We start from the raw sequence: 62714 nt of genomic DNA on the forward strand, positions 1-62714 counted from the left end.
CTAATCCTGAGTTAACCTCCCTAAATTCAGTTCCTGAGGTTATTTCGGTCTTAACCCCTGCTAGTCAGGCTTATGCGTCCCTCACTGTAAATCCCTGCAGTCCCCAGGTCAGTGTGTCTTCCCTAGCACCAGAGAATGAATCCTGTTTGCCCTCTTTTCCTAAACCAAAAATTCTAAGCTCTGTTTCCGAGGTTTTTTCTGTATTAACCCCTGCTAGTCTGCTCTGTGAGGTCCCTACTGCTAACCCTAGTATTCCGCAGTCTAATGATAGGTCCCTAGGGCAAGAGGCAGAACCCCCTATGACCCCACTCTCGGAGACTAGCTTCTATTTCTCTGATTCTCAGGTACAGAGTAATTTAACCCTTGGGGTTTTTCCTATGTTAACCCCTGCAGGTCAGCCCTGTGAACCTTCCTTGGTAGATCCCTTTAGTTCGTCAGTCAGGGACACCTCCTTAGCCTCAGAGGATCAACCCGTTTTGTCCTCTGACTCGGCTAAAATTCTCGGGGCTATGCCCCCTGAACTTTCGGCAATAATACTGGCTCCAGTAAAAAGTATTCTGGAGCCGTTTGTTTCTCTAAACCTGTTCGCAGAATCCCTACTCCTAGGTATTTCACTTACCCCGTCTGTCACTCAGAGAGCTGAGACCCCTGCTTCTGAGCATAGACCCCTTTTCGTGGAATCTGTTGTCGTTTCTGATGTCCCAGACACTCTTTCCCAAATACCCACTTCAGAGGCCAGCACAGTCGTGGTTGCCCCACTTGCACTGTCTGAGTTCTCCTTTTCTCAAATCCTAGGGTTTAAAGCGAACAGTACATGTTATGCTCCTTTCCAAGTGACCCCTTCTGAGATCAGCGTATCTGCTGTTGCTCCCTTAGTACAATTAAAGTTAGGGCCCTTCTTTTTGAAGGATCAGGCTTTCAAGTTTGAGACTCCCTTTATCCCTGACTTTGTAAATCTGCAGTCCCTTCTCACTGTAGTTAAAAGTTCTCCAGCAGCCGCTGAGTTAAGCTTTGCCGCTGCCAAATCTTCTGTTATAGAAGCAACCTTGCCTAGCTTACTTCTGTCTGTCCTATCTGTGATGCCTATCACCTTTACTAAAATTTCTGCTTTGCAAGGTATTTCTCCTATTAAATCTGTGATACCTGCAATTCCTTTAATCAGTTCCAAAACCCTTGTCACTAAGTTTCCCATGGAGTCTGATGCCCTCACTAGGGATTCTCAGGGACCCAATTCTGAAACAAGCAAGATGTCCCTTGTGTCTGTTGGAGAGTTTACCCCAGTTTCTCTCACGGATCATGCCACAGCCTCCGGGATGATTAAAAATGACTTTAAGTCTGGGATGCCCATTCCTGCAATAATACTGTTTCACACTGATTCGCCCACAGTATTCGGGGTATCCACTACTGACTGTATGTCTACTACCACGAACTCAGGGGTATCGCATTTGGAACTTTCCCTTTTTTCAGAAGATCCCGTCTTTAAAATGGACTTATATTTCTCTGTGTCTTCCACAATACTTGGGGTACTTGCTATTGACTGTCCTGTCCCAAAACTAGGGTTACCTCTCAAAAAGGTGCCTGGAGCTACCGATGTTAAAAACCCTATGTTTAAAACAGTAACAATTTGCATTGCTTCTCCCACAGTATCATGTGAGACCTGGGTACCTGGGACCTCCACTCCGAAGCCAAGCTCTAGTTCTCTGTCTTCTTTCTCTGTGTTTGAGGCACCCAGCTTTAACCCCAAGACTTTTTTCCCTAAGGTTGATGCACCGCTTAACCGCCTGCCTTTTTTTTTGGATAAAATCTGTTTTCCCACCTTTCAAACAGACTCCTTACTCGCAGGTCTCTGTGCGGTGCCCAAAGTGCCCTTTCTGTATGGCAATTGGCCTCTCCCTAAGACGAAGACACCCTTACTGGACCTCGTCGCTTTACCTGAAGCGTCCGTCCCTGTTCTCTATGGGTCCACTATGGGTATAGACATGCTTATTATGTCCTTCGCCAAGGCCACAATTTCGGATTTGATTCTCTCTAAAGATCACAAACCAAAGGAAGCGGATCCTCCTTCAACTGCCAGTACCATTACCAAGAGTTGCATACACACTGCTACAGACTCTCGCAAATTGCTGGGGATAGCAACCCTGCTTGGTATCAAAAGTACCGCTGCAATAGTGTGTAGTGAACCCTCCCGCCCCATTCCCTTGCTAACCACCACCCGGAATTCCTTGGAAGCTAAAGACTCTCGCAACTTCCTCCGTGCTGATTTCACCAAAGACATTGCCTTCTCTGAAGGTCCCTCTGCCATTTTTGTCCGACAATCTGTGTCCTGTGTCCCGTACTCTTGAACTATTACTATGCACCGGACACCTGGCTACTGTCCTTCTGATGTTCCCATTCCGGAGCCCTCAGGTCCCATTGTCCATGTACCAAGAACTGCAGTACCACCGCTGTCTTTCATGGCACTCGCCAATGTACACCTGGATTGTGGACCTAATTCTCGCCGGAGACACTTCAGGAACAACTCAATGTCTCCCAGACCTATGAATGGTTCTGTTCACCCAGGCTTCTCATCCAGTGGTGGGGGTACTGTAAGGAATCCCAACAAACTATGGGCTTTCAACACCACCTCTCGCCTAAGGAGGTTTAGGAACAATTCCATGTTCCCCAAATCTGTGATGGATCTTGTTCGTCCGGAGGCCTCACCTGAAGGGAGGGGTACTGTAAGGAATCCACTACTGGCTTTGACTGCAGCCTTGCAGACCTGTGCAGTTGAAAGCTTCCTCTGGCAATCTATGGCACAGGAGCTGCCTCTCATTGCAGCTTCTGCCCTGTGCTCTTTCATTGGAGGAATTCTCACACACCCTCCTCCTGTGATTGGATCTCCGCCCTTTATATTCTAGGCGTTGGCTCTGAACCAGTGCCAAGCATAACTATTCCTACCTCTATGTTACTGTCTCTGCCACAAACCACCCCAGGCCTCTCTCCTAGCGTTCTTACCTTCCAAGTTCCTGAGTATCCAGAGGCCTGGTCCTGGACGTCTGTGCTGAAGCGTTGTTGCCAGCACTGGCCTGCTGCTATCTCCTTGCAGTGGCCTGCCCTGGACGTCTGTGCTGAAGCTTTGATGCCAGCACTGGCCTGCTGCTATCTCCTTGCAGTGGCCTATCCTGGACGTCTGTGCTGAAGCGTTGATGCCAGCACTGGTATCTGCTGCATTCCCTCCTAGCAGTGGCTACCCTTCCTTTCCTGCGGCCTGCTGCTATCTCCTTGCAGTGGCCTGCCCTGGACGTCTGTGCTGAAGCGTTGATGCCAGCACTGGCCTGCTGCGATCCTCTTGCAGTGGCCTGCCTTGGACTTCTGCGCTGAAGCGTTGGTTCTTCCCGACGCTGCCCTGCGGTGAACTTCAGCCAGCCTGCTGTCTCCTCCTGCTGAGATCGGCATCATGGGCCGAGGCCGCTCCTCGCGCAGAAGCCACCCCCGCGCTCACGCTCCTAAGCTGAAGCGGGGCACTCCTGACTTCCTGTTGCCGAACTCCTGCTTCATTAACGACGATGCTGCCTTCTCCAATCCTGACCCTGCGATCTACTACTACGAACTGCGCACTCTGGATCAGTCTGCGTGGACTAAGGTCGGTGATTATATAACCCCACCTCAGCCCCGCAGTCCGGTCCCGGTTTGTGGCGAGCATCGGCGTAACACTAAGAAAATGCTGTACCACGGAGATACCCTGCTCGTGATTAATGATATTGTATAAGGATGTAACATCCATAGTTACCCATCTGTAACTCTCTCGCCACCGGATATTCCTGATATCAAATAATAATTGATTAGAATCTTTAAGAAAAGAAGGCAATGTTTGTACCAATGGTTGTAAATATACGTCGATAAAACGAGAGAGCCCATCTCCCAAAGATCCCATGCTGGCCACAATCGGCACCCCGGAGAGTCAGAGTGATTTATGGATCTTTGGGAGATGATGAAAGATGGGCACCACTGGATTCGGGGAACACAAAAAGTCATATTCCTTCTTGCTCAACACATAGAGTTCTCTACCCATATCAAGTAATGTATGCAACTGTTTTGAAAAATTGGTGGTAGGATCTGAATTGAGTTTCCGATAGGCCGTTGTATCTGAAAGTTGTCTTAGGGCTTGTTTCTTGTAATTGTCAGCTGACTGTATAACAATCGCACCCCCTTTATCGGCGGTTTTGATTATAATAGATTTATCTTGTTTAAGGGTCTGTAGTTCCCTCAATTCCAAAGGGGTAAGATTGTTATATCTTGATGAATCATGTTTAGAAGTTTCGGCCAAATTTTTTAGATCTCTTTCCACCAACTTCTCAAAAGTTGTTATACAGTATGTGGACTATTAAACCCTGAAGGACAGACAGAGTGGATATTTTCCTGAATGTTGTGTGCTCAAAACTTAAAAAATTGGACAGTGACATCTCCTGTGTCTCATCCTCCACATTTTGTTCTAAATAAAGGTCATCCAAATCTGAAATGGTGCAAACCTCTTTAAATGTAAATTGTGAATCCTGACAGTTAGATTTTAACGTGTCATCCCTAGAAGCAGTAGTTGGAGATTCTGATGAATCTCCCAATGATGGTGTAATAATATTCTGTTTTTTTACAAAAAACTTTTTTAGGCTCAGTTTTCGAGTGAAACGCTGCAAATCTATAAAGGTGTCAAAGAGTTGGAAATCATTCAACGGGGCAACATTTAGACCTCTATTGAGTAATGATAATTGTCCTTCCGTTAATTTTTTATCTGAAATATTAATCACATTATCATCACTATTATCTAAGCATATTTTTTGCGTTTTGCTGCCCCTCTTGTACCCCCTCTTCCTCTTTGACCTCCTCCTCCTGTGTAGTTTTTTGACTCCTGTGTGTTAATTTGGGACAAATGTCCTGATGTACCTGGGATGATTGAATCTCGGGACTGTATACCTGTGGCCCCCCTTCCCCTCCACGTATCAGAAGTGATATCAAATGATACAGAGGGAAATCTGTTTTCATTTTCAGAATTGTCTGATTTGAAGCTTGAAGTATCCGTATATTTAGTTTTAAGAATAGATTTTTTTGGGGGTGCTAGATGTTTCCTCCCTTTGGCCATGTTGTCGTGAGATACTTCTAGATCTCCCTCTTGTGTTAGTTGTAAACCCTGGTTTTTCTCATGTGTAAACTTGGTTACGCTCATAATCTAAGCGATCCCTATCAAATTTAGACTGTTTCTTCTCCATCAAAACATCCTCCATAGCTTCTATATTTGATAGTAAAACTTGATCATTATTGGCAAAATGCTCCATTTTTTCAAAAGCTTGGAGTTTAGTTTGTAATATTTTAATATCAGTACCCAGTACTACTCGTTCCTTCATTTTATGGTCTATAATCAGATCTATAAGTTTAAAAGAACAATCATTAAGTGTGGTTTTCCACATACTTTCAAATTCCTTACTACTAAAGCCAAAAGTTGGGGCTTTTTTAATTCTCAATCCCCTTGGTAGTCTCTTCACTTTAACATAGTTTTCTAAAGTAGTGATGTGTCACCAGAGTCTAATATTTTGTGTTAGAAGTTTCTCCAGTTTGAGAAAATGTGCAATGAGACCACCTGATTCTTCACATATAAATTCTGTGGAACTGTCAAAAGCATGTTATTCTCGCCTAGTTCTTCTAGTGTTATCACTACAATTTTGTACAAAAATATTACTATGTGTATCCTCAATGTAAATTTGTTCAGTGTCCTCCATATTGATGAGAGAAAAAAAAATTAGATGAAAGTTAAAAAAGGGGTGTAAATGTGACTGAAAGTTCAATAATCAATAATAATAACAATAATATACATATAAAGCCTCCCCAGTCCTTTGCACATAAATCACATAAAGTCTTGAATAAATCATAATCCACGCTAGTGTGAGCCACCAAATATAAATGAGTCCAGAAAGAGAAAAATGGGGGAGAAGACCCCACACTGATGCTCCAACACTGCGAGGACAAAGAATGAGTGGAATAAATAAATGATAATAAAAGTTAATAGTTAGAGCCGGAATGAATATATATAAGTTCCGTGGCTCCTCCAGTGAAGCCCACGACGTGTACAGTCTGCGCTGCAACCCCCTCACCTGTGCCTCGTCGTGAGGATCCTCACATCTCCAGCTGACCATCTCCCCAACACACACAGAGACCGAGGGAGCCTAGCTCCCACCTCGGTACTGTGACCGAGGGAGTAACACTCCCAGCCCGGTATGGCGACCGAGGGAGCAACCTCTCCCACCTCGGAGTGGTAACCGAGGGAGTTGGAACCTCCCACCTCGGTCTGCGGGGATGGCAACCTGGGCAGCCCCAGTTGGAAGAAGGGGTAGGGACCTGGAGGATGAGCCTCCTATTGCCCCCCTCAGGTGCCGTAAACTCACCCGCGCGATGAAACCACAATCGTGCCGGGGGTGGAGATAGAGGGATGACCGACCACCGACAACCGCTGAAAACCGGTCCCGTCGGTCAGCACTATAGTCTCGCTGTGAGGGAGGTAGAGAGGAAGTGAATGCAGACCACACACCGGCTGCACGAGCACCACAGGTCAGCTCTGGAGGAAATCTTCCTGCTGGAACAGCTGAAAAAGAGTCCGGACAGGCTTGCTGCTATACCATAATGAATAGAGGAAAAATGGAAATAGAGGTAGAGCACTGCAGGAACAAAGCGATTGGAGGCAAAAAATGTAATAAAAAATAAACTGTTTTATTGGGCCATTATGCCATGAACTTGACAGACACAATTAAATAGAAACTCTGACGCGTTTCCCGCCGTGGAGGCGCTTTATCAAAGAGTACTAGTGTTCATTACCTGACTGATAATATAGTGATCTTAATGTGAGTACACGCCTACTAAACAAATGGTCTCAATTAAATAATCAAGAGATCACAGACAACATGAATTGAGCAACATATGTATCAAACCTGAAGCCCAGGGTTGCTATTTCACAGCTGATCACTATTCAGTCAGGAATAGAACTGTGTTAAAAACACATAACATAACAAACATGCAGCATATCTAAAAATAGACAAATACACTTTATGTATCCACTTTAAGAGTGGTGAACCAATCTTAATCAAACACATAGAAAAATAAAAAGATAATAAATAATACATGACATGACAACTAATGAAAAATAAATGAATAATAATAATAGATGATAAAATGTGAAAAGATTATGATTAAATCAAAAAGTGAAAAACTAGAACAATAATGATAAAGATGTAATCTAAATAAAATAAAGTGTATAAATAAAAAACATTAAAGAAATGGTAATAAAAATCATAAAACAAAAAATTACAATTACTTATGTGTTTCTTTATACCAATTGTTATTATATCATTATTTTTCTCAGAAATTTTCTTTGTTTAAACTTTATATATCTCTGAATATCAATTGAGATATATATCAAGATGACACTGTTGCTTAATACTTTCAATGAGGGTTTGTTATTTAATTTTTAGTTTTATGATTTTTATTACCATTTCTTTAATGTTTTTTATTTATACACTTTATTTGATTTAGATTACATCTTTATCATTATTGTTCTAGTTTTTCACTTTTTGATTTAATCATAATCTTTTCACATTTTATCATCTATTATTATAATTCCATTACCTCTTTGTGTAGACCCGACCAGTAAAATTGTGCCTTTATTCTATCAGTGGTTTTCTTTACCCCCAGGTGTTCCCCCAAGAGATGGCTATGGGCCGGGTCCAACACCTGACTTCTAAAGGATTTTGGCACCAGAAGTTGCTCTAACCTATTGGGGTCTTCTCTTTCTACCCTATACAATAAGTCATTATTGTAGACAAAGTAGGGTGGTGATGGCGTAACATTGGGGTTAACTGGTACTCCATTTATGCTCACTACTGTGGCCTTGGCGTTTACTAGTGTCAAATCGTCTAGTTGGGCAGAGGCAACCTGTAAGTCCTGAAAATCTAGTTCTGGGGGGTCCTCAACCGCAGGTCCTTCGCCTGCCATTTCCTCTAACAGAGAGCCAGGGTCTACAGGATTGGGGACCTCAGACACTAAGGGTACATCCTTGACACAATCAGACTTTCTTTCCCACAGTTCCCAAAACCACGGAAATCCTGACCCACTAATACCTCGTACATCAGATTCGGCACTACCCTGACCTGATGATGTCCTGGGTCGATGGGGTTTTCTAAGTACTAGTGCAGCAGGGTAAGTGCGATTATCCCCATGGATACAGGTTACCTGTAAGGTGATTCCTGGCAGAAACCTAGACTTAACCAGATGTGCAGCGACCAACGTAACTGTACTGCCAGTATCAAGCACTGCACCTACAGGTACCCCATCTACTTTGACTTCACACATCCTATTCTTCTCTAAATGTCCCTTCTCTATAACAGTGTAACGCTTGTGCTCACCACGAACAAGGTGGGACCCCGGTACAGAGGTGGGAAAGTATAGAACTGCACACCCACAGCAGCGGAGGCATGCCTTGAAAATGGGTTGTCGGCATAGCTGGGTCTGGGTTGGAGAAAGTGGGTTAGCCCAGATACTTGCCAAGATCATGGGGCAGAGCCAGCAGCGTAGTCATTGTCCATTGTGCCGTGGTCAGAGGTTGGAGCCAGTGGGATAGTAAAGTGTCCAATAGCCATGGTCAGAGATGGAGATGTGCGGGTAGTGAGAGACAAGCCGGGGTCATTATCCAGAGAGTGTCCAATAGTCAAGCCGGGTCGGTACATGTGAGATCAACTGGAAGCAAGAATAGCAAAGCACAAGGCAAGGCACAGCAAAGCAGGAATCCAGGAACACAAGGCTGCAAGTGTTTATGCTCAGCAATGAGTGACTGAGCATGCAGGGTTTTAATAGCAAGGCTGGAGCAATGAGTGAGAGAGGTGGAGCTGAAGTGTGGCCCCTGCGGGAGCAGGGATTAGACAGAGGATGCAGGAGACAGGTGAGCATTGTTAGCATTATTAGGAATGTTGTCACGCAGATGGGGAGTGGTGCAAGGACGTCACGTGAGCGCGCCACACGTGCGTGACGCGAGTGGGAGGCAGAGACAACCTTTATGATGTTCTGAGAGAGCCTCCGTGTGTGCACCCGCACTGTAAGGGGCGCGGACGCATGTGGAGCAATAGATAAGGAGGGACATGTCGCAGGGGATGTGTTCCCTTATTCCTTACAGTACCCCTCCTTTGAGGAGCGGCCTCAGGACGACTCCAAAAAGGCTTGTGCGGATACCTGGCATGGAACCGCCTCAACAATCTGGGAGCATGTACCTGGTGATGGGGTATTCAGGACCTTTCTTCTGGTCCAAACCCTTTCCAATGAACAAGATATTAGACAGATCCTCTGGATCTTCTTGAATCGATTATAGAGCGAATCTCATACTCTTGTTGACCTTGTACGATTACTGGTGAAGACTTAGGAGAACATCAGGGAATTGAGAGCTTTGAAACACCGGTTTCAAGAGTGAAACAGGAAATACAGCCGGAATTTTCATCGAGGGAGGGAGCTGTAAGTGGTATGCCACTGGATTAACTTGTTCCAGGATAGTAAATTGACCCAAGAATCTTGGGGCCAACTTGAGGGTTAGTGTCTTCAACCTGATATTTTTAGAAGAGAGCCACACCATGTCTCCTGGTTTAAAGTTGGACAGCCTCATGGAGAGTTTTCTGGATCCTTTTCCAAGAATCTTGCAAAGAATTTACCCTTAGATCTTCTGCTGGAACTCTGGAAGAAAAAAAAGAGATAGGAAGATGTGTTGGGTGAAACCGGTAATTAACGGCGACTCTTGGGTGGACTCGTTTCTTTTTTTTTTTTCCAACTTCAAATTAATTGTAAAGAGTTTTCAGTACATATAGTATCACAGTGCATATAAAATAAATATCTCATATATAACATTTCGGTGCTACACCCAAGTTCTCTCCTGAGTACCTGTGCAGTATGAACATTTATGTATCTCCAGTTTTACATTATGCGGTACATTAGGGTAATTGCGCTTATGGGTAAAATAAAATAAGGATAGGGGAGGAGAGGGGGAGGGGGATAGATAGCGGGGGGGGTGATGACCCTGGGGACACGGGTCTCTCCTGTTTTTGTAATGGGATTTGTGTTCAGTTCGCGACATACTGCACCGACACACTTTATTTGAGCAAATACCCAGTATGTACCTGGCAGATACCTGGAATGCGCCGCTCCTCACCTCTGACAAGCCCCGTTGCGTTTGTCTTCCCAGCCTGGGTTCATGCCTGGCTGACGGGCGGCTGATCTGTTAAATGATAATGATTAGGATTTAATAGGCTGCAATGCTTTGCGTGTCTACCAGATGGCATAAATTCATGAATTGTAATGCAGTATATATATATATATATATATATATACTGTGCAGTATTGCAGCCAGCGGGAATAAAATGCTTCAATCCCTGCCTGGAAAATACCTCAATGCACTCGGGCAGAAAACAGTCACAAACCTCAATACACCCGGGTATACCCGTATTCGTGGGACTAGCCGAGCTCGAATAAAGTGTGTCGCCAGTGTACATCATCCCTCAGCTCCTGTCCGGTTGGCTTTTGAGCCTCTTATGTCCTATTGCTTCCCTGTATGTGGCCAGGCAGCCCACTGCGGTGTTCTCGTCCTTTGAGTGAAAATGCATTTAGAACTGTTATTGCCAAATTGTGGCTACCTCGACCCCAGGGATATCTGTCTGTGCCAACCAAGGCGTCCAGACTTTTAGGTATTTGCACCAGTGTCATTAACCAAGCTCGTTAATTTTTCCATCTGGCATATGTACCACATTCGATTTCGAATCTTGGGGATGTTTGGGATCTCGGGTTGTTTCCACATAGCTGCGATCTCACACCTCGTTGCTGTTGCGAAATGTGCAACTAATTTATTTCCAGTTTTAGATAAACCCGGCCATGGTCTATTCAGAAGGAACAGCCACAGGTCCGGGGGAATTGTGAGGTCAAAAATCCTCTGGATCCAATTTCTAATTTCTTCCCAAATGGGTGAGATTCGAGGGCATGACAACAGCAGGGTGGACTCGTTTCTTAATGAATTATGAGCGAATTCTGCCCTTGGAAGGAGCTTTATCCAGTCGTCTTGTGCGTCAGAGAAAAAGCATCTGAGATACTGTTCTAGGGACTGGTTCGTCCTCTCGGTTTATCCATTGGTTTGGGGATGATTCCCTGAAGAAAAGTGAAGTGTAATATCCATCTTGGAGCAAAGGCACGCCAAAATTTAGAAATGAACTGCGATCCGTGGTCGGACACTATAGACATCGGTACTCCGTGAATTCGGAAGGTATCCTTAACAAAAATATCTGCAAAAATGGCAGAGTTGGGAAGACTTTTGAGAGGTAAAAATGTGCCTGTTTAGAAAATCTATCAACGATCACAAGGATAGTGTTCATTCGTAAGGAGATAGGCAATTCAACAATAAAGTCCATTGATAGATGGCTCCAGTGACGATCCAGTATGCGCAAAGGATGTAGAAGACCGAAAGGTTTGCTGTGGTTGGTTTTATTTTGGGTGTAAATGGAGCAAGATTTGATGAACTCTTCAATGTCTTTAAGCATATTAGGCCAACAAAAAAGTACGTCTGATGAGGTCCGAAGTTCTTCTGGTACCAGGGTTACCGGCAGACCTAGAAGAATGACCCCACTCTCGAATTTTTCTTCAGAACTGTGGTGCAGCATATAAACAACCCTCCGGCGCCTCTAGACCCCCAGGAATACGAGTTTGCATAGCTAGAATCTTGTCCAGAACGTCGAATGAGTTGGCAAAAATAATGTACTTAGAAGGAAGAATAGTTTCAGAAATGTCCTCCTCAGTCTTGTCTTCCATGACAAATTGGCGAGCTAGGGCATCAGCTTTCACGTTCTTTGATTCGGGAGTGTAGGAGATTATATAATTAAATCTAGAAAAGAAGAGAGACCAATGAGCCAGACGGGAGCCGAGGCGGCGAGCCCCTTCAATGTAAAGCGGAGAGCCCCGTCAATGTAAAGGTGATTTTTATGATGCATGAGGATAGAGATGGGATTCTCGGTACCATCCAGAATATGTCTCCACTCCTGAAGTGCAAGCTTAATGGCTAGGAGCTCCCGGTTGCTGACATCATAGTTTTGCTCTGCAGAAGAAACTTGTTTGGAGAAAAACCGACATGGATGTAATTTGTCTTGAGGTATTTGTCTCTGAGGGAGGATAGCGCCAGCCCCAACATTAGAAGCATCTACTTCCAGAAAAAAGGGAATTTTAGGGTCAGGATGGCGTAAGATGGGGCAGAAACGAAAGCATTCTTGAGTGAGTCAAAGGCTTGAAGTGCCTCAGGAGGCCAGGATGATGTATTCGCACCCTTTTTAGTCAGAGCAGTAATAGGAGCAACAGTAGAAGAAAAATTACGAATGAATTTATGGTAATAGTTGGCAAACCCTAAGAAATGCTGAATTGCCTTGAGAGAGGTAGGTTGGAGCCACTCTAATACCGCCTTGAGTTTGTCAGGGTCCATGGAAAAACCCAGAGTCTGAGATAATATAACCCAGGAATGATGTAGACGTTTGATGAAAGAGACACTTCTCCATCTTAGCGTAGAGATGATTCTCATGAAGGCGAGACAGGACCAGCTTGGTATGATGGATATGCTCAGAGATGGATTTAGAAAGATGAGAATATCATCCAGATAGACAATGACAAAAATGTTGAGAACGTCTCGAAAATTTTTGTTCGCGAATCCTTGGAAAACAGCTGAAGAACCTCAGAGCGTACTTTGTCAAAAACGTCTAGAAACTCAGCATAAATCTCAGGAAGGACAGGTTTGTCAGTTTTGGGAACCTCTAAGCCACAAATGTGTTGTATCAGAGGGACATCAGAATTGGTACAAGGGAGACCCCATTGTATAGGGTTTTTGTCAGTCCAATCTAGGTGTGGATTATGTCGTTGGAGCCAGGGGAGACCCAAGATTACCTCCACGGAGGGCGAGTGGATCACGTCCAAAGATCTCATCCTTGTGGCCATCTTTAGTGCAAAGGGAAACTACACAGGTTTGCGAGGAGATGAAAAGGCGAAGCGCTAGCATAGCTTGAAACGTGTAGAGGAGGAGGCTGTGCTGCAGCCTGCTGTTTTCCAAGTGTGAGTCTACATCAATAAAGCTACTTTTATTCAAATCTCGGAACTGATGTCATATTGGCTGTTTGCTGTTGCACCGAATCTTCTCTCTCCATATCTACTTGCGAGGAGATGAAGGCTGGCTGGAGAGGACGTCCATCTATGGCCTCCAACCCGACGGCACATATTTTTGCAAGAGGGGAATGTTGTCCCTTACTGCGAAGTCCTGATCCACAAAATTTCCTCCAGACCCGGAGTCAATGAAGTATGAAGCGGAGGTTTGGAAGCCAGGGCCCTAAAGAGAAATAGGGAGTATGATCCGAGTTAGCAGGATTTCCTGGATAGAAGGAGAAAAAGAGATAGTACCCAAGGTGATCCACTTATATCTCGTTTGAGCATTAGCATTTACCCGGCTTAAGTGGACAACGGGCTAGCTGATGACCGCAATAGTGACAAAGGCCGCTGTCCCACCAGCGTTGTTTCTCAGTGGGAGATAATTGGAGGCCTCCCAGCTGCATAGGTTCAGGATCGTCAGTTAGAGAAGAATCTAAAGGAACAATGGATAGAAGGTCTGGCCGGAAGAGGCCGGGAATTAGAGCGTTCAACCTTTTTCTCCTGGAGACGCTGGTCAACACGGACACATACCGCAATGAGATCCTCCAATTTGGTAGGTCTGTCTTGGGCGGCCAATTGAACCTTGAGGGGTTCGGCTAGACCCTGCTAGAAGGCCGCAGGCAAAGCCTCAATATTTCAGTTTGTCTGCTGCGATAGTCCTGGACTCAGGGGCGTATTAAGCGACTGGCCAGAGACCTTGAGAAATATGGAAAAGAGAGGATGCCACAGTGATCTTGTGACCCGGGGTATCAAAAACCTGCTTAAATTCTTTTATAAAGCGGGAGTAGTCCTGAGTGATCTCTGGTCTTTGTTCCAAATGGGGATGCCCAGGCCAAGGCGTCACCGGTAAGCAGGGCGATATTATAGGCCACTTTAGACCTTGCACAGGGAAAATGAGAAGTGGTTAATGCAAATTGAATTTCAATGTTGAAAAAGGAGAACTGGCGCACAGCCAAAGGATTGGGTCACCAAGCAATAACTGAAGAATGATCCTTAATTTAATCCATAAAACAAGCGGAGGTTAGCACCCTCCTACGCGTTTCGTGTACGGAAGTACACTTTATCAAGAGTACTTCCGCACACGAAACAATTCCTTGATAAAGTGTACTTCCGTACACGAAACGCGTAGGAGGGTGCTAACCTCCCCTTGTTTTATGGATTAAATTAAGAATCATTCTTTAGTTATTGCTTGTGACCCAATCCTTTGGCTGAGCGCCAGTTCTCCTTTTTCAACATTCAAATTCAATTTGAGTTAACCACTTCTCATTTTTAATTTTTCTTAGCAGTTTTTTTAGTAAGATGTTTTTTAGTTTAGCTAACAAGTTTATCTTTTTTATAGAGTTCTATACTCTTTATAATCACATTGCCAATGTTGCTAGAACAATTTATTTACATTCTGAGCAAAGAGCCGATTTGCTGATTAATTATCTATTTGAACCTATACTATTGGCAGTAACCCTTTGAGAAAATCGCCCGTGTGCGCCGAAACACATCAGGGAGCGTCATCACGCATCATGCACTGACATTACGTCATTACGCATGCGCATAATCAGGCCAGATCGCGGAATAGAATTGCGGCTTACTACTGCAGGAGACTGTATTGAAACTCAAAACGGACCATCTGTGAACATGCAAAGGTGCCTCAAGGTTTCTCAGCGGACCGCTGTTCCCCCAAACCACGGAGTGAGATCTGGACTTTGGATTTCGGACGAGGAGTTACCTGGTTGGCGGTGATAATTTTTCACAACTGCCTATTTTTTACGCTATGGGGAGTGCGCTATCTCTTCTCTTTCTCTTCAAGGTCATAATCGGATGTGGTTAATCCTTTTGAGAGCTGCCGGAGACCCCCTCACCAGAATTAATTGTCTATAACTTGATGGACTTTCTATAAGGACTGGTTCTTATAATTTCATTTATTTATCACTTTTTGTATACAGAATACTAGCACTGTGTAATTAATAATATTTTATCAATTAATTTTCACTATTTTTACTACATTCAATTCACCGTCACCATTCTAAATGAATTTGTTTAAAACCATTTATCACATTGTCGCTACTTTATATGTTTTCTTTTTATATATAGTATGCATTGGCTAAGAGTTGTTCATGTAATGTGAGCTTGAGATAAAAGGTGGCACTGTGTGCTCATTTGCATGTCATTTCCCAGAATCCCTTGCTGCAGTGGAAGTGCTGTGTGCTGGGCGATAATGGTGAAAGACAGGGTTACAGACCTGTCTAAGACATGCAAATGAATATACAGTAATATTTACAGTTGCTTTATGCTTTACTGTGGAGGGTTTTTGTCACTTTTTTTTACCCACCATAACCTTAATAAGTGTGGTGATTACCGACTCTTAATCTCCTTTGAGCAAATGCCAGCATCCAACCTCACAATGATGATACCCATCAAGGTTGAAACATGTTTGTGAGTGGGTTTACTGGCTTTGCATCTCCTAAGCCCTTGCTTAAAAGCTGTGTCTAAAGCAGCATGCATTGGCTAAGGGTTGTTCATGTAACGTGAGCTTGAGATAAAAGGTTGGCACTGTTTGCTCATTTGCATGTCATTTCCCAGAATCCCTTGCTGCAGTGGAAGTGATGTGTACTGGGCGAAAATGGTGAAATACAGGGTTGCAGACCTGTCTAAGACATGCAAATGAATATACAGTAATATTTACAGTTGCTTTATGCTTTACTGTGGAGGGTTTTTGTCACTTTTTTCACCCACCATAATATATATATAGTGTGTGTGTGTGTCAAAAGGAGTGCTACTGAGTATGGCCAAATGTATACAACAACAAAAAAAGATACCCAATGCAACATCCAATGGGATAAAATACATACAGATATGATCTCCGGTTCTGGCATGTCGTCCCTGTGACTCCGGCGTGGGAACCCCCCCCCCCCCCCCCACGCTGCACACACAAGAGGCACACGCGTGATTTGCCTGGCTTTTTGAAAGCAATTGTGGGTGTCAGCGCGCCATGGGGAGTCACTAATTCCCCAGCGGGGAGCCAGCTGACAGCCCATGGAGTGTCCCTGGAGGCTCAACCCGAAACGGAGACTTCATCTGTAGTTAAATACTTTAATGTTAGTATTCTCATGAATAAGGGTCATTTAGTTAAACCCTTTGGCCAGAACGTTATAAGCCTGCAGTCACGTCATGGCATGAACAGTATGCAGGTCCTAACACCACCTGTGAAATTTTTAATTGACCTCTGCAGTGGAGGAAATGGCATTAATAGACTTGTCCTGCAACCATATCCTATTCCTCATGAGGTGCCTTAGACTTGTCAACCCAATAAAACTGTGGAAAGCATGCGGAATCACTGCATGCAGTTTAAAATAATAAATAATGTATTTCAATTCAGTATGTGTCTGTCACTATGGCAGATGCTGCAGTGAATATGTTTGTCCCTGTTCTGTTATACCATAGCCACCTTTGTGCATATGCTTCATGTAGCACCAAAATCAGTGCATATACAGTGGCGACAACCTTTATTCTAACTCGGCTAGCTCCGCGAATTTCAGATTATCCCGGTTATGTGCGGTTTTGTGTCGTTTTCGCCCAGAGTGAATTGCGTTATTTTCGCGCCTGTGATTTAAGCATTGTCTTCTCGCTGTCTGCAATACTGCAGTGCCGTGTAAAAACTCATGGGGGCATTTGCGAGCTGTTGTCTTTGAAGTCTAATACCTTCGCGGTTCAACCTACAGTACGTCAGTACACAGTCTGTGCGTGCGCGCGCAGTAATAGTAAAATTGCATATTTAAAGTACATGCATTTGCAGTGCTGTGCTGCTGTACGGTACTGTACTGTATGTCGCATTTGAAAATTGTTGAAATGCACAGTGCTGTAGCAGTGTAAAGGGAACCCTCGCTACTGACATTGTTTGAGTAGCCCTTTTGGCAATATTGTATCTCCTTTCACATGTATGAAACATTTAGAAACATTTAGAAACCATACAATGTATCATTGCATATACAGTACTTTAAGAAAAAGATGTGTGTAGTGCTCTCAAGACAATGCGTGTAGCCAAAAATATGTATATAAAAATGGAAGACAACCCTTGAATAAATATATAAAGTGTCTCTAGGATGCAGCCCGGTAGATAACAATCCCACAAACCAGGTAGTAAGGAAAGTATCAATAGCATCAGCAGGTGACCGGTAGATGAAACATCCTAAGAACTTATTTTGACACAATGATATGGACAATATGGAACGAACTCACTTGGGAATCTTCCTCCACTATAGGCAGCAAGTCCAGTATATCCAATGTCCCAGGGTTGAATGTGCATCCGTTGAGGGTACTCTTAATGTAGAGCGAAGGAAGAAAAAACGAAGCACCAAGTCCAGCTGTAAACAAAGCAATAACACCAACAGGGATACGTACCAAAAATAAGCTATTTAATGGAGTCAGAACAAAGTAACAAACACACCTACGCATTTCGGACCTCTACAGTCCTTTATCAAGGTGAATGCCTATCATTGCATATACAGTACTTACCTGCCCTGTTAGAGGGTATAGAGCTACAGTAGCCTAGAATTTATTTTGGATACATACTCCTTTTTGGTCTACCCTTCCTCCACCTTATTTTTAATTCGCCGCTAACATAGGATTTATGTATTGAGGACCGTATATTTTAATTGAGGATTTCTCCCAATAAATTTGTTTTTAACTTGATTTCATTGCACACATTACATCTCTCCCACACCATTCCTTTGAACGTGTGTCTAGTTTGAATCACATTCCTGCTTGACAGCAGTAATTTGCTGCGCATGCGCTTGTAACTTCACCCACCACTGCTTGTAACTTCGCCCACCACTGCTTGCATACTATACCTGAGTGAGTGACCAGACCAAAAAGAAATTTAAAGAAAGAAAGAAATTTAAAATAAATTTTTTTTGGGTTCCAGGTTTCTGCTCATTCTGACTTAGCCGTTTCAAAGCAGCGCAGCTTTCTCCGCCATTACGGTCAATGATAGGACCCTCCTCGCCGGCGTGACCCTTTCTCGCCGCCATTACTGGTCGGACCCTGTTGGAGTCAAGTGAGGGGGTTTCTAACATCTATGGGCAAAATGAATTTTATTTCTAGGTGCCCTAGAACAGATGTTCCCACACCAATTGGCCGTGAACTTGACCGAGGCCCTAGTTCCCATGCCAATTACGCGATCATTGCTCTTTTTTGACAATGTTGCCGATCTTGCGGCTTTGCGGTCTGGCAGTAAAATAACACACAGCAACATCTCCTTTATTTATGTACAGTACAGCAGGTCAAAACATGTACAGTACAGAACAATACAGCCCAGCACAACAGTATGGTCTTACTGGACCTGTGATTACCCAAAAACTTTTTATGGTAATTTTTTTTATTTTTCCTTTCTCCACAAACCTGCAAAAACCATCTCACTGTATAACGATATTCAATCTGTGGAATGTGAATAAATATTAATCAATAATATATACTGTAATGTACTTTATAATATACTGTATACTGTATATATACTGTATATATATATATATATAACAAGAGACAGGGGGTGCCCAATGCTGCATCCAATTGACAAAACATATAAAGTAAAATACTTCAATAATAATAATTGGTTATTTAGTTAACCCTTTGGCCAAAGGCGTCATAAGCCTGCATACCAACGTCAAGGTATAACCAAAATAATGCAGGTCCTACACTACACTGTGAAACCTTTCCTTTTACCTCTGTGAGAGGAGAAAAAACCATAATGGGTCTAGTTCCTGCAGCAAGTGAAATGACCTTCCAAGTTAAGGTTATGGTTTTTTCTCCTCTCACAGAGGTAAAAGGAAAGGTTTCACAGTGTAGTGTAGGACCTGCATTATTTTGGTTATACCTTGACGTTGGTATGCAGGCTTATGACGCCTTTGGCCAAAGGGTTAACTAAATAACCAATTATTATTATTGAAATATTTTACTTTATATGTTTTGTCAATTGGATGCAGCATTGGGCACCCCCTGTCTCTTGTTATATACAATTGCCACGCTCAGTAGCTCTCTGGTTGACATAAATATATATTCACTTTGTGGTGGGTGGGGGAGTTTGAGCTTGCTGGGTATCTGTGTTAACCTATGTCTCTTTGGAGGCTGTGGCACCTCCCCCCAGAGCTCACTCCTCCTCCTTCACCCTTTTAACTTGGAAGGTCATTTCACTTGCTGCAGGAACAAGACCCATTATGGTTTTTTCTCCTCTCACAGAGGTAAAAGGAAAGGTTTCACAGTGTAGTGTAGGACCTGCATTATTTTGGTTATACCTTGACGTTGGTATGCAGGCTTATGACGCCTTTGGCCAAAGGGTTAACTAAATAACCAATTATTATTATTGAAGTATTTTACTTTATATGTTTTGTCAATTGGATGCAGCATTGGGCACCCCCTGTCTCTTGTTATATACAATTGCCACGCTCAGTAGCTCTCTGGTTGACATAAATATATATTCACTTTGTGGTGGGTGGGGGAGTTTGAGCTTGCTGGGTATCTGTGTTAACCTATGTCTCTTTGGAGGCTGTGGCACCTCCCCCCAGAGCTCACTCCTCCTCCTTCACCCTTTTAACTTGGAAGGTCATTTCACTTGCTGCAGGAACAAGACCCATTATGGTTTTTTCTCCTCTCACAGAGGTAAAAGGAAAGGTTTCACAGTGTAGTGTAGGACCTGCATTATTTTGGTTATACCTTGACGTTGGTATGCAGGCTTATGACGCCTTTGGCCAAAGGGTTAACTAAATAACCAATTATTATTATTGAAGTATTTTACTTTATATGTTTTGTCAATTGGATGCAGCATTGGGCACCTCCTGTCTCTTGTTATATACAATTGCCAACTCAGTAGCTCTCTGGTTGACATAAATATATATTCACTTTGTGGTGGGTGGGGGAGTTTGAGCTTGCTGGGTATCTGTGTATATATATATAGAAATATTATTTTTACGTCTGTACAGTATCTTGTTCCTCATTCTGTGAACAGTACAGTACTTCATTGAGAGAGGAGAGGTTTTGTGTAGAGTGTACGTGGCGCTTTGCTCATTTTCTACAGTTACTGTAGTCATTGTGTTTTTAATCCGTCCCAGGCCAAGCGTCAATCGTTTGACTGCGCCTGCGTGTACTCTAATCCTTTTAGAGATGGGAGCTTGCTGCTTAATGCGCTTGAGTCACCCACCCAACCCACTCTCTCCACAGAGTCGTTAATGTTCTGAATATTGCCATTGTGTTCTTAATCTGTCCATAGCCGAGCTACAAAGCCTCAGTGCGCCTGCGTGTAATCACACCACTTCCCCCCCCCCCCCACCCCAACCCTTAGAGGCATTAAAAGTAGAGTAAAAAAAACATTAACTGATTCATGTTGTTTTTTCATTCATTCTTATACTGTCGGGGGGGGGGGGAGGGGGTGTGGTTGTTGTCAATGATTACGATAACCAGGAATGTGAATAAATATTTATTGTATTTTATCAGGGGAAAAAAATACAAAGATAAAAATAATCATGAATAATACATACTGCAGCCTTTATTAAATTCTTCTGACAGATTGAAATCGGAGAAACATTTACAAAACATTTGTAAAACATAGAGATACATGAAAAATGGACATTTATATGAATATTAATTAATAATACATACTGTAATGTACTGTATAATATATATATATATATATATATATATATATATATATATAAATATAATTTTTTCCGTTTGTACAGTATCTTGTTCCTCATTCTGTGAACAGTACAGTACTTCATTGAGAGAGGAGAGGTTTTGTGTAGAGAATACGTGGTGCTTTGCATATACATTTTGCAGGCACAGGTCCCTGCCTGTCCGGTGGAGCTAACAATCTACTGTTTGTTTTTGGTGCCTGAGGCACAGGGAGTTAAAGTGACTTGCTTTTTATGTACTGTATTTGGGGGTTGTATTTGGGGGTTGTATTTGGCAGTTTATTGATCAAATTATTATGATTATGCTGAACAGCCTTTTGAAATTACAGTACTGTACTCTACGGAATCAGTTATTTCTTTGAACTGCAGCACAACTAATCCTTCAGCCCTTGCTGCTTAATGCGCATGAGTCACCTACCCAACCCCCTCTCTCCACAGAGTCGTTAATGTTCTGAATATTGCCATTGTGTTCATAATCTGTCCATAGCCGAGCTACAAAGCCTCAGTGCGCCTGCATGTAATCACACCCCCCACCCCCCAACCCTTAGAGGCTTTGTTTACGGTAACGCTTTGGAAAATCCCTTCTCGATTTTGAAATGTAAATCCGATTTGCACAGCATTGTGAGAATTGAGAGTAAAAAAACCATTAACTGATTCATGTTGTTTTGTCATTCATTCTTATTCATTGTTGTACTGTAGGGGTGGGAGGGGGGGTTGTGGTTGTTGTCAATGATTATGATTATGATTAGCAGGAAAGTGAATACATATTTATTTTATTTTATCATGAACCAAAAAATAAAAATATAAAAATAATCATGAATAATACATAATGCAGTCTTTATTAAGTTCTTTTGGCAGATTGAAATTGGATAAACATTTAGAAAACATTTGTAAAACATGGGGAAACATGAATAATGCACATTTTTAAGAATATTATTTAATAATATATACTGTAATGTATATTATATATATATATATATATATATATATATATATATATATATATATATATATATACTGTATACAGTATAGTAATATAATTTTTTCCATCTTTATCTTGTTCCTCATTCTGTCTACAGTACAGTAGTTCATTGAGAGAGGAGAGGTTTTGTGTACATCATTACAGCTGTTTATATACTGTACATTTTACTGTACAAACAGATTTGACTGGACACCAAACCCCACCTCACCCCAGGCCACCCTTTTTTCCTGAAACGACAAGAAAACAAAAAATTAGTGCAGTTACTGTATATGCGTACTGTATTATGGCATTGTGTGATGTGTAGTACTACTGTAGATGGCTGGTGCTGCTTTCTCTGGAAAGACAAAAATTGAGCAGTTACTAGGCAGTTACTATAATACTGTCAAACTAGTCTACTGTATACTGGAACTACTGTATACTCTGACTACTTTTAAATTCTATGTACTAGAACCTGATGGCTGGTGCTGCTCTCTCTGTAAAGAAAAAATTGTAACTACTGTATACTCTGACTATCTGGAAAGAAAAAATCTGTGCCATACTTACCTGTATCATACTGTACTTACAATACTACAGCACAGTACTACTTTCCTGATGCTTGCCCATTACGCGCGATGACAATGGGCAACACAGTGGCAATATGGTCTATATATTTATTGCAGCGTTCCACGGTGAGTACATCGTTCCAAAAACTCATTATGCCTTTCAACAACTCATCCTTTTTGGAGGGTTTCGCTACTTTCCGGATATGGTCCTTCAGCTGATGCCAGACCATTTCGATCGGATTGAAGTCTGGCGATCTGTCATTGGAAAAAAAGGACAATTAGTTTAAGAGATACAGTACAGTACACAGTGAAAACAGTGGGGGAAAAATGAGACACAGTTACCGCACTTACTCCGCTGGCGTCTTCACCCAGTTGATACCGCGCTCAAGGATATGCGCTGTTGACGCGGTGTGCTTCGGATCGTTGTCCTGGTAGAAGCGGTGACAATTGGGGAACTCGCGTGTGATGTATTGCACTATCTCAGGGACAATGTTGTCTTGGAAGAAAGCTTTATTCATGATTCCTATAGCAAGAAAAGAAAAGTGCGCAAAAAACTGCACAAATAGTACAGTACAGTGCATACAGTAAGGCAACACTAGTAAAGTACAGTGCATAAGGCTACATTATATTTGATATATTTTACCTTCAAAGATGACAATGCATCCTGGTCCACACCTAGAGAGGGCACCCCACACATGCAGCTTCACGGGTTGTTTTGGCCGCGGCTTCAAAGATATGAAGCCTTTTTTGTGGAATGCAAAGCTTGCAAATCTCTCCAGCGACACAGTAGACTCATCAGTGAAGATCCAATCCTGGAAAGTCTCCCCACTGTCGATCCATGCCTGGGCCTGGACCACTCTTTTGATTTTGTTTGCGTCCCGTATCATGGGGTACGCTCTGTAATGACAAGGAATAAATTTTTTTAGCGGCACTGTACAGTACATTACAGTTTCCTAAACAACACTTTTACCTCCTGTATTGTCCAGTACTAACCTCACACGTCCATATTTCCATCCAATGCTGCGTCTCATCTTCTTTATGCTGCTCTCTGATACAGTCAGATTGTGCTTTTCCTGCAGAGTGTTTTTAACCCTTAATGCACTCCTCTCATCATTCTCCTCACTTATTTTGTCCACCAGAAGAGTTGTCTCCCTACAATGTAAAGAAAATATATTGTTTTATTAATATACAGCAATATAAAATGTATATAAATATAATGTTGTAATATAAATATACCAAAAATATATACTGTTGTACGATAAATATAAATATACAAAAAATGTATACTGTTGTACTATAAATATAAATAAATATAAATATACAAAATATATATACTGTTGTACTATAAATATAAATATACAAAATATATATACTGTTGTAATATAAATATAAATATACATCCTATATATACTGTTGTACGATAAATATAAATATACAAAAAATGTATACTTTTGTACTATAAATATTAATATACTAACTATGTTGTAATATAAATCAACAGAAATAACAACAGTATTAGATACAGAACTGTACTGTAGATGTACTGTACTGTATGAACAGTACAGTACAGTACGTACAGTTTTCTATATTTTTTTTGTTGTAAAGTTTTATAAATATACTTACGCGTTTGTTACCCTTGGTGCCCTTTTGCGTTCTCTGTTTTTACTGTGTCCATGATAGCTGGCACAACGATGCCAGAAGTATCTAACCAGCGTTGGATAGCAACAATTCGTTGTCCGCTCGTGTACATCTCCTTAATTCGCATGCTGAGATCCTTTGAAATCTTTTTAACAGGCATTGCAGCGAGTAGAAAGAAATACAAACACAAGAATGTATATTCGATGTTTAGTCGATGTGTATTCTATGTGCAGTCAATACACAAAATGGATGGTGTATTTATACGGTAATGACTCACATTAGAGTATGCCCACTTTCAACACCTGTACCTGGTCGACATGCATAAAAGGTTACACGCTTTGCATAGCCCACCACTCGATGATCTTTATCTGAACTTGCCCTTGTCCAGAAACTGCATTGTGCCACCTGCTTCCATGGAGCAACCCCGATTCTATGGACGCAGGAATCCTCTCGCTTCTGCCATGCCTGTCAAGCTGAAAATGCGAAAGGCGGCAGCCGTTTCCACACCAAGGCCAAAGCGACAGGCTAAGGCCAATATAGAAAATCTTCTGCTGATCCCAAAGGCTAAGGGTTTTCTTAGACGTAAGCCTCATTATGTCAAGAAGATATACGGTGATGTACTCTCGACGCAAAAACGATTGACAGCCAACCCATCGAACCCGCAGACCACTTCCTCACATATGCTTCGACGACTCTGCTGTAGCTGTCCCGGAAATGTTCAGCCCGTCTTCTCCACCCCCATCTTCTCCGGTTCTATCCGACGACGCCGCCGCCTCTGAAATCCACGGGTCACTTTCTCCTTTGCTCTTAGCCGACTCTGCTTCTTGCCCGGAAATCCAAAGGTCACTTTCTCCATCCCTCTTCGACGACGCTGCCGCTTCTCCTTTACCGGATATCCACAGGTCACCTCCTGCACTCTTCCTCCATGTCGATGCCGCTTCTGTCCATGGAACCCCCATCTAATCCTCCGTTGCACCCATCCCCCCAGATGTTCACACGCCATGCACAAGAAGCAGCTCGTTAGACCAGATGCTGAATGGAATAAGTGTCGATCTCCCCAGGAATTCTCTTGTGCTGGCAAAGATAGATCTGCTTCTGGAGACAATGCTAAATGTGGAGCAACGGATGCTACAAATGGATCAACGGATGGATCGATTGATGCAGAAGATAGAGGCTGACATAGCGGGCATACATTATTTGCTCGGTGCTAATGCCCCTGTTTCCCCGACGCTGGTGCAGGGGGGTGGCATGGATGTGATGAATGGGACCTTCGACCCCCTTCCATCACCAAGTGCACCCCCTCCACCAGAAGATGCAGTGTACATGTATGCCATTGAGGAGGACATGACAACCCCGTCAAGACCACGCCAGGAGACAACACGGCAACCATGACTGGAGGAAAGCTTCCTCACAGACAACCTACCATCGTCCGTCGCCTCAAGCACATCCACTCCCAAAAAACCTACACCCGCTCGCATCGATACGGTGCCCGACATCACCCTGTGCGATCTGCCACCGAAGCTCAGGGAGAAGTATAGGGTGATGAGTGCTGGTGCAACCCACAAGTATGCCTTGTTCATATTTAAGCACCATGTTCCCTACTCTTTGTACTGCGACTGGGCCTTCAAAGTGAACTACGATGGGAATCGCGTACAAAAGGCGCTTCCTGTCAATATAAGGAAAAAAATTCTGGATGAAATGTGGCACTTTTATCCAATTACAGATGAAAGGCGTTCGAGACTGCATTAATGGCATTTTGCGCCATGCAAGGAATCGGCAATGGATGGACAATGTGGATGACTTTCTGTGAGACCATACTGTTGTGCTGAACTGTATTGTACTGTACATGTTTTGACCTACAGTACCTGCTGTACTTAAACAAAGGAGATGTTGTTGTGTGTTGGCGGAGATAGCTGCGCTACTTTGAAACGGCTAAATCAGAATGAGCAGAAACCTGGAACCCATAACTCCGGTTCTGTTCAACCTAGAGGGCTCAGATTCGGTCACCATGTAGTCCTAGTTCCGGCAGGATTTCATGGAAAATAGCAACCATCTCGTGGCAACAGAACGGAGTCAGGGTAATGGTAAATTTAGGTTTCTGTCATTGACTTGCATGGCAGAAAAAAGCCACTTTTGTTATGTGCTTTTAAACTGTATTTTTGGATCTCCGGTTCAGGGGGACGTGGAAGGCTGATATTTGGCCACTATGGCAAGGGTACTTCCGCATGAGGACCAGGCAAATTTCGACCCACTCAGACCCACAGAACGGATTATTTTAAATTATATTTATATATTTATCTACTATATATTTCTGAAAGCTGAAAGCACTGTATGTTTGTCTGCATAGCCTCTGTCCCTCAGGCCAATGAAATTGCTCCCTTGGGCCGGCCGCCCCCGCACACCTCTCATTGGCCTGAGGCGGAGTGACGGCCCAAAGGAGAGAGACACACACACACACACACACACACTACCCCTCTGTCCCGTCCCCCCGCCGTCCCCCCCATCACGTGCGCCGCCCTGCACCGGCTCCGGACGGAGGGGAAGCGCGGCCCTCCTACCCCAGGCTCCGGACGGAGGGGAAGCGCGGCCCTTCTACCCCAGCCGCCAATGTTCCCTTACCTCCCCGGCACTATCTCCCCCTCCTCCCGCCCAGGTAAGTCACACCACTGCGCGTCCCGCCTCAGCTTATGGCGCCAGTGACTCACTTATTTCAGCCGTGCAGCCTCGTGCCTCAGGCCCCAGGCCCACACAGGAACACACAGGAACACACAGGCCCCAGGCCCACACAGGGCGCTTCCTGCCGCCACCTGCACGCGCCTCAGTCAGCCGGGCGGCACATCGGTGGACCAAGCGATCGCCCGGGGAGGGGAGAGCGCGTCGGGGGGGGGGGGAGAGCACGTCGGGGGGAACGGGAGAGCCCCGAGTCACGGGGAACGGGGGGGCGAAGAGCGAGCCCCGAGTCACGGGGAATGGGGGGGGGGGCGAAGAGCAAGCCCCGAGTCATCGGGGAACCAAGAAGGGGGAGCGGTCAGCCACCGAGCCAGCGGGGGGACGGACGCCCAGACGGGGGGCATGCGGATACATACAATATGACAATACATATGCCCCCTGCTCTCCACTCCCTTTCCCCCCTCCCCCACTCCCCTTTCCCCCCCCCCACTCCCCTTTTCCCCCTCCCCCACTCCCCTTTCCCCCCCCCACTCCCCTTTCCCCCCCCCACCCCCCTTTACCCCCCACACCCCTTTCCCCTCCCCACTCCCCTTCCCCCCCACTCCCCTTCCCCCCCCCCACTCCCCTCTCCCCCCCCACTCCCTTTCCCCCCCCCCCACTCCCCTTCCCCCCCCCCACTCCCCTTCCCCCCCCACTCCCTTTTCTAGAATGTCGAGGCATTGTCACACAACGCGATATTATCCATCGAATCCCCCTATTAGCCGTTTTCTTTTCTGAGGATAAACAAAAAGAAAAGTTTTAATGTACAGTAATGCTCAGCCCCCTAAAGAAGTACCCAGCCAGCCCCACCAATAATTTTCTCCTGTTCACATGCGCATGCGCCTAGTGTTCCACCAATTGTTCAGTATCTGCAGTACAGTACTGTAGAAGCCGCTCAGCCAATGATATTGCTTACAGGAGAATCGCTTGACTTTGGAATCGCACCGATATTTATACAGTATTGTCAAAATAAAAAAAACACAGAAAATAATACAGCAACAATACTCACCATAGTATTTCCCATTCAGCTGGCGCCGGCGCCGGTCCACTGCCGGTCCAGCTTTCTTGATCATCCACGTCGACTAGTCCACCTGTAGTCAGCTGATGAGGCTGGAAATTTCTTAGGTACATGCAAGCTTCATCGAAACTGCACGTGAAATCCAGTTCAGCCTCAGACTCAGGCTCAGGGTTGTCACTGACGGCGGGACCGTCATTGGAAGCCGGTGCTGGTGCATTGCTTGGAAGCGATTGTCGTTTCTTAGTTGGTTTTAACACGACCCTTCGCCTTTTGTCGCCTTCATGATCATAGATACCGGAAAAATCTGTGGATACACACCAATACCCTCCAACAAATTGTGGCTCAATACGATGAAAACAGGGATCGCTACATAACCTTTTCCTTACTGCACGCTTCCACGTATGAGGAGTTGGCGAAAATTTGTAAAAGTCATAGTTTTCGATAAAATACTGATAAATTTGAACAACTGTTGCCATCTTATCCTCTGTTGCATTAATCGCGGCACATATCAAATACGCATAACTTCTGTCGGGTTTTTGGAAAGCGGGCTGCACGTGAACACTCATGGCGGGCGGGTCTCTGGAGAATACTGTAACCAAAACTGGTCTTTGTCTTTCTTTAATATGAAAAGCCTAAATTGATACATTTTTGCAAACTCTTCCTTCAGTCTCAAGGCCAAGTTACAATAGCACACTGTGGTATCTTTTTTAAACGGAACACCTGCAAGTCGACACATTACTGAAGTGCATGCGCATTACAATTCATGAATTTCTGCCATCTGGCAGACACGCGAAGCATTGCAGCCTATTAAATCCTGAACCATTATCAATAAACGCATCAACCGCGCTTCAGCCGGGCATGACCCGTGGCTGGGAACGCAAAATGTACGCGTCATGCGCCAGCTGAAGAGCGTCACACTCCAGGAACAAGCCAGGGAAAAACCGGTGATTTGTTAGAATAAAAGCTGTCGCAGCAGTACCTGTAGTAGCTCCCTCCCCTGACTTCCTATAAAAGCAAACCCATTCCAATTCATGTTTGACAGTTTAATCTGGAGCACACCAAAAGTGGGATGTGACAGGGATGCTACCCATCAGCCTGTTTTAGCTCACACTACTAGAGCTTTTAATAATAATAATAATTATAATAATAATAATAGTAATAATAATATGTTCTTAAATAATAAATGTAAAATAAAATAATATGTTCTAAAATAATAAATAATGTATTTCAATTCAATATGTGTCTGTCACTATGGCAGATGGTGCAGTGAATATGTTTGTCCCTGTTCTGTTATACCATAGCCACCTTTGTGCGTATCCTTCATGTAGCACCAAAATGAGTGCATATACCTGTAGTAGCTCCCTCTACTGACTTCCTATAAAAGCAAACCCATTCCAATTCATGGTTGACAGTTTAATCTGGAGCACACTAAAAGTAGGATGTGACAGGGATGCTACCCATCAGCTGGTTTAGCTCACACTACTAGAGCTGTTAATATTAATAATAATAATATGTTCTTGTATAGCGCTGCTAGTTTTACGTAGGGCTTTACAGACATTTTGTAGGCACAGATCCCTGCCCCTTTGAGCTTACAATCTATGTTTTTGGTGCCTAAGGCACAGGGAGATAAAGTGACTTGCCAAGGTCACAAGGAGCCGACACCGGGAAATTTAACTAGGTTCCCCTGCTTCAAACTCAGAGCCTGCCTAGAAAAGTAGTGGTTGTGGGTTCTAGTTCTGTTGGTTTTGACACCAGTACTCTATTCCAGTTACTTGTATTGTATTGTATGTCTTTATTTATATAGCGCCATTAGTGTACATAGCACTTCACAGTAGTAATACATGTGGTAATCAAATAAATAACAGATAATATAAATAACAGATCATGGGAATAAGTGCTTTAGACATAAAAGTAACATTTCGGAAGAGGAGTCCCTGCCCCGAGGAGCTTACAGTCAATTTGGTAGGTAGGGAGAACGTACAGAGACAGTAGGAGGGAGTTCTGGTAAGTGCGTCTGCAGGGGGCCAAGCATTATGTATCGTGTTTACAATTTCCACAGTGCTATTCATATGCTTCTTTAATATCATATACTTGGTGCTTTAGGATTATCAACTCAATACAGTTGGTATGGAAATTATTTTAGGAAGTGTGGGAGATGAGAACAATTTAAATATAGTTTGCAAAGGCATTAACATATCTCCCAGGGTACCTCAGGTGCTCTCCTCTAACCAAAAGGCCCAACCATAGCATGTATGCAAAAGCTAAATAATGGATTGGATTTGAACCCTACTATGACCACATTTTATAGCATCCCAAAGGTACACCAAAATGCAGTCAAACCACCTGGGTGCCCTATCTCAGGAAAAGGTAAATAACAGAAAATGTGAGTAAGTATATTGAACAAGTGCTAAGACATTTTGTGACATCTTAGCCATCCTACGTTAGGGAGACTAAAGACATCCTAATGGAATTACAATACACAAAGATGCACTTAATGTTATCCTAGATGTGGAATCACTATACACCAGCATTGAGCACAATACAGGACTTCAGTCTGCTAAACAAAAAGTCTTCATCACAAAGCACATGTCCAGTTCATCTATCTAAAATATTTTTGGCCAAGCTAAATCTTCCAATAATTAGCCCTTGAATCTGATCTATCCCCATGAAGCAGGTGGTGAGGAGGGAGTGTAAGGATCCGCGCTGCGGGTACACCCGCTTCCAGTGCCTCCTTACCTTGTCTCCGTGCCGCCCAGGCTCCCCGGTGGAGTGCCTCACTCCTTGCGGTCCCCTCCATGGCTGCTCCCGCACTTCCGGGTCACGCGCATCACCCTTACGGGCACGTGTGGACCCAGGCTTCTATTTACTTGCGCCGTGCACCTGACTCTGCCTCCTCAAGTGCTGCACGCGCACCACACGCTTTCCTCCCCTTGCTCTGAGAGGCCCCAGCTTCCCAGGCACTTCTCCCCTGTCAGGTCCTCCCTCGGGCCGCTCCTCCATTCCTCCCCTTCCCCTGTTAGGTACCAGCCCCCTATTTAGTCTCCCCTCACCATTACCTCCTTGCTCTGCATAGCTTCTCTACCTTGGTGCTGTCTGCTGTTGCCTGGCCCCTTTTGTCTTTCAGATCCTGTTACTGTCCCTGGATATTCTGCTGACTTCCCTGGATCTTGACCCTTGGCTTTGGACTTCGATTACGCTGCTCTCGGGTACCCTTTGGATTTGGCTTTGGACATTACTACCCAGACTTCTATATCCCCTGGACACGGATAACGGACAATCTACTACGCTGCTCTCTCCATCCCACGACATTGGCTTATAGACTTTACCTTTCTACACTGGAGTTGTCAAGTACGGTAACCTTTTCTATTTTTTGTTACCTGGACCACCTACGCTACTTCCACACTCCGCCGTGCCCCCGTTTACTGCTAGGTGTATGGTATTACTCATTCCACCTCAGTCCCGTGGTCTCGTCTGGCTTGTGGGCAGGCCGAGCGTTACAGGGAGTGGGGAAACGGAAAGGTTAATTATTTTAGTAATATCCCCTAGAATCCCAAGGTTTAATGAGTAAGTGATCAGCTGATTGTCAAAAGCAGAAGCTTTAATACAGTATGTTTATCCAATAAAGCATTCATCATTGAAATCATTCCACAAACACTTCATGTATCACATGTTTGTTTGTTATACTCTGTGTCCTGTCATCCATCCACTGAGCAGGAACCTATTTAATTCAAATATGGTAAAAACGAGGGGTGGTGGATACAATGTAACAGCCATGACACCTCACTTGATATGCAGGTGCTTAAATAAATACATGTTAAATGACATAAGGCAAGAAAACAATCACAACTCAAGAGCTAAGCAACTTAAATACAGAGGTCAACATCTAAACAGAACCCGGGAATCTAGAAGACAGTAAAAGTGGTAAGTATACTACGTGTAAGTGTGCATAGCTATGGAGTATCTCTAATAACCAGTGAAAGTTATGTTGCTCCATTTTGGGTTTCCCTTAGAGAAATAACCGAACATGTGTAATACCTTCTGCTGTGGTTTTCCTAATCTGCAGAATTCTGTATGGTTTATCCCAATTAGAAATGTCACTGTTCTTACTGTATGTTTGTATGTTACTCGTCCGTTGTGAGGTTTCTTATCTAAATCTTTTGCAATTTTTTGCTTTGCTCACTTTCCTTTTTCTTATTTTATTATTAATCTCATTTTAGAGATTTATATTTGATTGATTGTCCATTTTGTGCTTCTTTCATTTTTAATACATCTTTCAGGTATAATACATGTGATTGTTACTTTAATCCCGGTTCCTGGTTCATGTAGAGAAGTCAGTAAGTTTGGTAAAGTCACATAGCACAAAGTATTTGTCATGAGAAGTCTCACGTTAGCATTTAATAATTGTAATATTTGCTAATCTTATTTTCTTTATATTTTTGTCTCCCGCTTGTCTCCATAAAGTCTGTGGCACAAAATATCCCCCAGTTCCCCTCATACGCTTGATATATATACGCTATATATATATACCCCGTATTCTGCAACCCAACATAACATTGGTATTACCTACAACTGCAGTGCTGCCTTAATTTTGCACAACTACAGCTGGCTAATACGTTTACTCCATCTTATCACAATGTGATAATAACAAATTTAAAAACATTTTTTTTGTTAGTGCTATACGATGATGAAAGTTATTGATTAATTGTAGGTTAGTTTACAAGACCTAATAGAGAAAGAGACATATTTTCATTTAACACTAGTTCACCTTTGGACACAATAGACATTCCAACATATCATAAATAAATTGAATCTAAAATAAGTATTGCTTGTCACCAACATGTTCTCACGATGCACAGTGGTTAGCAAACAGTGGTCACCCTGCTAATCTTTTTTTAATAATGTGGTTGAAATATCTTTTCTGTGTATTCCTTGTAGATTGTAATCCCTTCATGGGACCAACATTAGGGATCTTCAAAGATGAAATAGAATAATTTACTCTACAGTATGATTGAACAACCTAAATATTAGTCCCTTTAAAGTTTTCACAAATTACAACAAAACTACATTTCTTCAGACTCAACAAGGCTACAGGAACTTTGAACTACAGCAGGTTCTCTGCAAACTTTGACAATTATATTTTTCATCTCTACCAGGTATTGGACAGCACACAGTTACATCTGCGGATCAGCGATATCTATAAGAGTGAGGAGACTCATAATGGCATCCACACCCCATAAAGACTATCACGACGAGGAGTTTGATGCTAAAAATCTGATGGAAACATATGTAGGTGCTGATAAGACTGATAGTAAAGAGGAAATGTTGTACTATCCTTTATGTGAACTATTTAAAATATTAACGCCAGGTATGTTTATTATTGAAATAGATCATTTTAATTGTATCCATTACTGTGTGCACCAATGTATATATATATAATATAATATATTTATATATTTGTATGGGACTGTAGAGTGAGAGGGGGGTTGGCCCGGTATTAAAGGGGTTGCACCCCATATGGCCACCCCCTGACCTCACCAGGGAGGCAAGAGGTTAACTGGACTGCGGTCCAGGAATGTGTCTTACACCTTGTCATGTCAGGAAAATGTATGTTCCCCTGTTCCCGTGTTTCATTATAATCCTGTATTTTAAAAATGTTTTAAAATGCATTTCTGTATCTCCGGTTCTGGATGTCGCAGAGAGTTGAAATTTGGCCAATATTTAGAGTCACTGTAGGCATTAAGAACTGGCAAATTTTGACCCACTCGGCCCACCAGAACGGAATTTATTAATATGTGAAATTATTAAAGTGTATATGGTATTTTGGATCTGCTCTGAAAATGCAGACTCCATCTGCTATGCTAATAGGTCAGGAAAGGCAGCCTGATGATTTAGCATAAACCCTGTGATCAAAAGTTAACTGCTCTGATTGTTTATACTAGGAACCAAGTACTAATCAACAGACTCTGCCACTCTAATTGTTACCTGAGGGCGGAGAGCATCAAACTGGAGTGGTTTGTAAGTGTTATGTCTACACCTACAAACAATGAAGATCCTACCAGATACTTCATTTGGTAGACTGGTCGTCGCCCCTGATTTAATTATGGGGCTACAGAAATAAGACCCTCAGAGTCCCAGTACGTATGGGCTAACTAGCTGGGGGGCAAGGGTTAAACTGTGTCTCCACGTTAGGGATTGGATACAGCTAATTGTTCACCAATAGTCTGTATTCAATGTTAAGAATAGGGTTACAAAGGTATATAAACTGTGTCAACCCTACAGTTTTTAGTTGTGCTTCTGATTCCACCTGGAATGTCACCGGATTGCTGGAGAATTGCTAGCTGATACTTCTCTATCCCCCAACCCTAAGTAAGTGTTACCTTCTTGCCTGTTAATTGTACTATATTGCTGTGTTCACCTTTTTAAGGAATAAATATATTTTATTATATCTAAGCCTCGTTCAGTTCAACCCAGATATTTGGTGTTCATTATATCTTGTCATAAGCTACCGTGACAAGCTCTATAATAAACTGGGGGCAGCGGCGGTATTGAACTGAACCTGTATTACAGTGTACTGCGGGACAATGTAATATAGTGGGAACTCGAAGGGAATTGCGAGTTCCTGGGACTAAAGATATTGAACACACAGTAGTGCAACAGTTAACACAAGTTGTAACACCACCTCACTGCTGCGACCGTGAACCATGAGCGAGGCTGAAGGCTCATCCAACATGAGGACCCGAGCTCAGCTGAAGGACAAGTGCCGTGAATATGGACTGCCCTACGAGAACAAGGAGGTCGCAGACATGGATGACGCAATTGGTGACTGTGAAGCCCGGCTTGCAGAGCCTCAGGATACGGCTCAGCTTGCCCTTTTACAGCCACACGGAGATCAGGGAAGGAACCCAGTGCCGGGGCGGCGGAATCCCGGGGAGGAAACGAGTGCACCTCCTGGGAGCAGTGCAACAGGAGGGGTTCTGATTGCTGCGGCTACCAGTCCATTCACCCCTGAAATGTTGACACTGATTACTGCGTGGGGTGACAGAGGGACACCGGAGGAGCGGCTGCAATTTATCACTATGGCAGTGAACAGACCCGCTTATTGCCCCCCCTGTCCAACCCAACAAAGATTAACTCAAACTGGATCAGCACAATCTCACCAAGTTTGTGGAAGGTACTGATCAGATCGACAGTTTTCTAAAGAACTTTGAGACACAGTGTCGGTGGTACAAAGTGCTTCCCCAGCATAGGGTTGCACGTTTGGACCCCTTACTGTCCGGCTTGGCTAAGCAGACGATGGTGGCGCTTCCAGATGAGTATGCTGATGACTATGACCACCTGAAAGAACTGTTATTGTTTCAGTACGGTTTTACCCCTGAAGCCTACCGGGGTAAATTCTGGCAGGAAGAGAGGCAGCCCCCAGAGTCCTATGTTACCTACGTGACCCGCATGGCTTTGTACAGGATACGCTGGGTGGAGGGCTATGAGGCACGGACTTACCAACGCCTGCTGGACCTCATCTTTCAGGAGCAGCTCATGCAGCAGTGCCCGCCGGCGCCGGTACTACAACTGCAACCGCCCTGGTCACATCAGACCAGATTGCCCGGAACCCCTGCATTCTGGCAGACCCCATCAAGGGCAACGCACCCCACCTGCGAAGCTGGTGGCCCGCGTGCGTGTGGCTTCCACCAAAGACTCCGGACCAGTCATGGAACCAACGCCCAGCGAGACGTCCCATGCCACACCTGTCCCGGTTTCATCGGTGCCTACAGCCAGGAGTGGAGGACATCTCAGCGCGGACCTGCAGAAGATGGACGGCCGGAGCAGACATCTCACCCCGGTCACAGTCGGTGACCGGCAAGCAGTCGGCTTGCTGGATTCAGGAGCTGGAGTGAACCTGGTCTGACCTGATATGGTCCGGCCAGAGGAATTGATCCCAGGCCCTGGGATACAGATCACTGTGGCTGATGGAGAGCCACGTTTCCTGCAAGTGGCCAGAATCTTTTTGGATTGGGGGGAGGGCCAGGGTGTGCGGGAGGTGGGGGTTTTACCCAGTTTGGATGCTGAAGTTCTTCTTGGCAACAATCTGGGTCCGAAGACCTGCACCTACGACCGAGTGCCCAAACCCGCTGCAGTGACGGCGGTTACCCGGAGCCAGACAGCGGCAATGGCGTCGCCAGTCCCCCAGCCTTTGAGACCAACGTTAGCGGAGGGCGCAGAGGAGCCCGGGGAGGTAAGCCAGGATCAGTTGCAACCACAGACTGACTTACTGTTTCCCCACACCCTTCCCCATTCTCTGGACAATGACATGACTGGGGGGTGGCCAGAAATAAGAGCCCAGTTTAGGGAGGCAGTGAATACAGACCCTACTCAGGCCGGTGTGAGACTTCGGGCGTCCGAATCTCATGCAGGGGAAGGCACTGAGCACTGCCTATGGCATAAGGGACTCCTGTATAGAGAAGAAGGGAACCCAGGGATAGAGGAGGGATTGACCAGTAAGCGACAGCTAGTAGTGCCCCACGAGTACCGACAGCAATTGTTACGGGTAGCTCACTCTATTCCGTTAGCGGGACATCAGGGGGTCAACAGAACGCGAGCCCAGTTATTACAGCGTTACTACTGGCCGGGGGCATCCCGAGATGTGGGCACTTTATGCTGCTCTTGTGATGCCTGCCAGCGAGTGGGTAAGGCGAGCGACCATGTTAAGGCACCCCTGAAACCCCTACCGATAATAGGGTAACCTTCCAGAAAGTAGCGATGGATCTTGTAGGACTCCTTATGATTCCTAGCAGGTCAGGGAAGCGCTACATCCTCACGGTGGTGGATTTTGCCACCCGGTACCCTGAGGCGGTAGCGCTTGGCACCATAGATGCTGAACATTTTTTCTAGGGTAGGTTTCCCTCGTGAGATCCTAACCGATCAGTGGTCTCAGTTCATGAGTGAACTGTTACATTGTCTCTGGGATGCATGCGGTGTACAGCACCGGCGCACTACCCCTTACTATCCCCAGACAAACGGATTATTTGAGAGGTTTAACGGTACCCTGAAGCAGATGCTTCGGACCTTTATAGAGGCGGAGGGGAAAGACTGGGAGATTCATTTACAGCACTTGCTGTTTGCCTACCGAGAGGTACCGCAGGAATCTACAGGCTTCTCCCCCTTCGAGCTACTATATGGCCGCAGGGTACATGGACCTCTGGACCTATTCCGTGAGGGATGGGAAGGGGAGGCTACTGCTACTGATGCTTCAGTGATCCAGTATGTAGTAGATCTCCGAGAACGGTTAGAAATGCTCATGGAGGTGGCCCAGGACCACCTCAGGGCCGCTCAGACCAAGCAAAAGCAATGGTATGACCGGAATGCCCGTAGCAGGGAATTCATTCCAAGACAGCAGGTGCTTGTTCTCAAACCCACTCGGGAGAACAATTGATGGCTGCCTGGTCACGACCATACCTGGTTATCCGAAAGGTGAATGAGTACAACTATGTTGTACAGGTAGAGCCTGAGAGGCATAAGACATATCACGTCAATATGCTGAAAGAATACAGAGCACCGAGTATGGGAGCAGTAATGGCCATTTGTAGCCCACTGCTAGAGGATCCGGCGAGCAATGCTCTGCCTAATCTCCTAGGGTAGGCTAGGAAGGGAAACACTGTGGAGCAGGTAGAGATAGGGGCACAGTTGAGTGCTAGGCAGCAGGTAGAAGCCAGGGACATGCTAGCTAAGTTTAGGGCACTGACATGCCAGGGACCACACATATCACAAAACACCCAGTGCACACAGGGGATCTGCAGCCTCTGCATAAGCACGCTTATAGAGTGTCAGCAGAGGTCAAGACCAGTATGGAAAGGGAGATAGAGGAGATGCTGACCCTAGGGGTAATTACTCCATCCCAGAGTCCTTGGGCAAGCCCGGTAGTTCTAGTCCCTAAGAAGGACAAGACCACCCAGTTTTGTGTGGACTACCGGTTGCTCAATGCTGGGACGGTGTCAGATGCCTACCCCATGCCCTGCATGGATGAGTTACTGGATGAACTCATGGGGGCAAAGTATCTGACCATTATGGATTTCAGCAAAGGCTATTGGCAAATCCCACTGACCCTGGAGGCTATGGAGAAGTTAGCATTCATCACTCCAAGTGGCCTCTATGAGTTTTTGGTGATGCCATTTGGGATGAAGAATGCCCCAGCTACCTTCCAACGCCTGGTCAATAGGTTACAGGAAGGGATGCAGAGCTATGCCAGGGCATACTTAGATGACATTGCTGTCTTTAGTAGTTCCTGGGACTCCCACTTAGGACATGTAGCTGCGGTGCTGGATAGGATCAGGGAGGCTGGGCTTACCTTGAAACCCACTCAGTGTATGGTAGGGGTGGCAGAGGTCCTGTACTTAGGGCACAGGGTGGGTGGAGGGCACCTCAAACCAGAGCCAGCCAAGATAGAAGCCATAGTTCAGTGGCCTGTTCCAAAAACCAAGAAACAGGTCATGGCATTTCTGGCCACCGCAGGGTACTATAGGAAGTTTGTCCCACAGTACAGCGCGGTGGCCAAACCCCTGACAGATTTGGCTAAGAAGCAACTGCCTGTGCTTATCACCTGGACTCCTGTCTGTGAAACTGCTTTCCAGGCACTGAAAACTGCGCTTGCTGGGGCCCCCATACTGGCTGCCCCGAACTATACCAAACATTTCCTCATACAGATTGGTGCCTCGGACTATGGCATTGGGGCTGTGTTGAGCCAGGTGGGGGACGACGGTAGAGAGCACCCTGTGGTGTACCTCAGCCGAAAACTACTCCGCAGAGAGGTGGCCTATGCCACCATTGAGAAAGAGGGCTTGGCCATTGTGTGGGCACTCAAAAAACTCCAGCCCTATGTGTATGGAAGGGCTTTCACGGTCCTCACAGACCACAACCTCCTGAGTTGGCTGCAGAGGGCATCAGGGGAGAATGCCAAGTTGCTAAGGTGGAGCTTCGCCTTGCAAGAGTTTGAGTTTACTATTCAGCACAAAAAGGGTAGTGAAAACAGCAATGCTGATGGACTTTTACATCAGGGATATCCCTCTGAGACTGAGTTCATTAAGGGTGCCAGCAGTGCCCCACTCCCCGTTAGGGCCAGTTGGCCACAGGTCATCCATTAAGAAGGGGAGGTGTAGAGGGAGAGGGGGGTTGACCCGGTATTAAAGGGGTTTCATCCCATATGGCCACCCCCTGACCTCACCAGGGAGGCAAGGGGTTAACTGGACTGCGGTCCAGGAATGTGGCTTACACCTTGTCATGTCTGGAAAATATATGTTCCCCTGTTCCCATGTTTCATTATAATCCTGTATTTTAAAAATGTTTTAAAATGCATTTCTGTATCTCCGGTTCTGGATGTCGCAGAGAGTTGAAATTTGGCCAATATTTAGAGTCACTGTAGGCATTAAGAACTGGCAAATTTTGACCCATTGGGCACACCAGAACGGAACTTATTAATATGTGAAAATATTAAAGTGTATATGGTATTTTGGATCTGCTCTGAAAATGCAGACTCCATCTGCTATGCTAATAGGTCAGGAAGGGCAGTCGGATGATTTAGCATAAGCCCTGTGATCAAAAGTTAACTGCTCTGATTGTTTACACTAGGAACCAAGTACTAATCAACAGACTCTGCCACTCTAATTGTTACCTGAGGGCGGAGAGCATCAAACTGGAGTGGTTTGTAAGTGTTATGTCTACACCTACAAATAATGAAGATCCTACCAGATACTTCATTTGGTAGACAGGTCGTCGCCCCTGATTTAATTATGGGGCTACAGAAATAAGACCCTCAGAGTCCCAGTACGCATGGGCTAACTAGCAGGGGGGCATGGGTTAAACTGTGTCTCCACGTTAGGGATTGGATACAGATAATTGTTCACAAATAGTCTGTATTCAATGTTAAGAATAGGGTTACAAAGGTATATAAACTGTGTCAACCCTACAGTTTTTAGTTGTTCTTCTGATTCCACCTGGAATGTCACGGGATTGCTGGAGAATTGCTAGCTGATACTTCTCCATTCCCCAACCCTAAGTAAGTGTTACCTTCTTGCCTGTTAATTGTACTATATTGCTGTGTTCACCTTTTTAAGGAATAAATATATTTTATTATATCTAAGCCTCGTTCAGTTCAACCCAGATATTTGGTGTTCATTATATCTTGTCATAAGCTACCGTGACAGGGACGGATAAAAATTATTTAGAATAATGTAATATAAACATTTTATTGGACCAATGTTTCTGGTCATGTAGGGAAATGTCATAGGTCAAAACATTTAAAAACATAAAATATCTTAAATGGTGTCCCCTATCCCAATGTGGAAATCAGCCATGGGTAGAAAGACCATTGAGGGAATTAATTAGACCCTAATTAGTTGAGGCGTTAGACACTCTGTGCTGTGTCTCGGCTGGTTCAGGTAGTGACAGAATATTAAGTAATCTTCACAAAATGTAGCAATGCTAAATATTCAAATATTGTAGTAAAATCTGATAACATATCACATGTCATTATTGTAAAACACAGCAACATATTTGCACTTGGGACCCCAGTAAAATAGGACTCTGACTCTCGTTCTCCAACAGAACCCGTATTTCAGGGTCAGGGTGGGACTAACACCACCTTTGATTATCTAAGACGTGTTACGGAGCCATATTTTTTTTAACTAACACAAGTCACTGCTAATTTAACCTGATGTTAATCTTATGCTAGTAGCCATTGTATTTGCGTATAATTACCTTTGTGATATGCATAAACTCAGGGGAAATAACGTCCGTTACTAATTTAGGTTTCTTAACTGTATTTGCCCCGATATAGCAGAGTTTAGTGCACCTGGGCCAGTATATTTTAGAATACAGGTTCTCATGGCTGACCTTCAGGTTCCTGCAAACACGCATTGTTCATATACTGCTCTCTCCACTTGCTAGGTTGGTGTATAATTTTTTTCCTTTTACTGCAGGTTGTGTGAGAGGAGACACTCTGATAGATCTCAGCATTGGTACCTCAATTTCTCAGCTACTGATAGCCAGTGATTACTTCAAAGAGATCATTATGTTGGAATCGTCTGATGTCAGCATAAGAGAAATAGAAAAATGGTTAAAAAAGGAACCAGGAGCCGTGGATCGCTCTCATGCAGCTATGTTTGTCTGTGAGCTTGAGGGGAAAAGGTAAAGAGTGTGTGTGTGTGCGTGTGTGTGTCTTTCCGTTTCCATCCACCAGCCTCAGTAAATGTGAAACTGTGGAATTGATCCTTTTACATTCTCTCTCTCCCCCCATCCCTCCATTCTCTCTCCCCCCATCCCTCCATTCTCTCCCTTCCCCATCCCTCAATTCTCTCTCCCTCCTCCATCCATTCTCTCTCCCCCAATCCCTCCATTCTCTCTCCTCCCATCCCTCCATTCTCTCTCTCTCTCCCCATCCCTCTATTTTCATTCCCCCATCCCTCTATTCTCGTTCCCCCATCCCTCTATTCTCGTTCCCCCCATCCCTCCATTCTCCCCCATCCCTCCATTCTCCCCCATCTTTCCATTCTCCCCCCCATCCCTCCATTCTCGTCCTCCCCATACCTCCATACCCGTTCTCCCCATTCTGTGTCTGTCTCTCTCCCAATTCTGTGTCTCTCTCTCTCCCAATTATCTTTCTCTCTCTTTCCCCATTCTCTCTCTCCCCCCATTTTGTGTGTCTCACTCTCACTCACTCTTTCTCTCTCTCTCTCTCTCTCTCTCTCTCTCCATGCTGTCTCTCTCTCTCCCGTGCTGTGTGTCTCTCTCTCCCCCCATGCTTTGTCTCTCTCCCCATAATGTGTCTCTCTCCCCATGCTGTCTCTCTTTCCCCCCATGCTGTCCCTCCCTCTCTCTGCCCATGCTATGTGTCTCTCTCTCCCCATGCTGTATGTCTCTCTCTCCCCATGATGTGTGTCTCTCTCTTCCCATGATGTGTCTCTCTCTCCTCATGCTGTCTCTATCTCCCCATGCTGTCTTACTGTCTCCCCCATGCTGTTTCTCTCTCTCCCCCCATGCTGTTGCTCTCTCTTTCTCTCCCCATGCTGTGTCTCTCTCTATGTCCCCCCATGCAGTGTGCCTCTCTCTCTATCTCCCCCCATGCTATCGCTCTCTCTCTCCCCATGCTGTGTGTCTGTTTCTCCCCATGCTGTCTCTCTCTATGTCCCCCCATGCAGTCTCTCTCTATCTCCCCCCCATGCTGTCTCTCTCTATCTCCTCCCATGCTGTCTCTCTCTCTCTCCCCATGCTGTGTCTCTCTCTCCCTATGCTCTGTCTCTCTCTCCCTATACTCTGTCTCTCTCCCCATGCTGTGTCTCTCTCTCACTTGTGTGTGTGTGTTTTCTCTCTCCCCATTCTTCACCCTACCTATCACTGTGGTGAAGCATGGGTGGGGGTGGGAAGCCATCTTGAGCCCTAGCAGCAGACACTGACTCACGTTCGGGTCTCACTGCTGGGGTTCCATGCTCTCCTCCTGCTCTCCTCTCTGCCAGCCGTCTCTGCTCTCTGCTGCCACCCCTGCTCTCCTCCTGCTCTCCTCTCTGGCAATATTCTCTGCTCTCTGCTGCACCCCCTGCTCTCCTCCTGCTCTCCTCTCTGCCAGCATTATCTGCTCTCTGCTGCCCCCCGGCTCTCCTCCTGCTCTCCTCCATTCCACCATTCTCTGTTCTATGCTGCCCCCTGCTCTCCTCTCTTCCAGCATTCTCTGCTCTCTGCTGCTCTCCTGCTCTGATGGTCAAAACCGGGAAACTCAGAAAAACGGGGACATGTTAAAGAATGTCTGGCAGCCGAGAAAGGCATTAAAAAACGGGGACTGTCTCGACTAAATCAGGACATCTGGTCACCCTAGGCCTTAACAAACTCTTCAGTGGTTTATTGTTCAACATCGAAAACACAGTATTGAACACCCACACTCTAGGGCTATTTCTTTTAGCTTCAATGTTATCACTGGTATCATGGTCTGACATTTGTGTTATCACGGTATTCAGAAACAATTATCGCAAGTCAGAAAACATGAGGTAGGAAAACACCTATACCGCTTGGGATAGCAGTGTCCTTATCTCAGTCTTTTTCTAAGTTCCACTGCTGCGATCTGCCTGCAGTCTGTAAGAGCTGCCTGGAGAGAGCTGCATCTCCCAGCACAGCTCTTACAGGCGATCTCCCTGCACAGAGAGAGCTGCATCTCCTTGCACAGCTCTTACAGGCGATCTCCCTGCAGAGAGAGAGCTGCATCTCCTTGCACAGCTCTTACAGGCGATCACCCTGAACAGAGAGAGCTGCATCTCCCTGCACAGCTCTTACAGGCGATCTCCCTGAACAGAGAGAGCTGCATCTCCTTGCACAGCTCTTACAGGCGATCTCCCTGCACAGAGAGAGCTTTACCCCCCACTGCACAGCTCTATCAGGCGATCACGCTGCACAGAGAGAGCTGCATCTCCCTGCACAGCTGTTACAGGCGATCGTACTGTTTTTATTTGATTTTAATAAGACAGTATTGGGATCTCAGGAGCTGAAACGCATTAATTTCAGCCTCGGGGATCCCCTGCTTCCTGACTAACAAGTCCCAGTATGGGGGCAGGTATCTCCCTGTATTGTTTAAATCAAATAAAAACAACTTAATTACCTTAGTGGCTAGCTAATTAGAGTGACTGGTTTGTTGGGGGTAGAGGAGGTGGATGAAGGGAGTTGTTGCCACAGGATGGTTAGGCCTACCAGGAAGGTTGTGGGAGGTATAACCCTTTGATTACCTTAGCGGTAGTATCCCCTAAGGTAATGAAGGATTACCTTAGCGGTAGTACCGCTAAGGAAATGAAGGGGTTTACCACTCCCGCTACCCACACAAGATCCTAACCACCCACCCTGGGGCAACTACCTCATTCACCCACCCCCTCTTCCCCCAATAAACATTAAAATACAATACTAGTCAATACACCCATTGATTGCAAGTGCAGTTACCGATGCCCTCAATAGGAGCAAAGATAATCCCAATAGCAATGAATGGGCACCTGACAACCAACTCCCTCTACCCCCAACAACCCCCTCACCCCCACCAAAAAAACAAACATTACAATACAGATAAATCCCTGTAATCCAGATCTGGATAATAGCGCATTTTACCATAAAAAATACATTACCTAGCCAGCATATTGTAAATTAAAGTTCTACTTACCCTTGCCAGGATGAAGGCCACCCTCATACTCATCACAATCCTCCACCTCCTCAATGGACAGCAACATTAAAATAAAAAAACTAACTACTGGCCACTAACCACTATAGTAATTAAGGGGTTATAACCCCAACCCCGATACCCACCAGGGAGAGCTAACCACCCTCTCTGAGAGCCACCTTGGTCATATATTGCCTCTTACTCCTTACATTCACTGCAGGACCTCTGTAGCACATTATACTGTATCTTATTTTCATGGTATAGTTGGTTGTCTGGACATAATAATAATAATAATAATAATAATAATAATAATAATAATAATAATAATAATAATAATAATAACATGTTCTTTATAGCGCTGCTAGTTTTACATAGCGCTTTACAGAGACATTTTGCAGGCACAGGTCCCTGCCACATAGAACTTACAATCTATGTTTTTGGTGCCTGAGGCACAGGGAGATAAAGTGACTTGTCCAAGATCACAAGGAGCCGACACTGGGAAATGAACCAGGCTCCCCTGCTTCAAGCTCTCAGTGCCAGTCAGTGTCATTACTCACTGAGTCACACTCCCTCTCCTTATAACTGAGTTTGCAATGATACCCTGTTCTAGATAGGAAGCTGGTTCCATGATATGTGCCTTTTCTCCAGCCTGCTTCACACTGTATAGGCAGAGTCTGTCATAGTACTGTGTTGCTACCCTAGCTTAGATCTACTTCTGAAGGTATGCCTTTGCCAGTCAATAGATCCAGTTGTGGATAGGAGGTTTTTCCCTCTGCAAATGCCTTTGTTTTAGAGGTGTGCTTACAGCCTGCTTGAGCCTTGCAATATAGCCACAGATTATTATCAGTTGCTTTCACAGTGATTATAAGTATACTACTGTTTGTAGCTTTACTACTCAGTATTCTTTATATGTATCTGTAGACTATGCTATATTATGGTTTATTCTCTTGGCTGTAGGTGCAGCACTTATGAGTATGAGTAGTTTTACCATTAATTGGTTATACCACAGATCTTTATACCCACATACAGTATTGGGCTGTACTGTGGGTTTCTCTTTTTGCTATAGTTGTATTTCATGTCGGTATAGGGGTTTATTCCCACCTGTGATCCACAAGTCACTTTTTGCGTGTATCTAAGGTGACACATTCACCTGTATATATGAGATCCACTGATGGTTAATGTGACGGGAAGGGGTAGCCAGGCTATATAATAAAGGTTAAAACCATCCGGTTACCCCAGAAAACTGTGTGTCCCTGGCAGCTACATAGCAACATAAGCCAGGGTCCATGTAATGTAACATGCAAAAGTTAAAGAGACCCTGCTTTTCCACTTTTCATGTTCCTTTTGTCCCAGAGTTCTGAACCTTCAGGAGTGTAAGATTTAGGTGGGATATTTGGGTGAAAATGTATTTGTTTTGATTGCAGGAGTTCGGGAGCTGAGTTACTGGTAGTCCCCTAATTCTCCCGGTGTGCAGGCACTAATTGGGATACGCAAGGAGAATTACGAGGAGTCCCACACATATGTAAAGTTTCATAAGAGATATGGGTTGATTAAGATTGTGTATTGTGTTTTATACATGATGTATTAATGTCTATACAGATAGATGTGGATTAGTATTCCAATGCAACCAGCCCAAGTAATGGGATTCCCTGTGTTAATTGCAAAGACCAAGACCATGGTGCTTCTTTTCTTGGTCATTCTGTTTGCTGGCGGGGACTTCCACCAGAGTTTTTTTTTGGAGTGAGGGGATACACATCAACCCATAGGAGCAGCAAGAAGAGGGAGAATAATTCAATTCTGCAACACTTGGAAGAAAGAGCGCGGACTGAACTTTCTTTGACTGTTAATTGCAAAGACATGCAGGTTTGTGGCACATGGTGAGGGGGAAGGGCTGTGGACTTGTTATCTTCAGAGAGAGCCTTTGTTTCACCTAGACCCAGAGGTGCCGGACCACAGGGGTTATGGGGATAGCCAGGAAAATGGTTGCTGGGTTTCACACTCATAGGCACGATTCTGATTGGCTGCACTATCACAATCTGTTCTCTAATTGTCTGCCTGCCCCTTCAATGTAATATATTTGTAGTAAGCCCTATATAAGGGAGAGCAGTAGAGCAGATAAATCTTTATGTTGGAGATTTGAAGAGACATTGAGAGAGAGAGGCTATGTGAGCCTGTGTGAGCCTGCTGGAGCTGCTGGCAGACTATTCAAAAGTGCTTCTGGGGGAAACAGCTACACACCAGCAGAGAAGTACTGGTGCAGCCCAGACAGCAGGGAAAGTTAGAATCTTATGGAGGCTGGAACCAGAAGGATCAGGGTAAGATTTTTGCTAAAGCAGGTATGCTGATGTCTCCCCCTATTTCCCCCAGTATGATGTTTATTGTGTATTTTGTTGTATGTTTGCGTGCTTGCATGAAAAAAACCCATTTTATTAAATAACTCTGTCTTTGCTAGTGTCAATTATCCCAGAAGGTTTTAAAAAGGTGTTAAAAGTCCTGGTCTCCTATGACAGTTAATATATTGGTGTGTGATTTTATGTTTTTATTTCCTTGGAGGGAGGATTTGGAAGTGAAGATGGTAGGGAAGTATGTTAGTCCCTTTGCTTTGCTGGGGACTAGAGGACTGGGCCAGGAGAAAGGTTTATGACCCTGAAACGTTGCCTCCCACATCTTCTCCACTTTTTCAATTAAGGGTTGTTTACCCTTCCTCACAACTCAGTGATATCTCGACCCACCCCTCCTTCTCCTCCCCTCCCTCCCCCACAGGTTGTGCTTGCTTTTGTTGTACCGTTTTTTAGCCTGTATTCTCTGTTCGCCCTTTGTTGCAGTGTGTTATTTTGCTGTGTCAATATATATTTGATTATTATTTATGCATAACACGTTCCCGTGTGTTCATTGTGAGTGTTGGGAACACCAGTTGTGTTTTATTGTTAGTGTTTTTTGAGGAGATTAGGGGTCCCTCCATTGTTCCTGTGCACCTATTCTTACTATATGATTTTTATTTATTACATACAGTAGGAAGTGCTGCCTATAACTTGATACTTTTACTATAGTAATTAATGGGTTAAAACCCAACCCCCCATACCCACCAGTGAGGCTAACCAACCTCCCTGGGGAAACTACCCCCAATCCCACCCCCTCTGCCCCAATAACCACACATACAAAAATGACATAACACGTTTGTCCATTTGATTGCAAAAGAAATACACAATAAAATAACATTGTCATAATAGTACAATTCATTGCACTTGCAAATAAACCCATTGATCGTGACACTGGTAAACCACAATGGCAATGCATGGGCAACCTAAAAAAAAACATTGGGGGGGAAGGGTTTAAGCCTTAATTACTATGCGAGGGTAATTAAGGGGTTAGTGGCCAATAGTTAGTTTTTTTTATTTAATGTTGCTGCCCACAGAAGATGTAGAGGACAGTGATGAGGATGAGGGGGGCCTTCATCCTGGCAGTGGTAAGTACACCTTTAATTTACTTTATGCTGACTGGATAATGTTTTATTATTAATAGGCAAATCCGCTATTATCCAGATCTGGATAATAGGGATTTGCCCATTACTGTACTGTATGTGTTAGGGGGGTGGGGGGTTGTTGGGGGTAGAGTGGTGGGTAGAGTGGTGAGTAGTTGGGTGCCCATTCATTGCTATTGAGGTTATCTTTGTTCCCATTGAGGGCATAGGTACTTACACAGGCAATCAATGGGTGTATTGGCTAGTATTGGTGTTTGTATTGTATTTTAGTGTTTATTGGGGGTAGAGGTTGTGAGTGAAGGTGGTATTTGGAGTTTATGTATACTGGGTGGGTAGCGGCAGGAGTTAACCCCTTCATTATCTTAGCGATAGTAACCGCTAAGGTAAGGAAAAGGTTTACTACTCCCGCAACGCTCCCAGTAGGCCTAAACACCCACCACGGGCTAAATCCAACCTTCAACCACCCCCTCTACCCCCAATGAACTGGGAAATGGTATTTAACTCCTTCATTACCTCAGCAGTTACCTGCTAAGGTGTTTAAGCTGCCTGTAAATGTTATTTTATTACATAGGATGGAAGCAGGGGGTCTCCAGAGCTGATATTAATGCATGTGAACTCCAGAGCCCGGCTTCAATCCGATGCAGTAAAAATACATGTTTTCTTCAGAGTCACATCACAGATCCCATCTCGCCACCATTCAGGTGTCGAGATCAAACCTGCGAGTTGCTTGCGTGTTGCAGCCGCGATGTGATGTGAGCTACTTGAATAGGCCCCTGTGCCTTTAATGTCAAAACACAAACCATAAAACAAAGCCTACTCCACATTAGTGAGGCTAACTAAACATGGTCCTCACTGACAAACTGGGTAGCTAGTAACATTTCCAGTTATAACCACTGCAAACTATAAAATAGAAAATATATTGTGTTTAATTTGAGGTGCTGTGAAATTTATCCCAAGAGTCTCCAGTCAATCCATCTGGTTACTGCGGTACCTTGCAGAAAGGTAGCCCTGCTTCCTCCATGGGCTGTGGCTCAGGTTCCTGGGTGGGATTCGCAATTGGTCCCAGCAGGCATGGGGATCCGTACCATCCAGTGTCCAACTGGCTGGAGAAAAGTCTCTCTCTCCTCCGGCAGGTTTTCATTTAAAACCTTTGCAATCAGGAGTTCGGTCTGAATTGGGTGCCCCTGTAGACTGCCTCTCGAGAGATGCTAACCTCTCGCACCCTGGAAAGCCTGCATAATGCAAACTGCTCACATACAGAGTCCATGAGTGTCACAATATATACTGCATTTACTGTATAAAGACAACTTTGCATCAATTGCAAGTAAATAATCTCACAACATAATTATGTTTGTGAGAATAATCCCATATTGTGCATGCAAGGTGGGAGAAATATAGAAACTTGATGCAGTTGAGGATTTTAACTGATAACATCCCATTTGTGTGTTAAATCATAAAATTGAGAGGTAGATCTTCAGAAGGCGGTTTATTTTTTAACATTATATTCTCTCAATTTAACGTATCGATATCAGTAACGCATATCCATAAAAGTGCTTAGTGCCATGATATCCTGCCATTTTCCTTAAAAATAATGGCTCAATAAATGTTAACGGATCTCTTTGCATGGGAATAACGCTACGATATTTAACAACTTCCAAAAGCTGCCCCATCTCACATCCAGACTCTGATTATCATTGTTATGTCTTGGAATAGCCTGAAGGCAATGTAATGAGTATAGGATTTACCCTTTCATTGCAAAAAGTTATGTCATACAAATTTGAAGGGGCGCTGAGATGGCACCGAGACATTGGATACATTTGGATATGGATTGAATACCCTTTTTCATGTACCTGCCGTGCTGCGTCTCCTTCCCTGGTATTTTGATTTTGGTGAAGTATTTTTTTTAATACTATTAATAACTCGTGCACTTGCCAACTGGGAGCTAATTGTTTTATATAGATGGTGTGCTTTCTCTCCCCTATTTTTGTATTATATATTAATGCTGTTAACCCTTTAACTGAAATTGTACTACCCAATGAGGGGGCTGCAAAAGTCTCTCCACATTGTACAGTTTTCCCGCTTAAGTCGGTATCAGGTTGCAAACAGTCACAATAAACATGTGATAGTTATAAAAGCGGATGAGTGCTAGAGACGTAATTCTGTAATGTACAGTATGTGTTTTACGTATTTATCTGAATAAACAATTCATTGTTTTTCAGTGAGGGATGGGAGGAGAAAGAAGAAAAAGTAAGAAGAGCAGTCAAACGGGTTGTGAAATGTGATTTCACCAAAGCCAACCCATTGGACCCTGTTGTGGTGCCACAAGCAGACGGGCTGATCAGTGTTTGGTACTTGGAAGCTATTAGCAAAGATCATGACAGTTATCTTAGTAACCTGAAAAAAATGTCATCATTTCTGAAGGTGGGAGGGCATCTGATCCTGATTGTGTTTCTCAATATTTCATATATCATGATTGATCAACACAAGTTTTCCATGCTGACCTATGATGAGCAATTTGCAAAGAAAGCTCTTAGTGACACAGGGTATATCATTAAGAATTTTGTAAAGCGCAAAAGCAAATTAAGTACTCACCTTACAGACTATGAACATGTTGGGTATTTTGTGGCTTGCAAGGAAAGTGAGGTTTAATAACCAATAATCTTACATCATATTTACTAAACATTCTTCTGCCTTAAGACACTAGAGCATTTTCCTATAAAATATATATATATATATATATATATATATATATATATATATATATATATATATATATACACATATATATACTGCATGTACATATACTGTATATACAGTGCTTAACAAATCACCCATAAATCTACTCGCCGAACCAAAAAATCTACTCGCCACCTCGTCCCGCCCCCAGCACCTCTTTAAAATAAATAAATTGAATAAATTCCTAGTAAGAACAACATTCTTTTTTGACATAAGTTTATTTATTGTATTACATTATACTTCAATTAGTCCTTGTTACGTTTGTGTGTCTGTGTGTGTGTGTGTGTGTGTGTGTATATATATATATATATATATATATATATATATATATATATATATATATATATATATATATATATATATATATATATATATATATATATATATATATATGTATATATGTATATATATATATATATATATATATATATATATATATATATATATATATATATATATATATATATAAATATATATATGTCGGATCTAGAAATAAAAACCAGATATGAATTACTAGTTACCTGAACCCCTTAACTAGTGTCAGGATGCCCCTGCTTCACAATTTTCTAAAGCAGCAATCCCGCATGGGATCTTACCTTATCCACAGTCCCTCAATGTCCAGGTACCCCCATTCCCGCAATGTTATGTGTTTGAGTGGAGGTGTTCCCTACCCATCTTATGGGCTAGGGAGGATTCCGATGTCTCCCCTGTGAAGCTTGAGAGTCAGATCTGGAAGAAAGCAGTATAGGTTATTTCGGTGTAGGTATAGGTCAGTTAAGCTATATATGGTAAATAAGATATCCAGATCCAGTGTGTGGGTGACAGAGAGACAGAGTGTGGGTGACAGATAGAGAAAGAGAGATTGAGAGCGGGCGACAGAGAGAGAGGGGGAGAGAGCGGGCGACAGAGAGGGAGAGGGGAGAGACCGGGCGACAGAGAGAGAGGGAGAGAGCGGGCAACAGAGAGAGAGAGAGAGCGGGCCACAGAGAGAGGGAGAGCATGGGTAACAGAGAGAGGGAGAGCGCGGGTGACAGAGAGGGGGAGAGAGCGGGCGACAGAGAGAGAGAGAGGGAGAGTTGGCGACAGAGACAGGGAGGGAGAGAGCGGGCGACAGAGAGAGAGAGAGTGAGAGAGCGGGTGTCAGAGAGGGAGAGAGCGGGTGACAGAGAGAGGGAGAGAGCAGGCAATAGAGACAGGGAGAGAGCGGGTGAATGACTTGGGGGGAAACTGACTGTGGGGGTGGGGGTGGGGGTGACTGACAGGGTGGGGGGGGGTGACTGAGTGGGGGGTGACTGACTTGGTTACTGGTGGGGAGGGGGTGACTGACTGGGTGACTGGGTGGGGAGGTACGTCTGGTGTCACACACACACACACTCACAAGCACGCACGCACACACACACACTCTCCCATACACACACACTCTCCCATACACACACTCTCGCCCATACACACACTCTCTTCCATACACACACTCTCTCCCATACACACACTCTCTCCCATACACACACTCTCTCCAATACACACACTCTCTCTCTCTCATAAACACAAACTCTCTCTCTCTCTCTCTCTCTCTCTCTCTCTCATAAACACACTCTCTCTCTCTCTCTCTCTCTCTCTCTCTCATAAACACACTCTCTCTCTCTCTCTCTCTCATATACACACTCTCTCTCTCTCATAAACACACTCTCTCTCATAAAGAAACTCTCTCTCTCTCATAAACACACTCTCTCTCCCCCTCCCTCCCAAACACTCTCTCTCTCTCCCATACACACTCTCTCTCTCCTATACACACACGGGGGGTGATGAGGGAGAGAGGAAATGTCGGTGATCCGAGCAGTCGGCTTCCCACCTCCCCCTGCACCCAACGCTCGCCCCAGGCCCCAGCAAGTAAGCGCCTGGGGCATGGGGACTGGAAGGGAATGGAGTCAAGGGGGAGAGGGGGGGAAATGGAGCGTCGGGGGGAGAATGGAGCACCGGGGGAAGAATGGATTGCTGGGGGGAGAATGGAGCGCTGGGGGTAAAGGGAGCAACGGGGGGAAGCGAGTGCCGGGAAGGAACAACCCGCCCCCCCGCTGGATTATCGGGAAGCCGCAGCCCCTTTCTGAAATAGATAAACAAAAAGGGAACGTACCATCTCCCGCCAGGCGGGCAGCCAGCCACAGGGACCGAGGACAGAGGAGGGACTCCGCACCACGTGCGAGCAGCGCACACATGTGCATGCGCGTACACGTCCTGACAGCTCCAACATGCATCACGCACGATCAGGTAATCAGAATCAGGGAGGGGAAATTTTTTTTTTGTTTTTTTTCGAGTAGGGGAATTTTTTTGCAAAGCAGGGAAAATGTAAACGCCAACAGGCAATATCCGAACCCACCTGGCGAGTGAGTGACCGGGTTTGTCGAGCACTGTATATATATATATATATATTACGGTTATGGTGAGTGAAAAGGTGACTAAATACCCTCCACTGTATAGCATATAGCATATAAAAATAACATATGTGAGCACATTCTGGGAAATGACATGCACATGAGCACACAGTGCCACCTTTTCTCTCAAGCCCACATTACATGGACAACCCTTAAGCCAATGCATGCTGCTAAACACAGCTTTTAAATATAGCCTGGAATGAGATGCAAAGCCAGTTAACCCACTCACAGACAGAATGTTTCGACCTTGTAAGTCTCATCAGTGTGAGGTTGGTTGTATTGGCTTTAATCACTTGCTTTTTCGCACGTTTTGTTTGATTTTAATTGGTGGGTGTGTTTTAGAGGCACTAGGGTGGTGGATATATCAGTCACCTATTATCACTTATTCGCTGCACCCCCTGAAGAAGATCCCCATGTGTGGATCGAAACGTTGGTTCTATGTTATATATCTCTAATACAATTGTTGTTTTGGACACCTACTGAGTGCTGTTGTCTCTTTGCCACCTTTGCTGTTGGTAACGTATGCTTTATTTGCTTTATGGTACAAGCACCAGCTTCTTCCTTTATCACTTCAGGAGTGCCGGATATCACCTATTTCTATATATACAGGTATATTTTTTATTTATTAAATTTTTACCTGGAAGTAATACATTGATAGGTACCTCTCGTTTTTAAGTAGGTTCTGGGCATAGAGTTAAGATGACAAATAATACATGGTTAGAAATACAGTTACATAAGTGAACAGGGTATACATTATATACAAAGCATGCACAGTTAGAGATAATATATATTATAGGCGTATGTAACAGTTACAGACCAGATTAAAATGTGAGATAGATTTAGTTTTGAAAGAACTTAGACTGGTGACGGCTTTGAGAGTCTCCGTTAGACTGTTCCAGTTGTGGGGTGCACGGTAAGAGAAGGAGAAGCGGACGGATACTTTGCTGAACCTTGGAACCATGAACAGTCTTTTTGAGTCAGATGTATCCCCCTGCAGCATTAATCATTTGGTGCCACGACCACAATGGTCACATGACCGCAAGTGGCAGTGACACAGAAGACATTAAGGCTTACTACATGTGTAAGTGTTAATAGAAACACAGCATTTGACATCAGACGCTGTAGGAATCACTTGTGCCATCATGTCTGTGCATTCTCTTATCTGCTATAAAACCTCAGACACGATTTGATGTTTGACTTTCTATCGTACTTAGGAAATTCTTACCTATCCCAAGTGTGTTTGATTCCCGTATTGTACTAGCCCTTATCCCCTCTGCTGGGCACCAGTGTGGTCGTGCAAGCGTTAATTGTTTTAAATACAAATTGTATCTATTTTTGGAAATGTTGAGTTATTCTTAATTTCTCTTCTGTTTCACTAATCAAAGCCGACCTCAATGGGTAGGATAACGTGAGATGGAGCTAAAAAACCTCTGGGAAATTTTACATTTGACATACAAAATGATGAATAAGTTAAATTACGGTTAGTAAAATTTAGTCACAGGTAAAAGTTCACAGTGACTAAAATTATAAAACGTATTACTATAACATGATTAGTGATAACAAATAATATAGCAAAAAGAGGAAAATATCCCAGATGGACAAGCGCTCCCAAATGTTAGTGCCAGTGAGTGGGTAGTGAATTAGTTAATACTTTAACAGTAATTCTTTAAAATATATGTGATAGATTTGAGCATATAATGGCAAATAACAAAGGGTATGAAATGCTAACTTAAAAATTGCAAGGATCAACTAACCTTCTGATCTATCTATCTAAAGTATCTATCTATCTATCTATCTATCTATCTATCTATCTATCTATCTATCTATCTATCTATCTAAAGTATCTATCTATCTAAAGTATCTATCTATCTAAAGTATCTATCTATCTATCTATCTATCTATCTATCTATCTATCTATCTATCTATCTATCTATCTATCTATAGTATCTATCTATAGTATCTATCTATAGTATCTATCTATAGTATCTATCTTTCGTATCTATCTTTTGTATCTATCTATCGTATCTATCGTATCTATCTATCTATCTATCTATCTATCTATCTATCTATCTATCTATCTATATCTATATCTATATCTTTCTATCTATCTATCTATTTATCTATCTATCTATCTATCTATCTATCTATCTATCTATCTATCTATCTATCTATCTATCTATCTATCTATCTATCTATCTATCTATCTATCCATGTCTAGTAGGGAAATAATGTTCCAACAGTGGATGTTATAAACCTATGTTTGAGGTGATCCGCTGCATAGATCTATCTGAGCACAGAGCTGCTCTGCATGTAACTAACGGCCAGAGATGCATAGGCACAACAGCAGTGAGTATTACAAGTATAGCCTCAGTCTGAGCATGAGGGATAGTGTTAATGAGCCTCCTTTATAAGATATAGGTTTGGTAACTATCAATGTTTTCATCCACTTTAGCTCGCTTAGTGTATTCACATATTGGATTGTCCCAGACAAGTCAAGTGTCTTCTCTCAGTTTATGTGCTATAATGGACTTCCATTTGATTGCTTGCAAGCGGAGGCAATGTTGTGTATGGATACTTAGGCCTGGGCCATAGTGCCTTCGCCCTTGCGGGGGCGTGCGCGGCTATGATGTCACCCGCTTGAAGCGGTGAATTTTTCGACCTTGGTACGCATGGCGTCTGTGGGTGTGTCTAGGGGCGTGCCAGTGACGTCACGGAGCTGGTTCGCCCTCATTGGGCGAACCGCTCATGTGACCTGTCTGTCGCATTGAGAAATCAGTTTTGCTGATTTCTCACGCAACACACGCCGCATAGACGCGAACACTGCCTTAAGGCAGCCTCCGCACGGTCTGCAGTACCATGGCCCCAGCCTACGTCAGCTAGGCTCTATCCTTCAGTGTATCATTATAGAGAGGAGGATACTAATGTATCTTATTGTTATCCCACTGGATGTTTGTAGTGAGTATTATTGCTACAAACAAGTTTGAGGAGTTATCAAAACCTCTGACAACTTCGCAGTCATGTCCATAGCAATGAGTATTGGTATTGTGTACCATCTTGTATATGATCGTGATTATACCTAAAATCGCCCGGCGGCATCGCGCATGGCTGAAAAACAAAGCACATAAATCCAATGTAACCATACATACCTATTCTGATGGCCATGAAAGGAAATCCCTCCAAGCGGGGAGGTATAGGTGGTGCACTGCGTGTCAATACATACGTGATGCATTCCAATGAAAGGAAATCTGACGGATGCTGGATCACAGTAGCAAAAAAGATTTTATTGAGCGTTCGGCAGCATGCAGAGTAAAAACAAAAATCCTGAAGGGAACCTCTGGCGCGATTCGTGCAAAAAATGCCCTTTGTCAAAGAGTAAAGTTCCCTTCAAAGTGCTGATTCTTATGGGGACCATGAACCGAAGGTCCGCCTCCCAAGACGCCACTGGTCCCACCCCTAGAGGTCAGTGACCAATTAACATGTGTGCAGCTTGAGTGGCGGGGTCTCCTGTTGCCCTTAGATACCCACATGTTGTCCATTACTCTAAATTGTGAGCATTAATGACCATGCTTTGCCAGCTTTACTCACATTTATATACCTGAAGTATATCCATACATATCTATCTACAATCAAGATCATACATATGGATTACAATCAAAATGATAATTATGTTTGATGCCTGTTTTTAGGATTACCCTTGAGCACTGGATTAGGGGATTTTTTCTCCAATTTTTCTCTATTCCGATGGCCACGCAGTGCCAAAGCTCAAGGGTGGCAGACTGGAGAGGAGAGAGAGGAATTTGAACTTGGCAAGCGTCGGTCGTGACACATGAGCGGTTCAGCCAATGAGGACGAACCGCTCATGGCCACGCCTCCGACACGCCTCTCTGTCCCTCTGACTGCCTCCTGACTACAGAACAACTTGCCGCTTTGCCGGATCACAACGGTGATGTCACCGCATCGCGCTGCCGCCCAGCAGCTCCTTTATAATTGTAGCCTAAGGCTCACTGCCGACTTAATATAAATAGTTACATATCCATGTATACAGTATGTAATTTTTTTTTATTGCCATCAAAACGAGAAGCCTCATCATTTTAAACAGATCAGTGCTCAGAGTGTGAGCTCGTAGGTACTTGGTTTTAAATGCTAATGCATTATATATATCAGGTTGGAGACCCCATGTAGCAATTAATGAAACAGAATTAGAAACTGACGGTATTAATAATACACATAATCGGACACTCCAGGCTAAACCCCATACGTGGTGTCATTGACCACTTCCTCATTAACGCCCACTAGGAGGATGTCATCCGTAATAACGTTACGTGCTCGTACTAATAAATGCTCGTAGTAATGACTGGGAATGTTCAGAAGGAGGGAGAGACAGGGTCTGGAGATTTACGTGAACTGTCTCTTCCTGATTTTTGTCCGAGACAGAGGGAAGACCCGGTTCTTGAAAAGGTGATTACAATCAATTACCATGTATTGGATGCCCAAGGCGTAAGGGTATCCCCTAGTTGTGAATTGTTAAATGATATTCTGTAAAGGGTGAACAAGCACATCAAAACACGGGAGGTCACCAAGCAAATCTTGGTCCCTAAGGTTTTTGTTAAAGCCGTGTTCAACCTAGCCCATGCTCTTCCCTGGAGTGGTCACCTCAGCAAAGATAACACCTTTGACTGTATTTCACCCCGGTTCAATTGGTCAGGGATGCATAATGATATCGCCATATTATGTGAGACGTCCTAAATGCCAGCTTGCCCCATTGATTTCTCTACACATCCTCTCGGCCCCCTTTGGGAGAGTTGGAGACCTGGTAGGACCTCAATCTGTGAAGCGGCATATGTTTATTCTGGAGATAGTTGAGTATGCCACCAGAATAATAACACAGGTGTTCCCCCGGACGACAGCTCTTTTTGTGTTCCACGTTTTAAGGCTAAATAAAAAGCCTATTCTCAGAAACTGACTGTGACAGGGCCTTATCCTCTGTCTAAAAGAGCTTCAAATAGAAAGCCTGTATTTGACTGATGAGTCTAGCAGGGAGCTGGTTAATTGCAGCTACAGACAATTAGCCAGTCTCCACCTGGCTCATCAGACAGGTAGTAAAGCCTCCTGCTTAATCTGCAGTGGATCTCTCTAGCACTGAGGAAGTGTGTGCTGTCAGAGAGCTCCCAGGGAACCAGAACCTGTCTTGCAGGACACAGCAGACCCTGGAACCTGCCAGAGGGATCACCCCCAGAACACAAACACAGCACCTCTTTAGACTTTGAGGTCAGAGGTTAGTAAGAGGCCTAGACTTCCATCCCTGCAGATAGAGACTGGAAGTTTGAGTTAGCCCTTACAAAGGGATACCAGTTGAAAATGCATAAACACACAATTTCAGCAAGCTCTAATATCAGAACCTATATATATATATATATAGATATATATATATATATATAGATAGATAGATAGATAGATAGATAGATAGATAGATAGATAGATAGATAGATAGATAGATAGATAGATAGATAGATAGATAGATAGATAGATAGATAGATAGATAGATAGATATAGATATAGATATAGATATAGATATAGATATATATATAAAGCAACTGTAAATATTACTGTATGTTCATTTGCATGTCTTAGACAGGTCTGCAACCCTGTCTTTCCCCATTGTCACCCAGCATACAGCGCTCCCAGTGCAGCAATGGATTCTGGGAAATGACATGCAAATGAGCACTCAGTGCCACCTTTTGTCTCAAGCTCGTATTACACAAGCCAATCCTCAAGCCAATGCATGCTGTTTTAAACACAGCTTTTAGACAGAGGCTGGGATGAGATGCAAAGCCATTAGACCCACTCACATACATGTTTCAACCTTGATGGGTATCATCAGTGTGAGGCTGGTCTTAATGGCTAGAGCAGGTTTGAGACTAGACTAGGTAATCACCACTGTCATTAAGGTTATGGTGGGTAAAAAAAGTGACAAAAACCCTCCACAGTAAAGCATAAAGCAACTGTAAATATTACTGTATGTTCATTTGCATGTCTTAGACAGGTCTGCAACCCTGTCTTTCCCCATTGTCACCCAGCAAACAGCGCTTCCAGTGCAGCAAGGGATTCTGGGAAATGACATGCAAATAAGCACTAAATGCCACCTTTTGTCTCAAGCTCGTATTACACAAGCCAATCCTCAAGCCAATGCATGCTGTTTTAAACACAGCTTTTAGACAGAGGCTGGGATGAGATGCAAAGCCATTAGACCCACTCACATACATGTTTCAACCTTGATGGGTATCATCAGTGTGAGGCTGGTCTTAATGGCTAGAGCAGGTTTGAGACTAGACTAGGTAATCACCACTGTCATTAAGGTTATGGTGGGTAAAAAAAGTGACAAAAACCCTCCACAGTAAAGCATAAAGCAACTGTAAATATTACTGTATGTTCATTTGCATGTCTTAGACAGGTCTGCAACCCTGTCTTTCCCCATTGTCACCCAGCATACAGCGCTTCCACTGCAGCAAGGGATTCTGGGAAATGACATGCAAATGAGCACTCAGTGCCACCTTTTGTCTCAAGTTCGTATTACACAAGCCAATCCTCAAGCCAATGCATGCTGTTTTAAACACAGCTTTTAGACAGAGGCTGGGATGAGATGCAAAGCCATTAGACCCACTCACATACATGTTTCAACCTTGATGGGTATCATCAGTGTGAGGCTGGTCTTAATGGCTAGAGCAGGTTTGAGACTAGACTAGGTAATCACCACTGTCATTAAGGTTATGGTGGGTAAAAAAAGTGACAAAAACCCTCCACAGTAAAGCATAAAGCAACTGTAAATATTACTGTATGTTCATTTGCATGTCTTAGACATATATATAGGTTCTGATATTAGAGCTTGCTGAAATTGTGTGTATATGTGTGCTGAATATATATATATATATATATATATATATATATATATATATATATATATTGTGATGTCTTCGTTACAGCGTAGGATCTTTTGTCCCAGATCAAAGGTAGGAAACTTAGTGCACAGGGTTTTTTTTACTGGCTTCCTGCTCCCAGACTGTCTAACTCTATTATTGACCTCTCCTACTCTTTCTAGGACCTCGTAGGGTCCCCGCCAGGGGCCCAAAAACTTACATTCTACTGTAGGTACCAGCACTAATCTCCCGGCCTAAACACCCTAAGTCTGGCATTCCGTTATAAGAGTTCTGCTGTGAACTCTGGGCTTGCTGCATGTGTTGTCGCACAATTGGCAACACTGCTTTAATGCGATCATGCATCTGTAAAATATGTTCTATTATGCTACGGGGGGCGTTGACTCTGTCTCCCATACAACAACTCTAAAGGGGAGTAACCTGTAGAGGCCTGATGAACTTCTTTTACGGCAAACAATAAATATGGTAAGAGGAAATCCCAGTTTTTACCATCTTGGTTTATGGCCTTCCACAGCATATGTTTAAGAGTCTTGTTAAATCGCTCCACTGAGACATCGGTTTTAGGGTGATAGACTAGGTGTGTAAATGTTTGATATTCAACAATCTGCATAGCTCGTTTGCAACCTGGGACATAAAAGGGGTTCCTTGGTCCATTAATATTTCCTGGGGGATCACGACCCGGGTAAACAATAACATTCATTCTTTAGCTATGCCTTTTGCGGATGTATTCCGGAGGGGAATCGCTTTCGGATATTTTGTGGTATAGTCTACAATGACTAGAATGTGTTGATGGCCCCGTGCTGACTTAGGTAACGGGCCTACCAGATCCATTCCAATACGTTCAAAATGAACTTCAATAATGGGAAAGGGTACTAACGGACTACGGAATGATTTTACTGGTGAGGTCATTTGTCACTCTGGACACGTCTCACAATAATGTTCTACCTCTTTGTGTAGACCCGGCCAGTAAAATCGCGCCTTTATTCTATCAGTGGTTTTCTTTACCCATAGGTGTCCCCCCAAGATATGTACTGTATATGGGCCAGGTCCAACACCTGACTTCTAAAGGATTTTGGCACCAGAAGTTGCTCTAACCTATTGGGGTCTTCTCTTTCTACCCTATACAATAAGTCATTATTGTAGACAAAGTAGGGTGGTGATGGCGTAACATTGGGTTTAACTGGTACCCCATTTATGCTCACTACTGTGGCCTTGGCGTTTACTAATGTCAAATCGTCTAGATGGGCAGAGGCAACATGTAAGTCCTGAAAATCTAGTTCTGGGGGGTCCTCAACCTCAGGTCCTTCGCCTGCCAGACCCTCTAACACAGAGCCACGGTATACAGGATTGGGGACCTCAGACACTAAGGGCATCATGCAGTAAGCAGAGAAAAAATGCATTAGCCAGTTTAGCAATTAGCCATGTTTTTGGCGTGTTAAACTGGCTGTATGCTGTAAGGGGCGAATCCCTGGCGAATGAATTAGCCACCACCATTTGATGAAATGGCGTGTAACCGGGGGCGAGACGGCTGCCTGGCGAGAAACTGCCAAGAAGCCGTCCCATGCCGAGTTGTGTTTGCAGCAGAGAGAGATCCGCTGCTCTCTCGGCGCAAACATCAGCACAATAAAAATTATTTTTAAAACCATTTTTATTCATAGTGTACATGTGCAGGGGGTCTACGGAGCTGAACCGCATTGGTTTCAGGTCCGGGGACCCCCTGCTTCCCGAGATACAGGCCCCTTTATGAGGTGCCGGTATCCCTCTGCATTTAAAGGTCCCGATCACGTGACCGCGGAATGTAAACAAAGCAGAGGGATACCGGCACCCCATAAAGGGGCCTGTATCTCTGGAAGCAGGGGGTCCCCGGACCTAAAACCAAAGCGGTTCAGCTCCGGAGACCCTCTGCACATCTACACTATGAATAAAACACACATATCAATAAAGACTCGTTCCTTACCTTTGCAGCTATCTGCTATGGTAGCGAAGCAGCATGAATATTTTTTTAATAATACTGTACTGTGAGCAGGGGGTCCCCCGAGCTGAACCGCATCACTTTGTGGAACAGGGACCCCCTGCTTCCCGAGTTACAGGCCCCGGTATGTGTGATCGGGTGGGAAGTGTCGCCGCCATGTTTATAGCGTCCCATACGCTACGTGCCCGCAATAAACATGGCGTCCACACTGTAACCGATGCCCCAAACCGGGCCTGTAACTCAGGAAGCAGGGAGTCTCTGAGCCACAAATCAATGCGGTTCAGCTCAGGGGACCCCCTGCTCCCGCACAATATTATTAAAATACATTAATGCTGCTTCATTACCATAGCGGATAGCCGCTAAGGCAATGAAGGGGTTAACGCATACAGCATGTTTATTGGGGACAAAAGTCCCCAATAAACATAGCAGCAATACACAACATACAATACAGTAATGGGCAACATTACTATTATCCACAAATGGATAATAGTGCAGTTGTCCATTTAAAATACATACAGAACAATAAAGACATTAAATACATATAGCACTCACCCATGTGCGCCTGCCACGATGAAGGCTATTATCATCTGCAAAACAGACACAAGAATAAAAACATCCAATGTAATGTCCCCTAACCCCTTAATCACCATAGCGGTTATTAACCGCTACAGTCATTAAGGGTTTAACCCACCATCACCCACATACCCTCCCCCACTAACCCCCCCACCCCCTGAGGCCTAACCACCCTCACCCACTACCCACAAGGGAGTCCTACCACATACCCTTGGGGCCAAAACCCCCGTCCCCCCAGCACATACAGTACAATAATGTGCAAAATAACTATAATCCACAAAGGGATAATACATTATTTGGCCATTATTAAACACATTAAATACCGTAGTAAAATAAAGAAAATTCTACTAACCTCATCAATAAGAAGGCCCCGTCGCCAGCATCGTCCTTGTGGTCCATTTCCAAAATAATAAATAGCCAATACATTTCAATGACATTCACATACCAATGAACCCCTTAATCACCTTATCGGGTACTAACCTCAAAGGTAATTAAGGGGTGAAGCCATCCTGCAATGGCAACACCACTTATGCATAACATCCTCAATGAATTAAAAAGCAATTTCCTAAACAAATCTCATGTAATCATTCAATCTAAAACCTCAAATGCCACTTAAAACATTGCATTTACAGTGTATACA

General features: G+C 44.0%; 1 protein-coding gene across 1 annotated transcript; it reads left to right on the forward strand.

Moving 5' to 3' along the window:
* The first annotated feature begins 32997 nt into the window (after window positions 1–32997).
* LOC142496458 (indolethylamine N-methyltransferase-like) lies at window positions 32998–50081 on the forward strand. The gene is made up of 3 exons (XM_075603153.1): window positions 32998–33145; window positions 40746–40953; window positions 49652–50081. Exons 1-3 carry the CDS (start codon window positions 32998–33000, stop codon window positions 50079–50081), a joined length of 786 nt encoding a protein of 261 aa, XP_075459268.1.
* Window positions 50082–62714: the final 12633 nt, after the last annotated feature.

Source organism: Ascaphus truei, chromosome 6 (assembly GCF_040206685.1).
Source record: "Ascaphus truei isolate aAscTru1 chromosome 6, aAscTru1.hap1, whole genome shotgun sequence".
Classification (NCBI taxonomy): domain Eukaryota; kingdom Metazoa; phylum Chordata; class Amphibia; order Anura; family Ascaphidae; genus Ascaphus; species Ascaphus truei.

Bases quoted from the DNA above. Each gene is read 5' to 3' on its own strand.
- LOC142496458 (XM_075603153.1), top strand. From the start codon at position 32,998: ATGGCATCCACACCCCATAAAGACTATCACGACGAGGAGTTTGATGCT. The intron at 33,146-40,745 runs GTATGTTTATTA...CTTTTACTGCAG, and splicing joins ATTTAAAATATTAACGCCAG to GTTGTGTGAGAGGAGACACT. The intron at 40,954-49,651 runs GTAAAGAGTGTG...ATTGTTTTTCAG, and splicing joins TGTGAGCTTGAGGGGAAAAG to TGAGGGATGGGAGGAGAAAG.